Source organism: Phaseolus vulgaris, chromosome 6, assembly GCF_051622355.1.
Source record: "Phaseolus vulgaris cultivar YP4 chromosome 6, ASM5162235v1, whole genome shotgun sequence".
Taxonomy (NCBI): Eukaryota; Viridiplantae; Streptophyta; class Magnoliopsida; order Fabales; family Fabaceae; genus Phaseolus; species Phaseolus vulgaris.
The window spans coordinates 15,342,232-15,408,907 of NC_143503.1; the positions used below are offsets into that span (position 1 = coordinate 15,342,232).

Consider the following 66,676-nt stretch of genomic DNA (forward strand, 5'->3'; position numbering starts at 1 on the left):
CCATTACTAGACAAAACCCACAACGGCTATGCGCTATCAACCAATTACAGGGTCAATATAATAACAACAAAACAGCACCATTGTGAACAGTAAGAAAATGCCTTATACGTTCTTCTAACACTAGGTTCACATGACTCAAACAAAACAAACAAGACAGCATGTCCAAACTTCAGGAGGGAGAAAGTAAGAATGTCTTCAGGTGTTTGATTTTTTTGAGACAAACTTGTGCCCTCTCTAGAACCAGATCGACTCTATCTTTCCTCTTGTTCTTCCTGCTTGAAGACTGCTTTATTACGTCACTCTTGGGAGTTTCAAGCTCAGAACTTCCACTAATCTCCCCCTCCATCACTACTCTCTCTGCCAAACCAACTTCTACACCACAGTTACTCCTTTGCCCCTCCAAGCTGGTGGATTCTGTTTCACATCAAAGACAAAATATCTCAAAAACCACACACACAAACACACACATAACATATAAAAGAAGAAAAACCTTCAGTATCAAAGAAAAGGTGAGTGTTGATGTGATTGTTTTCTACAAGAAGTTCAGAATCCAGGTGCTTGTCCTGGAGTTGACAGATGAAGGACTTTAGCTCATGTTTTAGATGCTCATGCTGGTTGGGATATTGGGCTTCAAGCAGCTCCAACTCTTCCTTTGCCAGTTCTTCCATCATCATGCTTTCTTTCCCCTCATTCCAAACCACCATTTCATGGTTTTTCCTTGTCAGCTTCATTCCACCATTTCCTAAGCTCTCTCTCTCTCTCTCTCTTCTTACTCAGACTCTGCCACTCCCTGGTGACTCTGTGGCATTGATATAATATATATCACTGAGGTGATGGGATAAAGTATACTTATTTATCTTTATAATTTATTTGGCTAAAATCCATCGTTATCTATTGTATTAAGTTCATGCAAAATAAAATTGATGTTAAGTTCATTTCATCTTTTTTTTGCCAAAATTTAAACTCAGTATTTCACAATACACAGTATAAGATTTTTTACAGAACTCCTATAGTTATAAATAATGTATTGTTAATATATAGTTGAACAAACTTTATCTTTAAAATTTCTATACTTAAAAATAATAATTTATGCATATATATTATTTATAATCTGTATTGTTCCTGTATATTTAAAAGGTATACACTAATTTTTAAAGATAATATTGTTAAAAATAAAATAATTAAATAATACGTCTACTTAAGATGTACACCTTATAAAATTAAATAATTAGTTAATACAATATTATTATTCTTTTATCATTCATACTTTTTTATCTTTCACCAAGTGATTATTAACTAGTTTAAACATATTATTATAACTTAAAAATTATAAATTATAAAATTTTTATTTAAATTAAGAAATTTATTATTTTTTTAAAAGAAAATATTGAGTGAGAGATTTTTGTTTTGTTTAAATTGAGAAAATGAAAAAGAAAGAAAAGATAATAGAAAGTAAAAGAAAAGTTTACTGCAAATCTATGATTGATTTGATAGGTATAAATAAATTAAAAAATATAAATAATATATTTATAAAATGATTAAATTAATTTTTTATATCAATTAATTTAAATTTATTTATTTATATTATTTATTTGGGTTTAGGGTATTATGTATTATTTTCTTTTTCGAATCTCTTTAAATGTATGAAGAAAATAAAATGATAAAAGTATATCATTTTTCATATTTTTAAATATTTTTTTAATATTTTTTTGTTGTATATTAGATCCAAATAAGTTACTAAAAATAAAAGGTGGGAGAAAAAGGTGGGAGGATGCAGTAGTAATCGAAAAGGCAGAAAAGGAGGGAAAAAGGTTGGGTTTTTGGAAGTTGAAATTTATGTCGGCTTCTGTTAGACTTCCAAAGTTAATACGTTTATTTATTCAATCAATTTGTTTGGTGGGGATATCAAAAGTTTATCTGTACCCTGTGCCACAACAAAAATCACCTAACATCAACTATAAAAATTGTGTCTCTTATAAGTATAAATAAATAACTCTGTCCTTTCATTCAAAGGGAATGTTCTAAATAATTCTCTAATGCCCCCTCCATAATCCCTTTTTTGTCTTACTTCATTCATTGTGGATATCATCAAATACAACATTTTAATTTTCTATGTCAATGCTTTCACCCTCCTCAAAATTAAGTAATCCCTTTCTTTTAATTGTTAGAATTTAAAAAAAATATATATTCATCAATATTTTCTAATGTTCAAGATAACACTTTTTAATTAAAATTTTGACATTTATTTTATTTTTTACAATTTATTTTTCCGTAAAACCTTTGTCCTTCAATAAAATAATGAAAACGTTACTATTTATCTGCACTAAATTTGTCTGAAAGTGATCTTTTAACATATGTTTTCTAGTCATTGTGACACACAAAAGCCACTAGAAAAACATTTTGTTGGATACTTTTGAATATTGTTTTTAATTATTTTTTAATATGCTTCTTTAGTGATAATCGAAAGTGGCATTCTCATAAAAACATTTTTTTATTCTTGTCACCCCAAATACAAATTTGGACTCCGTGTTTTGGAGCCATATGTTGCGGCCATTAGGGTACCTCTCAAACTCTTTGAGGAAGCTCTCTCAACATGTGTAATTGTTAATTATATGAACTTGCATAATATTTTTTTATTTTAATAAACATAATTATAATTAGGAAACTTAACATATGGTAGGGTGACTTTAATATCCAACAGTCATTTATCATAGATCTCGACATTGAAGATCGACATCAGGCCTCGCCAGTTGAGGGAGAGATCGAATGTCGACTGTCTGAACAGTTATATTGGATCACGTAAAGTGGGTCCCATAATTACACAGTTATCAGTTGAAAACATCATATATGAGGAAAGCCTAAGTCACAAGGGATCCATGCAACTGGTGTGTATAGCACATTAAGGCGCGACACGAGTAAATAGCTCTTGGAAACACTAAGGTCCATTAGGGTTAGGGTTTCGAAAGGAAGTTGCATGCATGGCATGTGAATACTTAGGGCACCCGTGGAACAGATGGCCTCAGAGATTTGGTGCACAAGTTGGTACCTAGGCGACCATTATGTTAGTCGTTGCACTCAAGTTAAGGGAAGTTCCATGTGCCAGATTACGCCAAGATTATGTAATAGCGGCGCAAGGACATTCTCCAAGGAACTAGACATAGGTAAGGGAACCAAGGTAAACCCTAGTTTCAACCTATATAAAGGGTGCTAAGAACCCTAGCAAGGTACACAGTTTCTAAGACTGAAACTACTTTATACACTTGGTGTTTCTTTGCCCTTATACTGACTTGAGCGTCGGAGTGCAAACGGCCGTCAAGGCGCCCTTTGTCTTTGCAGGTGAGAGATTCTTCAACCAAGGAAGTTCGATTCTCAGGCAGAGATAAGAGGGTCAAAGGTTGCCGTTCGAGTCAACCGATAAAGCGAGTCAACCGGCGGGAACATTTGGCGCCCACCGTGGGGCTCAATAAAACAAGGTCCCACTCGCAATCGTGTTAAGAGTTTTTTACCAGCGATATGAGGAGTACGAGGCAAGGATCTGTTGTGGCTACAAGTGTCGTGCCCCCCTGGAGGAGACAACGTCACCATGCAACAACTCATGGAGACCATGCGCGCCCTCCAAGAGGCGGTAGCAGCATCTAGGGTTGAAATAGCGGCATCACAGGCAGATAATGAAGAACTGCGCAGAACCAATGAGAAACTACGCAGAGATTTGCAACAAGCAGGCGAGCGTGCGATGGATGAGCGTGCCCCACCCATACCACTCAGGGCACATCCCATGCCCTTCTCGCAAGCGATTATGGATACCGCGTTGCCAGCCATGTCTCTGGCCCCGAAAGTCACCTTCACAAGCGTAGAGGACCCAGAGGCTCACCTCACGGCATTCCACACCCAGATGATGCTAACAGGGGGGTCTAACGATGTGTACTGCAAGTTGCTAATGAGCACGTTTACAGGCACGGCGTTGGAATGATTCGTTAGTCTCCCTAACGGACACATCACTACCTTCGACCAGTTCGCGATGTTGTTCAGAGAACAGTACCTCGTTAATAGGGCACCCACTCGAATCTTATGATGTCTTTGACATAAAACAGTACTAGGGAGAATCCTTAAAGGAGTTCTTGAACAGGTTTGGAGTCCAAGTAGTGCGATTGAAACCTACAGATGAGGCAATGGCGATGCACGCCTTCGTCAAGGGAATGTTGTCAGGACCCTTCAGTGAATCACTACTCAAGTTCTACCCAAAGACATTCAGCGAGATCAGGCGTCAGACTTTGGCGCACATCACTGCAGACGATCGAGTCACAGAGAAACGTGCCCTCGTCGGTCCTGTTCAACCTCAAGTAGCAGGTCGACCTCAGCCCATGAGGGTGCACGAGGCAACCATAGAGAAGAAGGGCATGGGGAAGTAGCAACCCTACGAGAAGCCCCAGACGAGAACGCGCATAACTTTCGTGGAGAGCTCAAGGAGCTAATAATTATCCCTAACATAGCGGCAAGATTGAGGATGCCCCCTAAGACTGACAGAAAGATGGGGCCCAATAAGAACGCTTGGTGTGAATTCCACCAAACATACGGCCACCCCATACGCAACTGCTTGGCCCTGTCGCACCAATTGGACGAGCTAGTAAAAAGCGGCTTCTTGAAGGACTACCTCCAGGAGCCGCAGGAAGATCAGGCGTTGGTGGCCGCAGGGATAGATCAGGGGCATGAGGTGCCCATTCATGGTGAAATCAACACCATTTCTAGAGGATTCTCAGAAGGAGAATGCACCGCCTCCCAGCAGAAGAAGTACGCGCGAGAGGTAATGGAGTAGAGGGGCAGGTGGCAAATAATACTCCAGATGTCGACCTCGTCTTCACCAAGGCTGACCGCTAGAACGTTGTCCCACACGACAACGATCCGGTGGTGATTTCGGTAGTAACAACAGGAAGGAGGGTGCATTGCATCCTCGTGGACCAGGGAAGTTCGACCGATGTAACCTTCAACAAGTCACAGTTGTCTTCAGACCTGTTGAGGCCTTACACCGGGTGCTTGTATGGTTTTGCTGGAGACCAGGTGGAAGTGCGTGGACACATAGAACTAAGAACGACCTTCACGGATGGAACAGCCTCACGTACTGTAAACATCTGATACCTCGTTGTTAACGCTCCATCAGCCTATAATATACTTTTGGGCAGACCTGCTTTAAACAGGATTGGAGCGGTGGCCTCTACGAGGCACATGAAGATGAAGTTGCCTTCCCTTGAGGGTACAGTGATCACCATCAAGTTTGATCAGAAAGAGGCTAAGAAGTGCTACGAGAATAGCCTCAAGACAAAGAGATAAGTGTTCGTTGTTACCACTCAGCCTCCAAGGGAAGAAGGGGTCGCCCGTGCAGAGATTGCTCGGAAGAGAAGGCTCGAACCTGCCAAAGATGTGTTGTAAAGGGAGATCGGTGGGAAGTTGTTCAAGCTTGGAAAATCCTTAGGCCAAGAGACACATGATCATATTGCCTAAGTCATAGCACGACACCTTGATGCTTTTGCATGGTATGCTTCTGACATGCCTGACATAGATCTTGACTTCCTGTGTCATCGTCTCACCATGGACCCCCAGGTTCGACCTGTTCTCCAGAGAAGGCGAAAGTTCAACGAAGAGAGACGTCAGTTCGTCAGAGAAGAGACGGAGAAACTGTTGAGGGCTGGCCACATCAGGGAGATTCAGTACCCTGAATGGCTAACGAACATGGTACTAGTGAAGAAAGCCAATGAGAAATGGAGGATGTGCGTCGACTTCACAGACCTCAACAAGGCCTGCCCGAAGGACTCCTACCCATTGCCCAGTATTGACGCTTTGGTGGACAGTGCGTCCGGTTGCAGACTACTCAACTTCCTGAATGCTTTTTCTGGTTACAACCACAGGGACGAATGCAAGACAATATTCATGATAGAGTTGTCTTGTTACTGTTATAAGGTGATGCCCTTTGGTCTTAAGAATGCAGGGGCGACGTACCAAAGGTTGATGGACAGAGTGTTAGCGCCCATGCTAGGGCAGAATGTCCAAGTGTATGTAGATGACATGGTGGTCACCTCCCAGCAAAGGGAGCAACACGTAGCGGACCTGGAGGAGCTCTTCACCACAATAATCAAGTACAGGTTGAAGCTAAACCCAAAGAAGTGTGTGTTTGAGGTAGAGGCAGGCAAGTTCTTGGGGTTCCTACTCACAGAGCGTGGGATAGAGGCGAATCCTAAGAAGTGCGCTGCGATAATAGCAATGAGGAGCCTGATCTCAGTTAAGAAGGTGCAGCAGTTGACGGGGCGCATGGCCGCTCTGTTCAGATTCGTATCTGCAGGAGGAGATAAGGGGCATCCTTATTTCCAGTGCCTAAAGAGAAACAGCAGGTTCGTATGGACCAGGGAATGCGAAGAGGCGTTCTTAAAGTTGAAAGAGTACCTAGCCAGTCCACCAGTGTTGTGCAAGCCACAACTGGGTATTCCACTTCGTCTATATTCGTGGTTACAGAAAAGGCGATCAGTTCGATTCTGCTGCAACAACAGGACCAAGTGCAGAAACCGATATACTTTGTTAGAAAATTATTGCAGGGGCCAGAGGTGAGATACCAGGCCATAGAGAAAGCGGCTCTAGCAGTAGTGTTTTCAGCACGAAGACTTCGCCACTACTTCTAGAGCTTTATCGTAATAGTGATGACAAACCTTCCAATTCGTAAGGTCTTACAGAAGCCAGATGTGGCAGGCAGGATGGTGCAATGGGCGGTAGAACTATCAAAGTTCGATGTGCAGTATGAGCCTAGAGGCCCCATTAAAGGCCAGGTTTATGTTGACTTTATGGTAGAGCTGTCCTCGGCAGGCACGCACCAAGAAGAAGCAGGATTCAGATGGGTATTCTTTGTAGATGGTTCCTCCAACCAACAAGGTAGTGGGGTTGGTGTCATCTTGGAAGGGCCAAATGGGTTGCTAATTGAGCAGACCCTACGGTTCGCTTTCAAGGCCAGTAACAATCAGGCAGAGTATGAGGCCCTGATCACTGGAATGCTGCTAGCTAAAGAGATGGGTGCGAAAGGTTTGCTAGCAAAAAGTGACTCCTTATTAGTCACAGGCCAGGTCACGGGGGAATACCAAGCTAAAGACCCTCAGATGGCTGCATATCTAGAGTACGTCCAGACTCTGAGGGAGACGTTCAAGGTGTTCAAGTTAGTCCACGTACCCAGAGAACAGAATGCCCGAGCAGACTTGCTGGCAAAGCTCGCCAGTTCGGGCAAGGGGGGCAGACAGAGGACAGTCATTCAGGAGACCCTGAGGACACCTTGAACTACCACATACAATATGGCAGAAGTCCAACAGATCAGCACATCGGAAGGGGTGATGAGGAGTCATCGGTCGTTAACGCAGGAGACGTTTAAAACGCCTAGAATAAGCGTGTACCCAGTTGTTAGGGAAAGGTCGTCGCAAGTTTACCAAGTCGAAACAGGAGAAACTTGGATGACACCCTACCAATGTTATTTGGCTAATGAAATACTCCCGCTAGAGCCCACAGAGGCTAGAAAAATCAAGAAAAATTCGAGTAAGTACACCTTGATCAATGGAAAGTTATTCAGGCATGAGTTCACCCACCCCATCCTGGTGTGTGTAAGTGGTGAGCAATGCACGTGTATTATGGCAGAGTTACATAAAGGGATATGCAATAGCCACATCGGCAGCCGATCTCTCTCATCAAAGACCATTTGTGCAGGATATTACTGGCCAACCATGAGAAAAGATTGCATGAGGTATGCACAACGGTGCAAGCAGTGCCAACAACACGCTGACTGGCACAAGACGCCTCTAGAGGAGCTGAAGTTGGTCTATAGCCCATGGCCATTTCATACTTGAGGGATCGACATTCTTGGGTCTTTCCCTTTAGCAGTGCAGCAAATGAAGTACCTTGTGGTTGCCATAGAATATTTCACAAAGTGGATAGAGGCTGATCCAGTAGCGGAGATCACAGCCCACAAGATGCACTGAGCCAGTAGCGCAGATCACAGCCCACAAGATCCAACACTTTGTGTGGAAGAACATAGTGTGCCGTTTTGGAATCCCAAAACGGTTGGTGTTTGATAATGGTACCCAGTTTGTGAGCCAACAGTTGGGAAAACTATGTACCGAGCTGGGAGTAAAGCAGGTGTTCGCATTTGTCGAATACCCTCAGACGAACAAGCAGGTCGAGTCTGCCAACCGAGTTCTGCTCAAAGGTCTGAAGAGAAGGCTAAATAAAGTCAAAGGGACCTGGGCAGAATAAGTTCCTAGAATTGTGTGGGTTTACCACACTACTCCCAAGTCCACAACCAGAGAAACACCCTTTAGCTTGGTGTACGGTTCGGACGCGATGATTCCAGTAGAAATCCAGGAGAACTTGCCACGTTTCCAGAACTTCATAGTTGAAGAGTCCAACAAAGAGAGAAAGGTGAACCTGGACCTATTGGACGAAGTAAGTGTTGAACCAAGTGGTGTTCAATGTTTTGAAGAATCCAAATCCTTTGAAGGATGATGAAGCCTCTATTTTGCTTGATGCTGCTGTACTGGTTTTAGCCTTGTTCTGGGGTAGTTCAATGTTGTAATCAACACTTAGATTAAATCTCAAAGCAATTAGCATCTCAATTTTAACAAGGCAAAATGTTTTTCAAACTAAGTTGAAACAACCGATTGTTTTGTCGAAACAACCGATTGTTTACACTTAGGTGTTTTGAGAAAGTTTGAAAACTATTTTTGAATGGTGTATTTTGTTAAGTAATAAAACAACCGATTGATTCGAGGAAACAATCGATTGTTTGTTTTAAAACCATAACAGAAAAACTGTTTTCTTTGACTGAGCTTTAAATGCTTTAACTGAATACGCTCCAGTCATTAAATGCTTTGACCAATCTATTTTAAATGCAATTAAGAGTTTGTTAAGATTTGATAACAAACTATATTCTTAGATATATTCTGAAAAACAGTTTTTGATATATAAAGAATCTTGAAACAAAGTTTTGATCTAAGAAGAGTTTTTCAAAGTATTCTGAGATTGCAAAAGAGTTGAGAGATTGATCAAGGTGCTGAATAGGGATTCTACTTGTATTGATTTCAGATATTCATCTGTAACAAGTGTAATCTGTGTAAACTGCTGAACAATTCGTTTGTGTGTGTTGCTGAGATTGGCTGTGTGTTCTTGAGGTGTTCAAGATCAACAATCTTAGTGTTGGCCAAGGAGAGTGTGTTTCTTGAGGTGTTCAAGGTCATTCTCTTGGTTGTGGTGTAAGTGATCAAGTGGTGATTGCTTAGTGGATATCCTTAGGGTTTCTGAGAAGACTGGACGTAGCTCTTGTTTGGAGTGAACCAGTATAAACAACTGTGTAAAATTTCTCTATCCCTATCTCTTTAATTCAGTTTGATATTTTGGAACTGGTATAAACAACCGATTGTTTCGTTAAAACAACCGATTGTTTTTCCAGCTTTGTGCTTTTGCTGTTTGTTTTGGAAAAACTGAATTCTCAATCAAGGTTCTTCTGAAGTATTTTCATTCTAAGCTTAAAAGTTTTCAAAAATCCTTCTTAAACAATTCACCCCCCCTCTCGTTTAAGGCCATATATTCTAACAATAAGGGAGGAAGCAAGAATCAAGGATGAAGCCTTGAAGAGATGGGTGGAGTACAAGTATAGCTCCAAGATGAGACCTCGGCAGTTCCAGGTTGCCGACCTAGTGATGCGAAAGGCCCACCCGTACCAGCTAGAAAACAAGTTCTCCCCCAAGTGGACTGGTCCTTTCAGAGTGACAGAGGCTCTCGAGAATGGAGCGTACAGGCTCGAGACATTAGAAGGTGGGGTGATCCCTCGCACTTGGAACGTGACCCACCTCAAGTTTTATTTCAGTTAAGTTGTTTGCATTGTACACAGTTTTAAGGGACACTCATTTTCCCTTATAAGGGTTTTTTAACGAGGTCACCAAATAAAATTTATGTTATTCAGTTAAGAAGAATGTTGTGCAGTGCAGTTAATGAACCTCTCCCTTGGATTGATACACCAAGATCGGGAATAGTATGGTTCCTCAGTGAGCCTTCCTCTTGTGTGAGTTCACCATGGCTGAGAATAGTATGGTTAAACCGTTAAAGACCTGTCCCTTGACTTCGTATAGCAAGGATGCGGTCAGTTAATAAACCTCTCCCTTAGATTGATACACCAAGATCAGGAATAGTATGGTTCCTTAGTGAGCCTCCCTCTTGTGTGAGTTCACCAAGGCTGAGAATAGTATGGTTCGACAGTTATCAAGACATGTCCCTTGACTTCATATAACAAGGTTGCGGTCAATTATTAAGACATGTTCCTTGACTTCGTACAGCAAGGATGCGGTCAGTTAAGAATTGTTCACTTGGGTTAGAAACACCAAGGTTGAGAATAGTATGGTTCCTCAGTGAGCCTCCCTCTTGCGTAGGAACGCCAAGGTCAAACAACATGGTTCGATAGTTAAATCCTTCCTGACCCCATGGGCGAGGATGATGTCAGTTGCGAACCATTCACTTGGGTTAGAAACAAGATTCGGAATAGTATGGTTCCTCAGTGAGCCTCCCTCTTGCGTAGGAACTTCAAGGTCGAACAATATGGTTTAACAGTCAAATTCACTCTTGCAAGGTCGAGAACAATGTGGTTCACCAATGTTACTAACAAGGCAGGCCCAATGACATAAAGAGGGCAAAGGAGAGATCAACAAGGAGACCTTTCCCTTACCTTGCAAGAGGAAGATCAAAAACAGCAAGAGGAGTTCTCCTTATCCTCGTACGACAAAGTTTAAGCCCGTTAAGGAATTTGTGCATGTGTCACCAGTGCCTTGAAGACAATAAAGGTCAAGAGATAAAGCAGATGAAGTTAAAGCGTGCTACCTAAGAGGCGAATCTATGTCGAAAATGCTGTTAGTCGAAATTAATGCAAGTAAAAACAACTGAATGATTGAGACAGAAAGGTTAAAGAAATGACAGATGTTCATTTCATATAAATATGTACAAGGTACGAGTCATCAAGAAGATTAAATTACAAGGCTACTCTCTAGGCACGAGTTGCCCATCAACGATCCACTTCGACTCTGCGAAAGGGGAAAGATCCACCTTAGGATGCACGCAAGCAAACTGAACCATGACATCTTGAAACTCCTCGCGTTAAGCATCGGCGGCGTCATTGTTGAGCTCCTTTTCTGTCTTCTTGAAGATCTCGAACTTCTCAGCAAGCTTCTCCTCCACTTGGCCAAGTTGAACCTCGCGTTGGGTAGCCCTCTCCTCCAACTTGGCCTATGTTTCCTCGACCTTCCCCTTCAGGTCGACCACCTCATTGCGGAGAGGCAAGATCTTCGCCTCAAGTTGAAGGGCCTATTGAGACTTCTAAAAAAGAAGCCTCTTGACCTCTCTCTCATATTGGCGAAGGCTCACCAGCTCCTAGTAAATGGTCATTTCGCGTTTGGAGAAGGTCTTGGCTTGGAGAGTCAGCTCTTCCCTCAGCTTCGCTATCTCAGCCTGCGAGTCTTGTGTGTCTTGCACCTTACTTAGAACGAGGCTGGATGCGATGAGGAAATCCCCGAGGCTTTGAGCCACGCGGTCTTGGAGGAGGTTCCCACCCAAGTTCTCCACCACCTCTTTATCTTGGAAGCGTCTAAGGGCTCGTTGGAGGATGGCGGGAAAATCGACAGCGGGAGGTGCTTGGTGATCTTCAAAGATGCTCTCCCCCCACCTTCATGCACGATAAGGTCGCGTGGGGAGGAGGCGCTCAGAGGGTTGTCTCTGAAGGATGGCGCGCGGCCATCGCCAAGTGTGATGGCGCCTCGACGTCATTAACCTTTTGCCTCTTAAAGACGAGGCTCGAGTTGGTCTCCTCGTCTTCAGTACCAGTAACCACCACCACCCCTTTCTGCTTGTTCTCAACAGGGGTTGGTTCAGACGAGTTGCGGGCAGAGGTGGTAGGGGGAGGAGGGTTTGAAGTACCCGCACCAGCAGCAACAGCCCTGTGTTTGGCAAGCAACTCGGCCAACTTTTTCTTCTTCTCGTCGTTAAGGCACAAAAACAACAAAGGGTAAGAAGCTAAACAACATGCAATTGGCAATCAATGTGGAGCAAATATAAGAACAGTACCAATATAGATCTTAAGAACTTTGGCGCATAATTCGAGCTTAATCAGCTTAATGGTGTCAAACACCACTCCCAAGCCTGAAAGGAGTTGGCACATCTCACGATCTGACGGATTTAGGTCCTCTAGACTCCTTGCCACCTCGTTGAAGCTCAGCCGCAGCTTCTTTCTCGGGTTCTTAGCCTCGAAGAAGTAAAGAAAGACATCTACTGAAGGGGGGTGCCCGAGATGGTTACAGAGAATTGCAAAGGCTCGCATGAACGCCCAAATGTTAGGATGGAGTTGGGTCGGGGCCACGTTGACCTCGGTGAGTAGAGCGCCCTCAAACCCCGTGAAGGGAAGCCGAAGTTTGAGTCGTTTGAAGACCGTAGTAAGAAGGGCTCGTCAGAGACTCCCTTGTGGCAAGGAAGGATCTTCAGGTACACGTCAAGCTCTTTCCCGAAGACATGAAATTTGTCCTAGGATTCATTTTGTTTGTATGTATCTATGTCCTCGTGGGTGTTCAACTGAGAGGTCTCAGCCAGAAAGGCTTCGAGAGCCCACCGATAGAGGACTTGATAGTTAACAGAAGGTGGAGGGTTCAGAGTTGTTTTCGTTCTGGCCATCTAAAAAGAGAGAAAGGAAGAGAGAAAACGAGGGTTTAGAAGGAGACGATGGTGTGACTCGACAAAACCCAGAAAAAAAAAGAGACTCCAAGCAAAAACAGAGGAAACGAAAAGTTTAGAAAACCAAAAATGAAAAAAACATAAACAGTCCCATAACAGTTATAGCATGTTATGGGCGGCGAAATCATAAAGCAAGAGCAATTGATGAGTAAAGATCATACCTTTGGATGAGTTAGGTTTGAAGGTTTGAGTTTCTGAAGAAGAAGAGAGAGCATTTCAAAGAAATGCTTGAGAAATGATTTGCTTAAGTGAAAGTAATGGAACAGTGGAGAAAGCGTAAGGGTTTAAAGGTTAGAACAATATACGAAGAAGCGCAAGCGCCAACAGGCGATAGCCGTTAATCATGCCACGTGTATGCTGATTTAGAAAGTGTGGTGAGACGTCACTTCGGTGTACTGTTCACATCCTATCACCCAGTGCCACGTAGGTTGCCTAGGGCGATCACTTAATCTCTTCACTGAAACAAGTTATAGCTCGAGACTGGGGGGCTTGTGTACCGATCAGTCCTCAGTCATCGATTCCAGTGACTGCCCTCAGACATCGCACGCCGGTGCCAGATAGTAAAGATGAACCACGTAAGGTGGGCCCCAGATACACATATCAGGGTGTTGGTCAGTCTTCGGACATCAGTACCATAGACCTCGACATTGAAGATCGACATCAGACCTCGCCAATCGAGGGAGAGATCGGACGTCGACTGTCTGAACAGTTATATTGGGCCACGTAAAGTGGGTCCCAAAACTACACAGTTATCTATTGAAAACATCAGATATGAGGAAAGCCTAAGTCACGAGGGATCCATGCAAGTGGTGTGTATAGTGCATTAAGGCCCATTAGGGTTAGGGTTTCGAAAGGAAGTTGTATGCATGGCACGTGAATACTTAGGGCACCCGTGGAACAGATGGCCCCAAAGATTTGGTGCACAAGTTGGTACCCAGGCGGCCATTCTGTTAGTCATTGCACTCCAGTTAAGAGAACTTCCATGTGCCAGATTACGCTAAGAAATTCTTCAAGGAACCCTAGATATGGTGAAGGTAACCAAGGTAAACCCTAGTTTCAACCTATATAAAGGGTTCTAAGAACCCTAGCAAGGTACACAGTTTCTAAGACTGAAACTACTTTATACACTTGGTGTTTCTTGGCCCTTATACTGACTTGAGCGTCAGAGTGCAAATTGCCGTCAAGGCGCCCTTTGTCTTTGCAGGTGAGAGATTCTTCAACCAAGGAAGTTTGATTCTCAGGCGGAGATAGGAGGGCCAAAGGCTGCCGTTCGAGTCAATCGGCGAAGCGAAACCGATGGGAACAGTTTGAACAAACTTATTTTGACTTAACTTATTAATTTACTTGAAACCTTTAAATCATTTTTTAAATATTGTGTTGTTTTTGTTGGCGGTGAGTTTTACTTCTACTTCTAGACAAGTGGACCAAGTCAACTGTAGTACAACTGATAAGAGGGTTGTTGTATTTTAGGGACTAGAACTTTGTCCCTGGTAGTTGAAGTTGTTGGTGGATTTGATTTAACACTAAAAATGAACGTATTTCTCCATATCATTCACAATATAAAGCCAATGGTAATGATCCATCACTTACAAAGCATTAAGTATAAAACCAAATTAAATAGGAATGAAATACACTAATATATAAATTAACAAAGTATAGATGAATACATTATTCTCGTTCAAATCTTTTTTTCTTTCTGCATAAATAGGCAAGCAACAATCTTAAAAAGGAGGAGTTTAGTTACTCATAATGAATGAAATACAATATCACCGAAAGACAAGTATTGTTTCAAAGATAAACTTCGCTCTCTCTATCTCCTCCTCTCTTTCCATTTAGTTTCCTCTTTATTTATAAGGCTAGAGCATAAAACATTGTTTCATTAAAATTCGCTCAATGTCAATTAATCTACTTAGCGGATTAGGTTCCTTTAGGTGAAGGAAATCCATTCACCCATCTTTTCTTTGCCTATGCTCAGCGTTGAATCTTTCTTCATCCCCATGTTTATTTGTGCTCTGTGCTTCTCTAGATCGTTTCAACGCTTCTCTGGATTTCCTCAATGCTTCACTCTCTGAATTTGCTCCTCTATGGAGCTATTCCGCTTAGTGCAATTTCTAAGTGCATAACGTATGGGGGAAATTCTAGTTAGCCTTTTTTCCCTGAATCCGCTCAACACATCAAGCCTATGCTTAGCGAATTAGGTGTTTTCTACCAATTTTTGATCAACTTCTACTTTTCGTCTAAATTCTGCAAAAAATAAATTAAGATTTATGATTTCAAATAATTTCAATCACAATAAAACCAACACATAGAGGTGGCAATGCGAGTCGACCCATCCTACATTGGCATGCAAAATGCAGGCCAGGTTGGATCGCCCCGCTTAAGTAATGCGTGCTCAATTTATTGGTCTACCCGCATAAGGGATGACCCATATAAAAATCTAAAATTTAATTAAAAATAAAAAAATATTAATTCACTTGTAATATATATAGAACCTAAAATCTGGAAGAGACAATTTTTTATTTTTTATTAAGGTGTTTCTTCCTGCACCCCAACAAATTTCTTCATGTACTTCATCAATTTCGAAATTTATTTTTCATAACATAGAATTCAATTTTAGATATGAAAATTTAGAAGAGAAAAAAAAATATAAAATAACCTTTATGGAACAACTATTTTACTTTCCTAAATCTAGAACAACTATTTTGACTTTCAGAATCGATTTCTGGAATTGATGGGGTGCACGAAAAAATTTGAGAGGATGTAGGAAGAAACACTTTTTTTATTATTATGTGAGCTTGCAGGATGGCCCGCTCGCCCCGTCATTGGCTCGTGTAGGTTGTGGGTTATTTGGGACAAGCCTAAACATGCCAAAGCCAAAATATTGAGTCTGCCTCGTGTTTCTCATAGCAAGCTGCAGGCCAGCCCGCACGGTCAACCCGTATTGCTAGCCCTACCAACATAGTCAGAAACTAAATCTTTTATTTGTGCCTCAACTTCATAGGCTAGAGAGACCACTACATCCTCATTTTGGTGGGGTTGGACTTTATTCAAATTAAACTAAATTTGTTACCCTAAGCACAACTTCTGTGCATTGAAGCCGTCATACCCTTGATGACTTCACCTTTTATAAAAAAACTTAACAACACTGATTAACACTAAACAAAATTGTGTTCAATTAACACGACTTCTTAATTAAACCAAAGTCGTACCGTGCACAAAAGATTTTTGTGAAATTTTTTGTACTGCATTAGTGTTTAGGAGTGACAACTTCTTAAGAGTGAAGTTGTGCTATCCAAACACGACTTACCTATTTACATTTTTTTTTTTCAAATCTATCCATTTTTATAAACTTATGAAAAAAAGGTATTTGTCATTGATGCTTTGTTTGGATTAGGGAGTATATTTGAAATTATTTGAAGGAAAAGTGTGAGGAAAGTCATGTTCTATTAACACAACTTCTTCATTGAACCAAAGTTGTAATGTGCCCGAAATTTTTTTGTGAAACTTTTTGTACTGCATTAGTGTTCAGAAGTGTCGACTTCTTAAGAATGAAGTTGTGTTATCCGAACATGACTTACCCATTTACGTATTTTTATTCAAATCTATCCATTTTGATAAATTTATGCAAAATTGCATCATTTATATGAAAAACCAATATTTCTTATTGATGTTTTGTTTGGATTAGAGAGTGTATTTGAAATGATTTAAGGGAAAAATGTGAGAAAATTGAAGTTGTTTGGATTAAGGTAAATATAGTGAAAAGTGAAGGGAAATGAATGGAAAATTTATGAAAGTTTGTGAGTGATGTGATGAATGTGATTGAAATTTTAATTGATAAAAAAAGTAAGATTATAAATTTGCCCTTATGTTTAAAACTAATTGGAAAAGAAATATAATTTATTTATTTGTTCATTTTAGTTGTTTATAATTAAAACATTGTTTCTGATACTGTCCAAGAATTGACTTAAGAAAAAATACGAATTATGTGACATTGTAAGAACATGCAAAATATTAAACAAATTACGACACAATCCATAGTATGAATAGAAGAAAAAAACTGATATTAGAATAATGTCCAAGAAAATAATAGCAATCATACATTGAAATATTTATAATTCAAAGGAGTCGCGAAAGTCATTAATTGGATGTTACAAATTGTCAGTTCTTTCATGGACCTTGTCAAAACGTGTGTTGATTAAATGAAGTTGTACAAAAACTTTTACTGGGGTTACCACATACATAAACATGGGTCATCAATTAATTTCAACATGGACTCATAATTGATTATCAACCAACGATAATAAATTATACTTTAGAAAACACATCTATAATCGATTATGCCACAAGGATAACCGATTACCCTTTAAAAACATAACATATGTTCATTCAACAAAGTTGTACAAAAATCATTATTAAGATCACTATTTACATAAACATGTGTCACCATTTAATACGAACAGGGACCCATGATAGATTATGACACTGAATAATCGATTATGAACTAAAAAAACCAACATAATTAATTAGGGCCAACATATAATCAATGTTCAGTCCTAAAAGGCCTCATAATTAATTATGGAATTTTTCAAAAACACTAGATAATTAATTATCAATTGAAAAAATCACCATAATCTATTATCTAATTATTATCATTGCTTCAAATGTAATTTTTTTTTCTAAAATACTCACTATATCATGTTTTCTATGCTACACGGTAAAGGATCAATAAAACTCCACAAAACTATCAAAGTGAACGACACCATGGTGAATTCAAAAAGCGGTGAGTCTCACTTTCATATGATTTCTTCACACTTTATACTGTGTTTATTTCCAAGTATGAGGAGGGAGGAGGGAGTGGATTTTTTTTGTGTTTGTTTCAATGGTTTTGAGGGTGAGGAAAAGGGTGGAGGCCTTTTTCCATTCTTCACGCAAATAAGATATTTGTGTTGATTCATGTAGGATTATTGTATTTTACCCAAATACCTTTGTGCATGCATTTTATTACAATATAAAAAATTAAATATTACATAAATTTATTTAATAATTTAAAAAATATTTAATTATACTATTAATAACAACATATAATCATAAATAATGAAAATAAAAAAAATTATAATATCAATAAAACATATATAGTTATATAAAATAATAAATGAATATAATAATAAATATTATTTTCATAAATTTTAATATATTTAATAAATTGATTTCAATTTAACACAAAAATATTTTCTATCATATTTTTTAATTTTTTTATTAAAAAATACAAGTAATTATAGATATTATACATTAGAAAATTTTAATTAATTCAAACTTAAAAAAAATTATAATTCATTAATCAAATATTTTTTAATAACAAAAATAAATTTGCAAATTTACAAAAATCATCCAAACAAATTCATTCTACCATTCCTCAATCTAAACAACCTCTTACATGTAATCATACCCTCCCACCTCCTTTGTAATACTCGGAACAATGTAGTACATATACGGATACGGACACTTACACGACACGAATACAGATACAAAGATACGTATAATCTCTAAAATGTAGGACACGGGGACACGAATCTATATATTATATAATTTTGAATTATATAAATTGAAAATAAATATTTATGTGCAAAAGTATGTTTGAGATTCTTTTGGGAGCATGAAGATATTTTTCATGACTGGTTCAAAAGAATTTGTTCCTTATTTTTATAATCATAATAAAAATTTATACAATAAATTTGAATTTTTAGAAAATTATTGTATTTATACCTTTTAAAATTGTGTTAGAACCGTGCTAGAATTTTCAAAAATCCAACAAATATTTTTTGAATTGAACACCTTCACTGATAAGTGTCATATGAGTGTCGACACCGATACATGTGTCCGACACAGATACGCCATTTAAGAGAAGTGTCTGAGTCTCATAGACTCGGAATCCACTTCCTTCTCCCACTAAATCCAAAGTGAAAAAGAAAAAAGCCAACACCTACACTTTTCCTAGCTCACCTCTCCAGGTCACTGTATGCAACGACAATGTTATTCGCATTTCCATCTACATGAAGATGTGAAACACCTAAAACAAACACAGCTGGCAAAACAAGTTTAAATATAGGAAACTAAGCCCCTGTTTGGATTGGGGGTGGCACTGTAGCCGCAGACGGATGTGGAGTGCCACCTGCGTTTGGATCCGCTGATGGTGGAGGGTGTGGGTGAGGGTGAGAGGAAAGTTGGGCCAAATGAGAGAGCATTCATAAGTAAAGAGAAAGGAGAAGGAGAGGGTGTGAGTGCCAAGTAGGATGAGTGCAATGTCATTTGTGCCCTCACTAGATTTTTGGACGTATCTGGACATTGGACATGAAGTATGCATGCGTATAACACTGTGAAGAGAAGCTTTTCAGCAAGCACATGAGATTCCTGACCATTGTTCATGAATCTCTTTGACCAACTTCAAAGCTCAATGAATGCATAGCCAAGTTGGTGAGAGAATGGATGAGCGTAATAAAGAGGTGCAACAGTATATATGTGGTTCCCAACCTCATAAACCTCACAAAGCAGAGGCAATTCAGTTCTTCACAAAGCACATACATAAAGAGCTTGGAGAGGGTCGTGAGTAAGCATAGTGGTAGGAGATTGCGCTTAGTTCTTTGTTTGTGACCTTAGGTGAGTTGCGTGTGAGTTTAGTTTCATTTTTAACCTATTATCACTGAAAATTAACGTATGTCATAATCGATTATGTGGAAAAAATAGTTGATAATCGATTATGTTCATGACATAATCGATTATCTGTAAAAATTTGCGTGACATAATCGATTATGGTGTTTGCATTCATGACTAGGCGTTGATTTCATATTTCATGCGTCGGTGGTTCCTCCATATCTTCTACTTCAGTTTATGATGTCTTAATTTGATTTCATTTGGTCTATAATTTGTTTCTGTATGTTTCTTGTTGGACAATTATCACTAGAACTGTTATTATTCACTTTTGCACTTCTACTATTGTGTTTGATAACTGCATTTAATTGGTTTATGATATTGTTATTACTTTCCTTTACTTAAAATTGAGTTTCATATTTGATGTCATGAGTATTTAATTTTTTCTATAGATTGAACTATTTGCATTATAGATGACATCATCATCCCAGAAACGCCACAGAACTCGTAAGGGTAAAGAGCCAACAGAAGGTCACGTCGTTAATCCTCCACCAACAACGATTGAAGAAGTACTTGATTATTCAAGATACTTTACTTCAAAACGGAAAATGATGGTCTTTGAAAAAAAGTTTCATGGAAGACTAGTCATAACTTCGAAAGCAATGCATTCTCCTTTTTTTGCTGCACCAGGGTTTGAATTTCAAAAGCTTCTAAACTTCCAACACTTACAAACTTTCCTTGGAATGAAACTTCCTTACTATGAGGAATTGGTGCGAGTGTTTTATACAAATCTGAAGATCACACCTCTTGGTGAACTTGCCATTGAGATTTGTGGCAAGTGGGTACACATCAATGAAATGGATTGAATGAATATTGTTGATCTGAGGTATGACGGTGTTAAGTTAACAACTGGGACGATCCCTGAAGAATGTAATTCTGATCGAGCCTTAGCATTATCGTCCATGCTTCGTGAAGATATTCAGGGACAGAATATCAGAAATGCCGGTAGTTTAACAATGAATGACCGGCTACTACATTACATATGGGTGCATATGGTGTGCCCTCGTGGAAGCAACTTCTTACAAGTATTAAATGAATATATTTTCATGATCAGGTGCATAAAAAATAACATAATGATTAATTGGCCACATTACATCATGCAACACATGATGAAATGTCGGGATAACAACATGTCGTTGCCCTATGCAATTTTGATAACACGCATCTTGCAGGTGTATGGCTTCGACTAGGAAAATGAACAAGCGGTAATGCTTGGATGGAATCATTATTTCGCCAAAAAAAGTATGACCAAATTAAATATATTCCAGGTCAATGGTGTATGGCAACTTCGTAGGCCTCAAGTGGAGGACGAAGGAGATGATGAAGAGGATCAATTGCCAGAACAACATCTTCAAGGTGCTCAACCTCAACCCGCAATCCCCATTCAAACTGAAATGTGAACCCAAATTTGGGCGGGGATGCAAGACATGAAAGAAAGCATGATCCAGGAACGTTAACATTCGTTTTGACAGACTTGATGAAAGGATGGAGGAGACTGATCAAAGGATGGAAAGAATGGAGGATACTCTGAATCTGATTCAACGTCATCAAGGCCATTGATCTATATACATTATGTTATTGTCATTTATTTTATTTCTAACTTTCATGTTGAACATTATTATTGCTATTTTTGTTTGTTTTGTTATTTTTCACCTTGAACATTGACAAATTGATATTTAACATTAAGCTTCATATTATTTTAAATGCAAGTTCTTTAAGATTTGAGTTATATTATGATTAAAGTAAATATTTCGGGTCCATTATCTAAATTGGAAAATGAATAACATTCATTACGTAGCCTTCAATGTCTGCACATGACATGACATCATCCTCTAGTTGCACTGGTTGTGGTGCAAAATCACGTGGTACTTTTACCCATGTTGCTGGGAGCACAACTACGTTCGTTGCTCCTATTTGTGATTGTGGACACTTGCTGTTTTGAGAACAACAACAATTGACAAAATTGTCGGAAAACGATTTTGGGGTTGTCCCAAATACAAGATAAATTTAATTCAATTCGGTTTCATGCAAACTTAACTATGGTTATTTAAATTTTTTAATTGTTGAATTTTATTCTTTTCTTCAAAACAGATTACAAGTGGCATTGTTCTAGGCTGTAATATTTTCAAATGGTACAATGAAAACGTTGCCGATGACAAAGATGCAATCATTATTGGACAATAAAATAAGATATGTCTTCTAGAAACACATTTGAAGGTTTCCACAAGAAGAGTTAAAATGTTATTACTAGGGATGTCTTTTCTTTTTCTAATTAACATTATTATGTTTTTAAGTTTTGCATAACTTCAAATTAAGATGTATTTATCTCTATCTACATCAAATGTAATGACTTTATATATTTTTGCAACTAATTAATGTTCATCACATATTTTCTTAAATTATATTAATGTTATTATAAATAGTAATCAAAATCATAATTAATAACAATTATATATTTATATATTTGTATAACATAACATTTATTAAATAATCATTAATAATATTAAAATTATCTATTTAACTAATACAAATTTTTTCAATTAATAAAATTAAAAATAAACCATATTTCATTTCTATATTCTATTTTTTAATTCATTTTAATTTTATATTATTTTTTAAGTTATAATTGAAACTTACAATTATTTTAATTATCAAAATTGTGTACAAAATTAATAATATTTTTTTACATGAACAAAAGTATACTTTATTATTATATATAACATAGTATAATAGAAATTAAATAATATAATACTAACTATTTTAATTAACTTAAATGTTCTTTAAACTAATTAATATTTCATTTTTCTATTTATTTATATACAAGGATAAATTTTTAATCTTACAATTTATACTATTCAAAATGTATTAAAATACTTTCACAACTTTTACATCATTCACACTTTTCAATAAACTTTCTTCACACATCCACTCTAACATCCCCCAATCCAAACACCCTCAAATTTCTCCACACTTTCTTCACATTTTCACTTTTCCACACCCTCAACTTTCCAGTCACCCACAACTTCTAATTCAAACAAAGCATAAAGCATAGATGAAATCACTAAGGCCCTGTTTGCTTCTGGGGTGGTATTGTTGTCGACGACGGAAGTCTCAGTACCACCCCGTTTGCTTCCAGCTTTCAATGCAGGTGAGGGGGAATGGCGGAGAAAGTTGAGTGAATTTGGGCTCTTCTCCAAGATGAAGAGAAAGTAGGGGTCATGAGAGGGAGTGCCACGTCAAACCTTGGAAGTTACCTCTGTGCCCTTGCTTTTCTGCTCTCCATTCCAGGACAAACCACTGCCCCGCATGCATGCCACATGAAATAGAGAGATTCCTGAGCCAAGTCAAGAATCGTTTGACCATTGAAGGCCTCTATGAAGGCTGTGAATGCAGTGGGTGGAGTAGGTGTGCATTAAGTTGGTTGTTGAGTATATAAAACCATGCATGGCACTTTCAGAAATCAAAGAAACCAAAGAAACCGAAACCGAAGCTTGTCCTGATAAGTATTGAGTTGTAGTGGGGTTGGAGAGATTAGTAAGGCATCAGAGTGTGTGGTAGGGGTTCACTAATGATGTGCTTGGTTCATCTCAGGTGCTTGGTTGATCTCAGGTGAGAGTATGGCTTTGCTGCAATGGTGCATAATCGATTATGGGTGAAAATGCACTGGCCACATAATCGATTATGTGTTAAGAATGCAAGATATAATCGATTATCCCAAGCGTTAATAAATAGTGATAATCGATTATGGCTTTTTGATAATCGATTATGGTTTTTTAATAATCGATTATGCTTCTTTTTTGCCTTGTTAAATAATCGGTTATGGTTGATATTTTTGGATAATCGATTATCCTTTCTTTGTAACGGATGGGATACTCGATTATGTTATAATTTTTTGGTGAGCTTTGTGAAATTTTTTGGGTTGCTTTTAATTTTCATAATTTTCTTAATTTTCTTAATTTTCAAGCACTCTCCTGATGTGTTCTTCATCCTCATTGTGCTTCCTAGTGTGTTGTTCTTCACTGCTGTTCTTCAAGTTTTTTATTTTTTGATGTTAAGTTTTTGTTTTTAATTTTTGTTTTATATTTATGTTTGGATGATTATTGTTTTGCAATATAATTTGTTTGGGGTTTAATTTAGTTAATTAGTTAGTAAATTAATGTTGTTTATAATTCCTTTATTTGATTTATTTATTTTAATTTTTGTAGATAATTATTAATTTTTTAACATTTAAGAAAAATATTTATTTGTATAAAATTAATGATTTACAGAATGGAAATAGAAATTTGTAAAGTTTAGGTTTTTTTATATTTAACATAAATTATTAATGTTATAATTAAAACAATTAAAAAAATTAGTAGTAATTAAAGAAAACTGAAAAAATTTAAATAAATATTGTTTTTATTTTTAATAATAAATGTACATAGCTTTTTTTTTAACATTTAATTGTTTATAAGAGAATAGATTTATTTATTTAAAATGAATATTTGTATTCTGTAGGGCTATTTTTTATTTTACATAAATTATTGATGTTAGAATTAAAAAAGGCAGAAATATTTTTTACAGAATTGCGAATAAATTTGAATTTTTAATAATAAATGTAGATAATTATTAGTTTTTAAAAATTAAGTTATTTATAAGAAATAGTTATTTATTTGTAAATAATATTTTTAAAGAATGGAAATTTTAATGTTGAGTGGATATTTATTTAGATTTGACATAAATTATTAATGTTATCATTAAAAACATTAAAAAAGAATGTTTTAGTAATTTTTGTTATCAGATTTAATTGTTCATAAGAAAAAAAATTATTTTTTTCAAATGAATATTTTTAGAAGTGAAAATAAAAATTTGTAATTTGTAGGTTTTTTTTTATATGACATAAATTGTTAATGTTATAATTTAAAACTTTATAAAAAATGTTGTATTAATTAAAAAAAACCAGTAAAACTTTTGAGAAGAAATCTGATATTTTAATAATAAATGTAGAAACTTTTGACAGAATGAAATTCAAAATTTATAATGTCTAGGGTTTTCAATAAAAACATTATAAAAATGTTGTAGTAATTAAAAAAAGCAGTAATTAGAGTAGAAATATGATTTTTACTTTTATTGATTTAAATTTGAATTGTTTTAAAAAAATGAATTTTTTATTTATAAATAAAATTATGACAGAATGGAAAAAATAATTTCTATAGGGTTTTTTAATTTTATTTGACATAATTTTTAATGTTATAATTAAAAACATTATACAAAATACAAAATGAGATAGTAATTAAAATAAATAGTAAAAATTTAGACATAAATGAAATAGAATTTAAAAAAATTTAGGTTTTTTTTTATACATTTGAGAGTAATATCTGAAATTTAAAATATTTGTATAGTTTTATTTGTTATGATAGTTCATTAATTTTATGTTATTGTTTATTTTGTTTGTTTATATTTACATGTTGTTTGTTGTTTGATTAAATTATGTGATTGAAAAATTTAATTTATGTATATATTTATATAATTTTTGTTATATTAGAGAAATTAAATGATATAGTAATTTATAATAAAATATTCATTAAAATGAATTAAAAATACGTTTTAGGGTCACTGTATTGGTGTACTTTTACACCGAAACGGTAACCGTGTTCGATATGAATTCGGAAAGACATTATGACGAGGCAGAGATGGTACACTTAGAGGAAACAGTTACAATTTGTGACGATCTTGTTGCGACGAACATGAATGTAATTTCACAAATCGAAGAACAAATAAAAAATAATAATGAAGGTGCATCAGTCATGATCCTTTGTATGATTGCTTTTGGATTGAATTTGTTACGCACAATGTTTACTAGAAGTAACTGTATGAGTGAGTCCCAATCACAAAAAGAGCGCTACAAACAAGAATTGATGGAGTACTTGGTTCACACTGAACAATCTCGTGATATTATTCGCATGGGACCGGAAGCTTTTATTAAATTATGTGAACGAATACGGGCAACTGGAATTGTTAAAGATGCATATCGAACAACCTTGGAAGAACAAGTAGCGAAATTTCTGCACATTATTGGGCATAATGTGAAGAATTGAAGTGTGTCATTCTTTTTCCATCGGTCTGGAGAAACAGTTTCTCGTCACTTTCATAATGTTTTGACTGCAATTTTAAGGTTGGAGGGAGAATTCTTAATTCAACCAAATGGAACGATTGTAGAACCACACATCCTTAACAACAGTCGATTTTTCCCCTTCTTTAAGGTTTGTTGGTGATAACATTACTTAAATTTATGTTTAATGTATTTTTTATTTTGTGTTCAATTAAAAGTTATGAAATTTTGTTTACATTAGGATTGTTTAGGGGTCATAGATGGGAGTCATGTACGTGTTAAGGTTGCACGTGCTGATGCACCTCGTTTTCGAGGGAGAAAAGATTGGCCAACCCAAAACATATTTGCAGCTTGTGACTTTGACATGAAGTTCACATATGTCCTAGCCTGTTGGGAAGGAACTTCCTCCGATTCAAGGATATTGAAAGATGCTTTGGTACGAGACGATCCTTTGGTTATTCCAGAAGGTTAGTTATAGGGTATTGGGTGTGCAGAAGAATTAAAAGGTTGAAGTAGTATATACTAACCCAGGTTTCCACAATCTTTGTAGGAAAATACTATCTTGGTGATGTAGGTTTTATGTTAAAATGAAATATAATAACACCTTATCGTGTGGTGAGATACCATTTGAAAGAATATTCGCGAAGAGGGCCACAAAATGCAAAAGAGTTGTTTAATCATCGACATTCATCACTTAGAAATGTAATTGAGAGAACTTTTGGGGTGCTCAAAAAACGTTTTCCAATTATAGCCAGTGGGACTAAGCCACATTATGATGTGGATACTATGACAAAAATTGTTTTAGCTTGTTGTATTCTGCATAACTTTCTATGCAGGGTCGACAATGATGAGTCTCTGCTTGAAGAAGTAGATAATGAATTGTTACAAGAAGATGTCCAACCAAGCACCACCAATGCTCGTGAACATGACTATAGGCTAGGGTATCATATTAGGGACACTATAGCAAACGAAATGTGGCAAGATTATGTAAACAATTAATTTCATGAACTAATATATTTTGTCCTATTTTTCAATGTTTGTCATTCTAACTTTATTTAAGTTAATTAGATGGATCGCGGGAAAAATGTTGCTTCAAATTCATCAGGTTCTTATCGAGAGTTCACCAAGTGGACGGTGGAGATTGACCTAATTTTGCTTAATGCAATGATTGACGAGGTACGAAAAGGGTGTAGAATTGATGGTGGCTGGACCACTCAAGGATACACTAACATAGTTATGGCTTTAAATGAGGCTGACTTATCGGGTCTTAAGAAAAATAATGTGAAGAACCACCAGAAAAGGCTGAAGGACAGGTGGAGGGAAGTCCATGATTTGTTTGGTGGATTAAGTGGTTTCGCATGGAACCAGACCACCAAACTTTTTGAAGCCGAGGACGAAGTTTGGAGTGAGCTGATTAAGGTACAATGATAAGTACTTTTTTATGTAACAATTACATTTCACTTCACATTTCGTATCAAATACTAATATGTGAAATATATGTAGGCCAAACCATCTGCAGCGAAATGGCGTGTGAATCCCATTCGCCATTATGATCTCATGGAGGAGTTGTGGTCTAATGATAGAGCCACGGGAAGTCGGGTCAGGACAACCCGTGACATCAATTCACCTCCTGACATGAGCAATTTCAGTGTCAACCTTGGGGAGAATAATATGGATTATATCCCCGAGCAATCGAACTATGAGGAGGCAGATGACTACGTCCCACGATCACCTGCTCCTAAATTCCAATCTAGTGACACTCCTTCAGACACACCGTCAGACACTCCTTTTATGCTGTCTGCTGGCTCTGCGGGCACATCCTCATCTCGAGGATCAAAGAGAAAAGGCCCTACTATGGATGGCATTGATGAACATTTTGCAATGTTGAATACTAATCTTCAACAATGCGTATCATCAATGAAGGATGGAAATGAAAATGCCTCTCAGTTGGTGAATATTGCTCGTGCACAGGCAACGACAGCTCAAGATATACCTGCCGAAATTAGACGAAGAAACTACCTATATGCTGAGCATGTACACCACCATCGATGCCATGCCTCATACCAATACTCAGAGTCTGATATTTGGGCAATGCTCGTGGAGCTAAACATTCAGGATGAACAGCTCATGGATCAATGCTACGAGTTTTTATGTGACCATCTCGGAAGAGTTAAGCAACTATTTGGGATGCCATATGAGCGTCGCATGACAAAATTGTTTGGATTTATGACTAGGCATTGATTTCATATCTCTGCGTCGGGGTTACCTTTAATTATTGGACATGTAATATTTAACTGTGTTTGTTAGTTATTGGACATGTAATATTTTGCTTTGTGAACTTCTACTTTCATTGGCCATGTAATATTTTGCTTTGTGAACTTGCACTATTGTGTTTGAAAAGACCTACCATTATGTTTATGATATTATGTTAACTTTTGTTTAGTTATTTATTGTAGTAATTGCATTGTACATGGCATCATCATCCCAGAAACGTAACAGAACCCATAAGGGTAAATCTCCAGCAGAAGATGTTGTCGTTCCTCCTCCAGCAACGAGGATTGAACAAGTTCTTGATTATTCAAGATACTTTAGTACCAAGCGTCAAATGGTGGTGTTTGAAAAGAAGTTTCACGCAAGACCAGTATTACCACCAAAAGTGATGCATACTCCATTTTTTGCTGCTCCAGGATTTGAATTCCAAAATCTTCTGAATTGGCAAGGTTTACAATCTTTCCTTGGAATTAATCTTCCGTATTATGAGGATTTGGTAAGAGTATTTTATACAAATGTAAAAATCACACCTGTTGGTCACCTTGCCATTGAGATTTGCGGAAGAATGATACACATTAAAGAAATGGATTGGATGACCATTGCTCATCTACAATATGACGGTCTTAAGTTAACCCCTGGGAGGATCCCTGAGGAACTGAATTTTGATCGAGCACTAGCATTATCATCCATGATTCGTGAAGATGTTGAAGGTGAAAATCTCAAAAATGTCGGTAGTCTGAAAATGAATGACCGACTGTTACATTACACATGGGTGCATATCTTGTGCCCTCGTGGAAGCAACTTTGCACAACTACTAAATGAAGATATTTTCATGTTGTGGTTAATAAAAAAGAATGTACGCATTAATTGGCCTTATTACATCATGCAACACATCATCAAATGTCAGGATAACAAGATGCCTCTCCCATATGCAAATTTGATAACGAGGATCTTGCAGGTGTATGACTTCGACTTGTCGAATGAACAAGCAATGATGTTAGGCTGAAATCATTACTTTGGGAAAAAAGTATGACAAAATTAAATATATTCCAGGTTAATGGCGTATGGCAACTTGGTAAACCTCACCATGCACACGAAGAAGATGATGAAGATGATGAATTGTCAGCACAAGATGTTGAAGGTGGTCAACATGAGGCGGAAAACCCCACTCAAACCGAATTGTTAACTCAAATTTTGTCCAGCATACAAAGCATGAATACCTGAATTGACAGAGTTGATCAAAGGATGAACAGAATTGAGGATACTCTGAATGACATTCAACGTCATCAAGGCCATTGAGTGTGTTATCATTATGTTATTGTCATTGTTATTTTTATTTCTAATTTTCATGTTGAACATTAATGAATTGTTATTGTTATTTTTGACGTTGACCATTGACAAATTGTTATTTAATATTAAGGTTTTATGCTACTTTTCATGCTACTTATTTACATAATCATATTGTTTTTAATACAACTTTTTTACCATTTTATTTCTATTATGCATAAATCATATTTGTGTCCTTAAACCCTAATACGGAACTTCGACAACATTGGTTAAGTGTCATTCAATGTCTGCGTATCAAAACACGTCGTCATCTAGTTGTACTGGTTGTAGTGTGCAAAAACGTGGTACTTTTACCCATGCTACTGGGAGCACAAGTGCCTTCGTTGCTCCTATTTGTGATTGTGGACAATTTGCTGTTTTGAGAATAGCGACAATAGAAAAAAATGCTGGAAATTTTTTTTGGGGTTGTCCCAACTACAAGGTAAAATTTATTCAATTAGGTTTGAAACAAACTTAAGAATGTTATTTTAAACTTATTCATTGTTCAATTTTATTGTTTTCTTCAAAACAGATTAGAAGTGGCATGGTTCTAGGCTGTATTTTTTTCAAATGGTGCATTGAAGACGTTGCCGATGAAAAAGATGCAATTATTATCATACAACAGAATAAGATATGTCTTCTAGAAAACCGTTTGAAGGTCTCCACAAGAAGAATTAAAATGTTATTACTGGGGATGCCTTTTCTTTTTCTAATTAACATTATTATGTTCTTCATTTTGACATAATTTCAAAATTACAAACAAATGAACATGTCTTTATATCTCTTTCCGGATTAAATGTAATGACTTTATATTATATATTTTGACACCTACTTAATATTCATGTTATATTCTAAATATCTATTTTCTTTTTAAAATATATTCATTTTGCTATTCATAATAATGAAAATCATGTATATATATAACATAACATAATTTAAAAAATCATATATAATATTAAAATTATGTAAATAAATTAACTTAAGTAAAAAATAAATTTAAATTAATAAAATGTTAAATAATAAAATTATACTTAAATTTTAAATTATAATTCATGATTTCTTTCAATTTTACATTTTTTTATTTATAAATGAAACTTAAAATTATTTTAATTAACTAAAATATGAAAAAGGATTAATCATTATTTATTTTTTTCTTATATACAAGGGTAAAATTGTAATCTTACAAACTTTACTATTTAAAATAATTTATAATATTCTTACAACTATCACATCACTCACAAATTTCAATAAATTTTCCTCACACATCCACTCTAACATACCACAATCCAAACAACCTCAACTTTCTTCACACTGTCACTCTCACTCACCCTCAACTTTCCACTCCCCCACACCCTCTAATCCAAACACACACTAATGGTGTGTTTGCTTCTAAGTGGGAGGAAGGAGGGGGAGGAGGGAGGGGGTATTTTTTGTGTTTGTTTCAAGGGTTTTGAGGGTGGGGGAGATGGTGGATGATTTTTTTTACTCTTTACGACTTTGTTTGGATTAAAGGGTGTGGGGGAGTGGAAAGTTGAGGGTGTGGGGGAGTGGAAAGTTGAGGGTGTGAGGGAGTGGAAGTGTTAAGAAAATGTGAAGAAAGTTAAGGTTGTTTGGATTGAGGTAGGTTAGAATGGATGTGTGAAGAAAGTTTATTGAAATATGTGAGTGATTTGATGGTTGTAAGAATATTTTGAATTATTTTGAATTGTATAAATTGTAAGATTACAAATTTACCCTTGTGTATAAAAAATAAAAATAAATGATAATTACTTTATACACATTTTATTTAATTAAAATAATTTAAAATTTTAACTATAAATAAAAGAATAAAATAATTTAGAATTTAAATAAATAAATAAAATATAATATTTGATTCTAATTAAATTATTTTTCAATTTATTATTTTAATATTTATATTGTTAATATTAATAATACTTTTTTTATTATAAATATATTTATATTTTAAGGTATATAAGTATTTTTTATTAAAAATATATTTAATATTTTTTTATTATGAATATATTAATATTTTTTTTGGATATTTACAGATTACTTGAAATAAAATTTTCTATTAAAATGGAATTCTATTATTTATATTTTTAGAATTTAAATATTTAAATAGATTTTGTATTTTCATTAATAAATCAAAATATAGATTATTATAATATATAATTGAATTCTATTATTTATACTTTTAGAATTTAAATATTTAAATGTATTTTTTATTCTTATTAAGGGTAAAAATGTAAATGCTCAAAAGCTATGTGTTTGTTTCAAGAGTTTTGAGGGTGGAGGAGTGGATGGGGAGAGGGTGAATGGTTTTTTTCACTCTTCACAAAATGAAGAGATTTGGGGAGATTGATGTGGATTATTGTATTTTTACCAAAATATCATTTTGCATTCATTTAATTACAATATATAAAATTAAATATTATATAAATTTATTTATTATTTATAATTTCAAAAATATTTAATTATACTATTAATAACAACATATAATTATAAATAATAAAAATAAAAGAATAAAATTATAATATCAACTATATATAGTTATATAAAGTAATAAATGAATATAATAATAAATATTATTTTCATAAAATTTAATATATTTAATAAATTTATTTCAATTTATCACAAAAATATTTTTATTATATTTTTAATTTTTTATTAAAAAATATAAATATTTATGAATATTATATATTAAAAATATTTAATTAATTCAAATCTAAAAAACAATTATAATTTATTATTCAAATAATTTTTAATAACAAGGACAAATTTATAAATTTACAATAAACCTTACTCATAAATCCACTCTATCTTCTCTCAATCCAAACAACTTCACTTATCCTTACACATCCTCTCTGATCCTCAGAAATTAATTTCCTCAATCGTAAATGTCCTCTCAATTTAAAGAGAGCCTAAATTCTAAATTCAATTTGAAAATAAATAAAAGGAAATGCATGTAACGTGTGCGAATAACCAAATGATTAGTAGAATCAAGTATTAGATGGAATAGACATTGTGAGGTGACAGGATTATAATTCACCTCTACTCATATTTCGCATTATAACTCTCTAATTATCATATACTTCCACCATCATTTCACGTTATACTAAACTTTAATTTAATATATTAATTATCTATATTTATAACGTAAAAATATTTTCTTTTACAATCTCTACATTCATGTCATGTTGATCATGGCCAAAACCCAAGGAAGTGAGAGAGTGATGCCAGAGAGCGAGAAGAAACCTCCGATAATAGAACCGCCGGAGGACCTCCTTTGCCGCAGGAACGACGGAAAATCATGGCGGTGCCGCCACTGGCGGATTCACGACAATAGCTACTGCCAGAACCATTACCTTGCCAACCAGAACAAAAGTCCTAGGTCTTCCACTTCTTCTGCTTCCAGCTTCTGCGCAGAAAGACATTGCGAATAGGAACAAAAGTTTGAAGAGACTTCGGGAACGAAAGGAAGAGACTGTTCCGAAGAAAGTCAAAGACAAGAAGGTGAAACTCGATATGGAAGCGGAGCGAGAATCTCCGAAGGAGGAAGGGGCTCTATTACTGGACAGGAAAACCAGGAGCCGAGAGAAGGAAGGTAAAACAATCGCTTGTTCAACTGGATGGAATTTGTGAAGTTGATGACAATGAACAGCTCAAAACGACGAGGACGAAGTCGTCGTTTTCGTCCAATTCCAACGGCGCGAAGCCGAGAGCGTCTCTCTCTGAATCTCGGATGTGTCATCGGCCGTTGTCCACTGTCAGAACTGTCGCAAACGGTTTTGCGTCTCTTGCATTCGGAAATGGTATCACATTCTAAAACCTTCGTTCCTTATTCTTCATTCGTTTTCTTGCATGAGAAGCTTGTTCAGAATTTTGAAACCGAATTGAGTATGTGTTTTACGCCATGTATCATATTATTTATCATTTTATCTATCATACGCTGTTTAATATGTGTCCTTTCCGTGGAAATTAGGATGCACGCTTGGATTTACAATGGTATTTTTCTTAACGGTTGATGTACAGTGTCTGTCTGTGTGAATATGACTGATTACAGCAACTCAGAGTGAAGCTTTTATATGATCTTGTGATTGTTCTGTCTGCTACTACGCGGTTCTGTACGCTACATCAAGTCCTGACTAATGAGTTCTCTTCTATTTATTCCATCTTTTGTAAGTGCCTGTTTGGTTCTACGAACCAAAATCATTTTTTAAATCTTCCACTCCTCTTCGTTTCCCTCCAACAACACACTGTTAACATAGAAGTTTGATTTTAGTAATAATATTGGGCATGGTGTATAGTTAAAGAAAAACGAAAGAGAAAACGGACACAAACTAAGGTAGGTGTCAATTAAAATAACGAATAAAATTTATGGTTTGGCATTTTTCTAAGGGTGTTTTGTGAGGAAGTGTGTCCAAAGTTTCTAGAAGTTCTAATGTGTGCTGATGATTTCTGTTTCGAGAATGATAATTTGGACTTTATTTCTCATTGATAATTTTCTGATTAAAAACGGAGCTTTTTCTCTCTTTGTAAATTTGTCTGTTTCAATTAATATAGGTATCCACAAATGGCCAAGGAGGCAATAGAAGAATCTTGTCCATACAGTCAAGGCAATTGTAACTGCAAGGCATGCTTACGTAGAGGTAGAACAGATGTAAATGCAGTAAGTATTTGCGAAATGGATATGCGGTTTCTTCATTTCATGCTTTCTCTAATGTGAGCAAGAAGTATAGATTGATTGCCTGTGTGCTCTAGGATTCTGGAGTCACTCAAAATGCAGATGAAAAGATTCGACATTTGAAGCATATAGTTCGAGCATTGTATCCTTTTCTGGAACAATTTAATCATGAGCAGCAGTTGGAAATGGAGATGGAAGCAAAAATTAAAGGTATGTTATAATTGCATAGGTCCTAGCGTCACTGCAACAAAAAATAGCATGCTGATGTAAGCTTGTATTTAAAAAACTGTATCTTCCATTTGATAAATAATGATCCCTGAAATACTGATCTTTTGATTTTGACTGCAAGACTGGCATCGGTTGCTATTAGTAATTAGAGATTCGTATACTATGCTCACTAATAGTGATTGTTATTTGGGGAGGAGGGGGGTCTGGTATAATGTGGTATTTTTTATTCATACATTTTATATCTCAAACTACAAATTTACATCAGTCTTGTAACTTGTGACTAGCTAAGTTACATGTTGAGACTAATGAGGCAGAATGTTTTAGTGCACAAAATATTCTGTAGCCTTTTAATTTAATCAATAGTACTTTATGTTCTGTCATTATCTGTGTTAATTTGTATCTTCAATGACAGGGTTATTGCTTTCCGATGTAGAAGTTAACCAAATTGTTTGTTCCGAAGATGAACGAATTTATTAGTTAGTTTCTCTCCAACATCATTTTATTTAACTCATGAATTGGTGTGTTTTTATGTCATAGTAATTAACTAATGCTATTGTCTATAAATTGCAGCAACAATTGCAAAACCTGTATTATATTGATTTTCATAGGAGCTTCCCAAATTGTTCCTATGATCTTTGCCTTACTTGTTGCCGGGAAATGCGTGGCAATTTCTTACCAGGGGGAGTAGTTGACCAATGTATTGATGTTTCTAATGCTCATTCTCATAGTGGAGAGCCTTTAGATCTACACTCATGCGAGAAAGAATCATCAGACATTTGTCTTGATTCAAGCTCTGTGAGACCAAAACCTCTGTGGAGGGCTATGAAAAATGGTGCAATCCCCTGTTCACCGAAGGATAACGATGGTTGTGAATATGAATATCTTGAAGTGTATATTTTCTCAAAATAGGATTTCAAATTTAAGAGAAAGAGTGAAAAGATTAATCAAAGTACATATTTTTATAAAGTTTGATATTTGGTATTTTTGTTGGATTCACTTAAAGCTCTTGTCTTCTTCGCAAAGAAGTATTTTTGCGAGAATAAAACCAATGTTTTCTTACACAGGCTCAACGTTAATTGGCTCAACGTTCTTTATATATTTATATAGTTCATATCTTCTCCTTCAATTATCTTTCATTTTCAAATCTTCTACAATCCTAACCACTACATACACAAGCCACTTAGCCACTTATGATCACACCTATGCCAAACCATTGATGTTACCCGTTCGTCTGCCCTTCAAACCAAAGCGTTCATTGATCTTGACTAAAGGGTAATTGAGAGAGTAATGTAACAAAAGTGATGAAATTTTAATTTTAGAAATTAAAGGCATGAAGTTGCTTTTCATGATTAAGGCAAACTAGCATTGCCTGTATGCACATTGAACAACAACCCTTCATAAAAGAAACAAATACATCCATGCACACTCAACTTACATCTAAACTTAAGAAAGAGTTGAACGAGGTGATAGTATTTAATAAAAGAAGTACTACAATTAATGTATAACTTTAAACAAAATGTGCTTTGAAGAGTGTACAAAATCAATGCTGTGATCTCAAGATTCTAAAAATCCATCCTCCTCTGTATTTTCTGCTCTGGAAAAAAAAATTCATGCAGATAGGTTCACTCCTGCCAAATAAACAAGATCAAACTGCCAAGACACATCCAAATGTTGCGATAAAAAAAAAACATAAGGAGCAGGATATGCGGAGCCAGCAACCCCAAGGTTGCCAAAGGCCTTGTAAAAAAGCCAGAAAACACAAGGAGATATAATACAATCCATGGCAGTTCCAAAAACTTGTCTCACAAACATAGACCTTGATGAAACCATTGCCATGTAACCTGTTTTGAATCCTACATTACATTTGAGGCTGTGGATACAATATTCATTTTGACCCCAAATGCAGCCAAACCAGCTATTAAACCACCATGAGAAGCCCCTGCCCATGCACCAATAGTGAAGATTGCTAACTTTCTACATGTGGATGCAAGGGACCAGAGTGTTAGTCCACACCCATATGCATTACAAAATGGAAGTGCTGGTGCAATCACGTAGATCACAACAATGTAGTACCACTTGAGTTGATGGAAAATTATGGGAGCAACGACAACAGAGATTACTGCAATAGTAACATAATAATAGCGAACCAAGCAGGAATTTAGTCTCTAAGGAACTTGTCAATCCAACACTTATATCATCATATGAGAGTGATGAAGATGAGTCAGGATCACAGGATGATGTCTCTTTTTTTTTGAAGAATTCGTTATTCAAACCAATAAAAGTGCGACCTAGAACCTTAACAATGTTCTATAGACCGTCACCGAGAATCATTGCTATGGCTATGAAAACCTGCACTTAGAGAATACATTAACAAGACTAACCAACCAGAATATGTTCCTCATTTTGTATTATTCAAAGAACAATAGTGCATTACACTATGTTGTATCATATTTATCTTGATTTGTTGTGCCAAAGCCATGTTAATCAAAAAATCATTTTGTTTCTGTAACAATTTAACAAAAATGTCCATTAAAAATTTATATCTCAGTTAAATTTATTCTTCAGAATACTATATCTTGACGTGATATTGTCCATATACCTAATGTTTGATCACAATGAAGCATACCTTATGATGTTTTTAAATGTGGAAAGAAAACTTACTTGGTAACCTTGAAGGCCATGCAAGCTGCTTTGCTTGATTGAGGTCTGCACAGTAGCAATCTCCTTTTCTAGCTAGCATCAATGAGAGGCCACATGATAGAATTCCACCATCCAAAAGGGATATATTGATTATATATGGACATATCATCCCCACACCACATATGTAGTCCAAAAGTCTGAGAAGAACCTGCTATGCTGATAAATATTTTATAGATTGAGAACTAAACTACATATATAAAATTATATTACAGATGATTCATGTCAAGCATTTTTATTAGCTTATTATTAAAATAAGAAAGGTAAGTTAGAATTTGAGTTTCTGAATCAACTTTGAATAACTTGCACTCATCATTAAGTATAAAAGCATTCTAATGGAAAAAGGAAAAATCAGTATACTCAGAAGAAAACAGAAGTAATGCGTTTATTTTTCCTATTTTATTTCATTAATAAGAAATATGTGATCACATACTTGTTTATATAGGCTTCAAGACAAAATGTAGGAAAGCTATTAAAGCCACAACCATCACTAGCAGTGTTAAACCATTGGAAGAAACCCCACAAGAAGCTAAAGGAAAAGAACTTCCCCAGAACACATTTATTTCCTAGAAAAGGAATGAGTTAATAGGAAATTAAAAACATCTTATAAATGTATTAATAAAGAAAAAGAAGGTTCTACAATAACAATGCCCGAATTCTCACTTTGCTAGTTGGCACCCTCTGTTGTATGAAAACTGTTGATAAGATGAGCTGTTGCAGTACCACTAGGATATGTCAACTTGAAGTCTACAATCATGATCTAAGAACAAAAAAGGAAAATAAAACTCAATTCAACATGCACTGAGTGATAAGAAGATCCATGCCTAGAAAGTTACATGTCATGAAAGAAAATTTACAATTAGAAATTGAAATTATAAACTTATCCTACATTTTCTGTGATGATTAATAATTGGTGTTGTTCATTACTTTATGCCCTTAGATTAGTGTACCTTCCCTAAGTGGAACCATTGAAAAGAGGCCCAAAAAGGTAACAATAGAAACAAGGCAATTTCTGCCTCCACCATAACCATATCATTTAAGACATAAAGACATGCACCAAACACAAAATTTAAAACCCAACATTTTCCTTGATTTTATTTTTTCTTATGGATGCAGAAATCCAGAAGTGATTTTTATATATTCTGGATTTTGATATCTGGAAAGTCATTTTTATTTTCATACTTCATTTAGACTTTCGGATGACCATATCCAGAAGTGAATTATGAGTTCTGGATTTTCATATCCAGAATGATGTGTTGTAAATGGTGTTGAGGATCAAGATCCGGAACTCATTTATGTTTGCTTACGGATCTTAGCATCTGGAAGGTTATTTATTTTGTCTAGGTAACCTTTTGGATGGTGAAATCCGAAAGTGACATATTAGTTCTGAATTTGTATCTGAAACTTTATGATTTGACTTATGGATATAAATATCTAAAAGACGAAATTTTTAAAATCATTAAGGACGAAATAAACATTTCAAATCAGTGTATTAGATGCGGATTTGAATTAATATGGTGCAGGAAGAATCAGAGTAAAAACAAATGCTATCATCTTTCCTAAACTTGGGTTCTTAATATCCTATGGATCGTTTGAGACTGTTTGCTATTTCTCAAGATGGGTGTTGTATGTTAACACCCTATTCGTATTCATAAAGAATATATACTTACATCCTAATAAATTAATATTTTAATTATTTTTTAATTTAAAATATTATTATATTATTATAATGGTTTGTGAAATGTTTTACTTTTTCAAGTGTTAAAGAATTTTTTTTCCTTCTGAACACATTGTAAAGATATACCTACCAAAGCCACATGTTCAAGTAAATCCAATCAAAGTGTCAACAGAAAAGAAGGTTTAGTCCTTGACATTGCAGTTAGCCGTTAAAGCACTGACTATAATTTCAACGTAGTATATTACTTCTCAAACAATGTAAAGTGGGATGATAATGGATTGAATTTTTTTGAACTTCAATCTAGTTTCAATAAAAGAGATTAGATCTAAAATTCATATCATTTTGTCTAAATCTAATTGAATGGTACTTTTTCAACCTATCTTAAATTATATTTAATAGAGTTTGCATAATTTTTTAAATTTAAATTTAAATTTAAATTTGAATCGATTCAAGTTGGACTCTACTCAATCAGAATGAATCTAATTGGGATCAGTGTAGCTCGATCCAACTTGACGTGGCTTCGTCCCAGTTAAATCCATTTTAACTTAGGCTTGATTTAACCTAATTTGACTTGAGCTCGATCTGAGCTGACTAAAATTCTTTGTGCACCATACTAATTTGAATCTGCACGTCATCACCTTTCATTTTTTTTTCAAAATTATCTTTCTATTTTGGATTTGAAAATTTGGAATTCAAAAAATACAATTCGAAAAATCAAAATCTCATTTAAAAAAGTAAATCCAAAATGCAAAAAATATTCATTTTAAAAAAAAAGAAAATCCAGAACACAAAATCTGAAAATGCATTCCAAAAAAGAATTTTCAGAATTTAAAAATGTGTTTCAGAAATCTAAATCCAAAAATTATTATGGAAAAGGGGTTCTGGAAGTATTTTTTTAATTCATACCCACCTTTTTGTTTGAGGTAATTTTTGTCATTTTACGGGGACATTTTTTTTATTTCACGGAAAGATTGGGTGTAGGTTCAAATTGATATGGCGTAGGGAGAATTTGTCTTAGGCCTACTGTGGCTCACCTTACCCAAGCCCAAATTGATTAGGGCTCAACCTAACTTAGTTCCAACTTGACCTTGCCTATACCTAGCCAATTCAAACTAACTTAGACCCAACCAAACCTAACCTATCTGGGTTTGGCTTGACCCAATTGACCTAGACCCATCCTAACTAGGGATGACAATGCGGGGGCCCATGTGGATCGACCCGCAATCCGCTACCAAAAAGTATGGTGCAAACTCACTAATCTAGCATGTTGACTCGCGTACTCACCCCACATAACCCACAACCTGCACGGGCCAACAGTAGGGTGTGGCGAGTTGGCCGCTGATCCGCGTAAATAAAAATTAATTATTTTATTTTTTTGTAAAAAAATCATACATCGCTCATTCGTTATTGGAGTGTGACCTTTATTTTTTTAAAATTGAATTTAATGTATTAAAAAATGAATGTTTTATTTTAATAATCTAAAGAAGTTATTATTAAGAGTGACATTGGATTTAGTTTGAAGTAAATATTTAAAATTTGTTAATAAAAAATAATATAAAGAGAATATTTCAATAAGATACTCATAAAAAATTATTCTTCCTCGTTAAACTATTTTATAGAAAAACTTTGATAAGATACTCTAATACATTTGCATACATATAGGAGGAAAATAGATGCAAAATAAAACTTTAATTATTTTTAATCAAGTCTTCTAACAACTCTTATACTTGAATTTCTTTATATATATTTTTATCTTAATTGAATAAATTGAAATAGGGATGAAATTTTATTTTTTCAGCAATAGAAATAGGTTTTTTTATAATTAATAAAATTTTAATCTAAAAAAATATTTTTTTTATGCGGGTTGGTCTCTCGACCTACGAACTATCTCTTATGTGAGACGGACTAGTAAAATGAGCCAACATTTCTTGTGCAGGATGGGTCAACCCGACTCGCATTTTGTGTGTCAAACTGAGGACGGGCCTATGCGGGAAGGGTCAACCCGCATTGTCACCCTTAATCCTAACCAAGTTAAAATGATTTTGACCAGCCTAACTTGACTTGGGTTCGATCCAACTTAAATTAACTTATGTCTGACTTGACTCGATTTGACTTTTGTTTGACTCAACTTGAGGTCATGCCTAGCCTGCACCAACCTCACTTGGGTCTAGCTTGACCTAGCCAAACCTGAGTCTAACCTAAACCAACTTGACTTTGGCATGACTTAGTATGACTTGTCTTGAGCTTAATCCAACCCAATTTTGGATGAATTAGACCCAATCCGACTCAGCCATGCACGAGTTGTGCCCAACTTGATTTGGTCATACTTTAGCCTTTCATAAAGTGATTTAGACTTGCTTTAATTTTAAATTTTAAAAATTCAAAAAATTATTCAATCTATATTCTATTCAAATTTAATTAAATTAATTGGACTTAAAAAATAGATTTAAATTTGAAATAAATACATTAAAATAAAATTAAAGTAATATGAATTTAAAAAGATTTGAATTTTTAGTCACTTGTAAAGCCTAGAACATGTACAATGATAAACATAACACAAATAACTCGTTTCAACTCGGAAGATTTTGAATAAATGGAAAGACTAATACACAACTCTACTCTTCATATTTATTTTATAACTAAAAAAACTGAAAAAAAAAAGTGTTTAGAAATGATAAGGACATATTGTAAACATCATAGCAGAATGCATCCAAAATTTAAAAAAAAAAAAAGTTAATATCGTTTTATTGACATAATCTTCTGCATTTGATTATTTGACAACTTCAAAAGGTGGTGTCACGAAGGATAAGTAACGACATCTACATGAAATATATGAAGGTTGGTTCATTCGAATGAGGATGTCATATTTCTTTTCTATTGCATGCATGAATTTCATTCACTAAAAGAAAGCGTGTAGAAAAAGAGTGATACCATAAAAGCAATGCCAGAAATGCGACAACATATGTCTGAATAACAATATTCTCTTTATGTTGATGAGTGAGTGAATGACTGAATAAGCATTCCAATTTTGGCTATATCTTCACAAAGAAGAACCCTAACAACCCTGCTGACATGCTTAAAGACGGAATAGTTATCGTTGTTAAATTGAGTTTCATGACAATGAATGTGAACAAGACTCATAAATTACTCTGAGAGTTATCTGCTTTTCCCATCCTGCCACCACCTTCCTCTCAAACGCCTTCTCAAACCGATGTGCCTTCCACCTCCTCCTCACCACGATTCTTTCTTTCTTCTTCTCCACTATCACTTTTATTGCTTTTTTATTATGATCTTCACCTTTTTTTTTCTTTTTTTTTTCTGTTCTTACTTTTAATTTGGAACACAGCGTGGTGCCTCTCTTTCCTCGTTACATTTTATATAAGAAAATTGTATATAAGAAGATTGTAAAAAAAGAAAATGATATGTAAGAAGATAATAAGAAAAATGGTAATTGGGCACTTCATATCAGGAAATATAAGTGTACGGAGACTTTCTCTCCAAATTAGAAGTTAATAATGCAGTGAACCAGGATTCTATCATTATCAAATTAATTGTGTATAATTGCATGTAATTCCGTATAATAATTGCGTATAATTGTGTATAATTTGATAATCATTATTTCTTTAATACTCCACTCAAGTTGGTAAGTGAAAATCATGAACCTCCAACTTGTGTCACAGCATAAAAAAAATTTCTTACGGTCATCGTGCGGTACTCTGCTTCCACACACAAATGATCTTGATATGTTTGTATGTTCTTTTGACTTCCATGAGATAATAGAAGAACCAAGAAAAATGTAATACCCAGATACTGATCTCCAAGTGTCTGACAACCTCCCCAGTCTGAGTCGCAATAAGCTGTCAATGTCAGATTGTTCTCGGATGGCAATAGATATCTTTGTCTCAGTGATCCTGTACTTTAGGACTCGAATTGCGACATCCCAATGAGGTTTCCGTGGGGCATATATAAATTGACTTAGGGTCCAAACCAAAAACACTATGTCAAGCAGAGTAACCGTGAGATCCCACAAGTCGCCTGTATTTGATTGGATCCTTTAATGACTTTCCATCGTCCAGTGTGAGTTTTAGGTATTGCTCCATCGGAAATTTGTTTGGACGAGCACTTGTAAGTCTCGTATCCTGCAAAATATCAAACGCATATTTTCTTTGTGAATATTTTCTTTGTGACATGTAAACACTAGCTTTGGAACGGGAAAATTCAATCTCTAGAAAATATTTTAAGTCTCCAAGATCTTTAATGCGATATCGTCATAATAGACCGTCTTTAAAATGCTGCATTTTAGTTAGATCAATTCCTATCAAAAGAATACCGTCCACATAAATCAAAAGGGCAGTAAATGATGACTTATTTTGTCTTGTGAATAGAGAGTAGTCTATCTTGGACTGTCGAAATCCTACAGATTTAACCACATGAGAAAATATTGAAAACCATGTATGGGATGCCTGTTTGAGACCATAAAGAAATTTGTTGCATTGACATACAATGTTCTCCCCTGTCGACCCCGGGTGGCAAGTCCATGTAAATAATTTCATGCAATTTGCCATGTAAGAAAGCATTTTGCACATCCAGCTAGTGAATAAACCAATTTCTGACTACTGCAATAGTTGTTAATTTCGTTGTTGGTGAAAAAGTTTTGTAATAGTCGACACCTTCAATCTGAGTGTACCTCTTTGCAACAAAACGCACCTTATATCTGTCGACGTTGTCATCCGATTTGTACTTTATTTTATAGACCCATTTGCATCCGATGGTTTTTGCCCGACGTGTAACAATGTCAAGCTCCACGTTTGATTTAGCTGCAAGTTGGAAAGTTCTTCGTCCATTTCTTTTTGCCAATTTGGATCAAGGATAGCTTGAGCATAAGTGTGAGGTCCTTTGATGCCTGTGATGTTAGCAAGATATGCACTATGTGTAGAATAAAATCGTGAATTAGAAAGAAAAGGATGTATAGATACCTGGTTCCAATCGGCGGCCGGTCTTGGGTAGTGGTTGAATGATTGACTTAGGATCCCGTTACGTAGTCTTGAAGCCAGGAAGGTGGGGTTGATGTGTGACTAGATTGTTGAACAGGAAGGTCGGCTGGAGAATCGGTAATGGGTGCTAAACTTTATGGCGTGAGAGAAGAAGGTTGGTCTACTGGAGGTTTATGTGCATTGTGATGAGTAGTTGAAGATGGTGCATCGAGTGAATGTTGAGCAGGAGTGGGTAAGTCAATGTCAATAACGGGCAAAATATCTTGTAATGGAGGTGAGGATTGAGTCTCAAACGATTGGCAGAATGGGAAAACACTTTCATGGAAGGTGACATCCCGACTTGTAAAAAAAGTGTTTGCATCTATATCAAATAATTTGTATCTTTTTTATTGTGAAGATAACCAATGAAGATGCATTATCGAGCGAACGAATCAAATTTTTGCTTAGGTGAAACAATAGTTGTGTAACAGAGGCAACCAAAAGTTTTTAGGTGAGAAAGTGAAGGTGGGTGATTATATAGCAGCTCAAAAGGTGATTTATTTTTTAGTAAAAGTGATGGCAAGCGATTAATGATGTATGTGGCGGCTAAAATGCATTCCCCCAAAATTCTAATGGTAAATGGGACTGAAATAGGAGAGCTCATGTTGTGTTTAAAATGTGTCTATGTTTGCGTTCTACTACTCCATTTTGTTAAGGAGTGTAGACGCAAGTGCATTGATATTCAATACCTTTTTTGAGAAAATGTACGCATTAATAGATGCCTGAAATTGATTTTGTACAAATGTAATGAATGATTCTAAGAGATGTTGGGTTTCAGATTTGTGATTCATAAGAAATAACCAAGTACATCTAGTATAGTCATCGACTATAGTGAGAATTTGTTTTTTCCAAAATGAGTTGGGATTTTATGAGGACCCCAAATGTCACAATGCAATAGATTACGGAGAATGAGATTTTATTATGCTTAAAGGAAAGAGTAGTCTTGTCTATTTAGCTTTGAGACAAATACTACAATTATTATGAATGGAAATGAGATTTTTATTGGGTAATAATGAAGATGCAAGTTGTAGACGCGCCGAAGAAGTATGTCTGATGTGCTTGTGCCAGAAATCAGTGTCAGTTGAAATTTGAGATGTGCAGGTTTGGTTTGGAAGAGGGGACATGCAGTATAACCTTGCATATTGTTTACTCGAGTCAATCATCCTCTACGTAGCCAAGTCTTGCAAAACGCAACCATGTGGAAAAAGAATGACACAACAATTTAGTAAACTAGTTATCTTACTAACGGACACAAGATTTAAATTAAAAGAAGAAACGCAAAGAAATACAATATTATTTTAAGCCTTTCCAGTTAAAATATTATTTATTACAAAATTTCTAATATAGTCTTAAACTTAATCATTTATGCATAATTATAATCAAAATAGTTTATAATCTAAAGGAAGTTATATTTGATTCACAAAATATTAAAGCACATAAGATTTCACATTTTTAGTGTGCTTTGTTTTATGTTTCCAACTACTAAAACTTTCTAAAAACATTCATTCATTTATATTATTTGAAAATTGTGTTTTGTAGGAATTAATATCATCAAATAAGGCTCGAAAACAATCACATAGTGTCAGAAAATAATCTAAGAATGTAAAAGTTGAGTACAGATACTCCTTGATAAAATAGATCATCTTACGAGTAGAAGACTAAATGATTGTTTGTCACATGCAACCTCCAGAAACCGTCTAATATGTGATTGAACATTATATTGATAATCATTTTTATGTCTTCGAAGTGTCTGCTTTAATAGAACTTTAGAAACAATTTAACTACAGAATATTTGTGCCTAACTTCTCTAATCTAGCTTCACCTTTCAATTAGTTGGTGACGAAAGACGTCAAATTCTGCTAGAGGGAAAAACATGAGCTAACTTTTCAAAATCTTAAATCTCAACACGCCAATGCACCCGTTCTAGGCTTACTTGAATTTTCTAAAAATTTTGAGCTAGAATGTGATTCATTAGGAGTAGGCATAAGTGCAATGTTATTGCACTACAAGAAAATTGTTAAATAAAAACTAATTTTAGAGACCAAAATAATTAGTCACTACATTAACTAAATTAGAGACTATTTTATAAATTAAAAAATTATTGGTATCTAAAATAGTTTCTATTATTAATAAAAATTTACAAAATAGTTTTCAAATTGGTATCTAACTATTGGCTACCAATATTAACTACTTATGTTTCTAAAATAGTCTCTATTAGTCTTTTAAAAACTAATCTAGAATCTAAAATATTCGTAGTTAAAACTTTGGAAGTTAATTTATATACCAATTTAAAAACTATTTTATAATATTTTATTAATAATAAAAACCACATTAGTTACTAATAATTTTTTAGTCTCTAAATTAGTATCTAATTTAGTTAACATAGTGATTAATTATTTTTGGTCTCTAAATTAGATTACTATTTAATATTTTTTGTAGTGTTGCAAAGAGGTTACCCAATTGTTTATTTCAATGAAAAACTTCATGGTGCCTCCTCAATTATCCCACTTATAACAAAGTGTTATATGCACTTACGAGAGACCTTCAAACTTGGGAACAATACCTTGTTTTAAAGGAGTTTGTCATTCATAGAGTGACTAAAAGTCGTTAAAATATTTGAAGGATGATAACTCTTGAATTTTCAGAATTTTTCTATACTAATTGTATTTTCTTGATGTTTCTTTGTTCTTATTTTCTGTTTTCAAATTAGATTTGTATTTTCTTAAAAAAAATAGAGTTTATACAAAAAGGTCACCGAAATAGCATTTTACATCTTTTATTTTGCTTGAATAATCTAACACGTGCTTTGATTATTTGAAAGGACAATTTTTTAACTGATTTTGACATTAGAAAGTTTAATGAAAATATTGAAGTAATGAAGACTAGAAACCGAAACTTAAAGAGCAGAAACTGTGTAGAAACAAGCAATAGATGGTCAACAATTTTTAACTTGTATTAGACAAATTCGTTCAGATCAATTATTTTTTCAACCTCAACTTTGCGAAAGTCATGATGATTGATTCACTTTCACTACACCCATTTGTAATGAAATAGAGAAATCTGCAAATGTTAGATGATAGAAGGTAAACAATCAAGAAAAAATCACACATAAAAACTTAACGTGGTTCAATTGAAATATTAATAAACTTCAATCTACGTCCACATGAAAATTCACTATATCAAAAAATTCACTATATTGGAGAGATTACAACTTCACATGGATTTTCTCTTTGCAAACTCTCACTCGAAATACAACTCTAATGTTACAACTCTCAGTTAGCTTCTACCAAATGTACAATCTCCTATTTATAGAACTAATATTGTTATAACTCACACTCGTAAAATTATGACTAACAATAAAGACATGTGAACAATGTTTCTTGTTTCAAAATAGAATAATCACTAAATAATTTCATCAAACAATAGTAGTCTTAATAGACACTACGAGACTAACAATCTAACAATATCAAACGATCTAGAAGAGAAAAATTTTATTGGACCATTCTTCACAATATAAAAAAAATAACAAATAAGATTTATATTATTTTATTGTGAATCGTAACCAAGGCGCACTAGCGCATAAATGCTAATCAAATGCGGTTATTTTACATTTAGCCGCATTTGATCAGCACGCATTCGTAAATCAGAGAGATACAAATGCGGCTATAGAGCCGCATTTGTAAATGCGATTTACGAATGTGGTTATTTCAAATAGCCGCATTTGTATATTCTTCTGAATGAGCTGAGGGTTTTAGGGGTTTAAGATTTAGGAATGCGGCTCTGGTAATAGCCGCATTCGTAAATCACATTTACAAATGCGGCTTTGGTAATAGCCGCATTCGTAAATCACATTTACAAATGCGGTTATTTACCAAAGTCGCATTTGTAAATCTTGTTTTTTGATTTACAAATGCGGCTTTGGTAAATAACTGCATTTATAAATAATGTTTTTTTTTTAAGTGCAATTTGTATTGTCCCTAAACCATATAAATTAAACTGCATAATGATCAAACTCAGTCAGGCAAATACAGAAATATAGAGATAAATTGAGAGAATCAAAATGTACATTTACAATAGTAATCAAACATAATAAAACCTACACTATTGATTAACTATGGTAGAGTTATAAAAATTTATGAAATATGTGGACCAAGAATCTCTGACATATGAAATGCCTTCCGAATTCATTGGTGTTTCGTCCGTGAATAACTGCATTGCAAAATATAGTTGACATAAATTAGTTTTTAGATATATATATATATATATATATATGTTCAAGAATTATAAAAATGATTTAACATATCATGTTATTACCTCTTTCCATCCAGTTTTAACACCTCTTTCCATTGTTTATTTCTTGATTCTTTACCGAACTCTGGAAACTCATCATCAAATTTCTTCCACTGAATAGAATCAGCTGGATGTCGGTTCATGCCATCACATTTCCTCTCATTTACATGCCATCTAAGATTCTTAGCATCGTTTGGGTTTGCAAACAAACGTCATCCTTGGAATGATGGGAAGATACCACATAACCTTCATTGGGGGTCCATGCTTTTCTATATCTTCAATAGTATCATCATCTTTTTGTTTCAACTTATAACGTGATAACCCACACCTCAGAAAACTTTTCAACAATTCAAAAATTTTCCGGTATAATATACAATCATTGGGACATGCATGTATCTTTTTATACTCCATACCCATTGGACAAAGAATCTTTTTGGCCTCATAATTACGATTAGGTAGAGTATTTCCCTCTGGAAGCATATCCTTCAACAACTGAAGCAATTTCGTGAAATTTTTATCAGCCCATCCATTTATTGTCTTCAAATTCATCAATCTTAACACCGCAGACAACCGTGTGAAGTTAGTTGATCCATGATACAATGGAGTCTCTGCATCGCTTGACATACTTTCATATCCATGCGCTTTTGCAAAAGACTCAGCTCCTACATCACGAATCATGTCTTCCAATCGATCATCATCTACATCATCGTGTACTACTTCATCCATGGTGGACCCCACGTATTCTTCAGTTACGGAAACACGTGGTAAATTTAATAATTCACCATGCCATGTCCAAGTTGTATAAGATCGAAGAAACCCATCACATAGCAGGTGCTCCCTCATTATATTAACATCCAGTATCCTTCCATTCAAACAATTAATGCACAGACACCTGATCTTTGCTCCATCATGACCACTATTAATCGCGTTACGTTGTGCAAATTGTATAAATTCTTCTAATCATCTTTCGTACTCCTCACTTATACGAACATAATTCATCCAATTTCTATCCATTATATATTCTGGAATAATTAGAATTTTTATATCAGTGTTCTATCTCACGCGTTTGCCGAGGATCGAACACCCTCAGACTCAATACCAGAACGTATTATTGCTAAACATAACATATAAAGTAACAACTAACTACTAAATAATATAAATTACATAATACATAAAAAAACATACAAATTCAAATTATAAATTATAATAATATAAATTTTGAAAAATACAAATTATAATACATAAAAAACATACAAATTCAAAATATAATAAATACTAAATAATATAAAATTTAAAATACACAATAAATTATAATACATAAAACAAAACAAAACAAAAAATTTAAAAACCAACCTTGTGGGTGAACCAAGTTGTTGGTGAAGAGTGGAAGGGGAGAAAGAGGAACAGCGGCAGCGGCGGCGAAAGCAGTGGCGGAGCAGCGAAGGAGAGCCAATGGAACAGTGCCTTCAACCAACAATGAAAAGAAAAACGAAAGGCATTAAAAACGAAAACCAATGTGAAGATTGAAAGGAAGAAAGCGAAACTCTAGAATGGTAATACATACCTTCGACCAATGCAATGAAGTTCGCAAACAAGAGAAAAACGAAGAAGATGAACAGCGCAAACGAAAGAAACTACGAAACTGTTGAGGCGCGTAAAATTTTTAGGGTAAAAAGCATTTACAAATGTGGTAAACGTAAAAACCGCATTTGTAAATCAAACTTTTTTATTTATAAATGCGGTTGTTTGAATAACCGCATTTGTAAATCAAGCGCTTTGATTTACAAATGCGACTATACAAACAACTGCATTTGTAAATCAAAGCGCTTTGATTTACAAATGCGATTATTATGTTTAGTCGCATTTGTAAATCAAAACGCTTGATTTACAAATACGGTTATTCAAATAGCCACATTTATAAATCAAATTAATTTAAAAAATATCACCGCATTTTTTACGAATGCGTTTAAACGTTGAACCGCATTAAATAAAGAGCACTCTTTTGGCGGATTGACAATCTAACTCCTGTACTGACACGGATTATAGTTAAGAATCCCCTAATTCAACACACTCTAAAGTCAGTTGTTACTTTTGAAGTACAGTGTCACATTTAGAACATTATCTGCTATAATTTGTTTTTAAAAGGTGAGATGAAACATTTTGTAATATCTAAAAGAACCAATCAGTGTCTTTAGGATGAAAAAGCTACCCATTGTAGCTTTTATTTACTTTTCTTTTCCATTACATCCTTATGGGCCAGAGGTAAAAATAAATTATGAATATATTTGGTCTCCATGAAATGATATTCTATGTTCTTGAAATTGCATCTTAACCAAACAAAAAAAACATATAAACCAAGTAATTTACAATCTTTGAATGGCACTGCCTTCTCTGACAAAAACAATAGAAATTATTTCTCATCACCTGCATGAAATTCAAATTCACCAGTACTCTCTATATGCTTTAAACACTTGTATCCTATGTAAAAGTCAGGGTCAATTATGGTGAGGCATTGATTCATGTTCCTCAACAAGTGTCACCTTTCAATACCTTCTCATCCTTTTCACTAGGTCCAATTTCTTGACAAATGGAAGTCATCATTTCATTGCCCAAAACCACTCCTTGATTTTGTATATAGACCCATTTTTCTTGAAAAAGGTAGAAAAACACAATCAAAGATATCTGAAGAGTGAAAAGTATGTTCCAAATTTTTATGCCTTTTGATGTTTTTTGGTGGTAGGCTCCTAATCCAACATATACATTCAGGACACCCAGGAATGTTACTGCAGTTCCAAGTATCCAATGTGCAAAGAACCACACACTTCTTTTGGATCCCCTGTGAAGAACAATAACAACATCCTATTCATCATGTTCTATTAACAATGCTAAAACTATCATTAAAAATATGAATTGTATAGAAGAGAATCCATAAAGTGCTTAAATAAATGTACTTTCTAGATTAAAGGTATAAACATAGAACATAAAAAATCTAATAACCTTAACTTTTTGCTGATTTTGTAAGGTTGAATACTTATCTTTTAAGATATTTAAACTCTACACTTATTTTTTTAAGATATTTAAAGGATAAATTATTTCTATTAGGTCTCTCGAAATTTGGTAAAAATTAGTTTTAGTCCTTTCATGTTAAAAAGGAGATGTTTTAGTCATTGTATTTCTAAAATGTGGTGGATTTCATACTTTGTCCTTAGGATTAAATTGATCACATTTCAGAAAAATGCAGAAGACCAAAACCACCAATTTTAAAATGTAGTGTACTGACAAACCAATTTTGACTAAAACATGAGTAACCTAAAACACATTTTACCTAAGTAAATGGAAATGAAATTATTCAATGGTATGTGCATGGATACACATTTTCTCAATGAAAGGGAATTTCGGTAGTTTTACCTCTGTGGTCGAAAAAGGCCAAGTAAAACTTGGAGCCAGATAATGCCATATAGTGCAACTCCTAATCTTTGATGACTATTGTTGAAGAGGTTGTTGAAATTTTTTATGGACATGATTGCTCCAACTGTGGCAAGGAGCACAGCAATCATCTGTGAATAGAAATTCAAAAGTATATATCATGTTAAAAAGGAAAATGGCATCAATGAAAAAAGCACTTTAGACAAGTTAGTTATTTCTGTTAATGATGATCTACATTAACTTCTGGCCTTCATCATAGCCATGACTTGGTAGTATCAAGAAGAGCCAACAGCATAATTTTGTTGTTTTCTTCACAGGCTGTGTTTCACAGATGAGATGAAGAAAGCTTGGTAGATTATTTAATAAAATGCCTTTCTTGTCCTCAAAGTATCCATTATAGTCCTTGTCACTAAACTAGGAGGTAATCACCAATGCATAATCTCATTAGATACTAACAAGCTTTTAGGCTAAAAAATTGCTACTTTTAGCTTCACTTCATCATCATTAAAAGTAAATCAGTGCTACAACTAACCTTATAAAACTAATTTAAAACCATTAACAGATCCAAAGGTTGGCCAGGGTTTTGCTCTTCTAAAATTTTAACTACTCTCTTCATAAAGTTGTTTATTGTATTCTAATCTAAAACACTGCTCACTCTTATCTATTCTTAAAATTATTTACTAACTTTAATCATTCACTAATGGACAAAATGCTTTAAATTTAGGTATGAATTACATATAAAGTTAGAGGTTAAACAGGGCCAAATCAGTTTTGAATTCATTTTATATATCCCCTTCAATTCATATAGACATATAGATCCTATATGGGTGCATTACTAACTTAACGATACTGTGTCTGAACTGCAATCAAAGAAACACAATCTCATTCAACTTCTCAATATTTTAAAACTTTTCCTCATGGCTTCTGAACTGTGAATGAAATAATAATAGTATAAGCTATTTGGTGAAAAATAATTCCTGAAACCTTTTCCTACAAATTTCAACCAGTACTAGAATTATGCTTATGCATCCTATAAAAGTAGATAGACCATTTTGAAAATACTATTTACAACTTTTTTGGCCCTTTTCACAGCACTTATTTTCTAGACCTGTCCTGTTTACTGCCATTAATTCTTGTTCTTTGTTTGTGTAGATCATTGGTTTTCAAGTAAAAGAACTTACAGTATACACAATCAATTATTACATCTGATTTGGAATTGTGATGTAATATAGACTTGGATATACTTGCCTGTAAAACTGAATGAACATAGAACACAATTCTATGCCTTCTTGGGTTCTCCTCTTTGTTTGATAGTCTAATTGCAAGTATACCAACAGGCATCAAGAATCCCATTGAAGCCCACAGGAGAAAGCCATGTAATGTAATCTCAAACTGAAGTCTTGGACTCATCTTAACCAATCACAAACAAGTTTAGCTTCAGAGACAAAACTCACATTTATTAAACAAAGGATTTAAGGTGTAAGATTGGAAATTAGGCAAGGGGGCAGAATGAACAGATGCCGCTGCCAACTTAATTGAATAAAAGTTCAGAATATGCAATATAGATGGAATACCTTACCTTAATGTGGTTGTTATCTTTGGTTCTTGAAGGGCTGCTTGTAATTTGCTGGTGCTCTTGGGATGAGCTAACAAGGGGAAACATGATGAATACAATAGAAGCATGAAAGAGGAAAGAAATGAGCTTTTGTTGAACTCCCATTCTTCCTAGTTCTTTCTTTTTGGTGAAAATATGAAAAGGTTGTCAAACTCAAACTCCAATGCCAGAAGATATAAGGAAGCAAACAAATGATAATATTCTAAAGAAAAACTGAATATGATTTTCCATGAACTAAAAAGCTTATCCTCTCTTTTTTCAAGGGTGTTCTGCTATGTGCATGTGAGAGAGGATTCTGAGCAGAGAGCACTCTTATCTAGACAGTACAACAAAAAAGTTCCAACCAATTCAGGAAAAATATGAGATCAACATGAGGTCAGATAAAGCTCATCAGAAGAGAAAGGGTTTAAACTTTAACCCTCCTAAAGTATACATTTCATTTCAGATTAAACTGACATTTTCTTAAGGTTGTTGCATGGAAAAATTGATTGTTGGTACTAAGTCCTGAAGATCTTAGAGATAATAAATGGAAGTGGAAATAAGGCATTAAATGAGATTTCAAACTTGTGGGGTTCACTTGGACAGGCTTTTTGAGAATGTGGAATTGCAGAGCTAAAGTTTGTCAGATTTCAATGTGAGAGGTTAAAATTTATACATATATGTACTGAGAGAAAAAGAGGATTTGTGCTAGATTTACATGGTAAACATTATCTTATGCTTCCCACTATTGATGCACATCATTATAACATGCTTGAATAGACTTCTCCACCAACTCAACCCAATATACAGAATTTGGTTGTAAAAAAGTGAGTCAATAAAATCAGATTCTACAAAGATTTTTCACTTCTGAATTAAAAGTATCTCTACCTTCATACACTAACATTAGAACTATTCCTCTCATTCTTCTCTAACTCTTAAAAGTATGAAGATTATTTTTATAAAACATTTTATAATTTTATGAAAGATTTAACTTTTCTCTTTATTTATTTGCATCAATGACTTTGAATATGTATTTTGTAATTCTTTTAACGAGAAAGAAATAAAAAGTTGAGAATATAATTTGAAAGAGAAATATTTTTTTATAAAATAAATAATTTTAACATTATATTGATCAAATTATATTTATATTTATAAATTGATGCCTTTCAATTTACAATTATCAAATTAATATTTTTTTAAAAATTATATATATTTTTATGGAATGTGCTTTTTACATTAGGATATTAGTTGGAAACACATTTTAGTTTTAGTTATATAAATTGCTTTGATAAAAAATTAAAATATTTGTTAGTATTATCTATGTTAGACTAAAAAAATTATTACATAAAAATTAATTTTAAAGACTAAAATAATTAGTTATTATCTTTTATAAATTAAATATTATTTTAAATTTTAATATTTTAAATTTTAAATTTTAAATTTTAAATTAATCTTTAAAAAATTAATAAAATTAATTTAAATATTTTAATTTTTGAAAGTGTTCTAGTCAGTTGACCTTCAATTAACTAGATGGGCAAGCTCGGCTTCTAGTTTGTCTCCTCCTGGTGCACTAGAAAAACGCTCCATTGAGACATTGAGACAGAAGCAATTCTACCGGTTGATCACACTCCGACAATCAAGTCAACATACCTTTACCGGGTGACTCAAGTTCGATATCCCTTCAACACCTTTCACTAGTGAGAATATAATCTCAACAGAAAGCATTTAACCATAACAGAAAAAAAATCACTTGTTTACGTGCACCTCTTATCTTCGGATCCTAACAACAAGAACTTTTTTTTGTTTTACCTGTACACCACGAACAACTTTATATTCATATATATATTTAACTAACAATAACTTTATATTAACATATATACTTAACTAACAGTATTATATTCACATATATACTTAACTAACAGCATTATATTCACATATATACTTAACTAACTCATGCCTTATAACTAAACTTAATATTTTCTGGTCTTTTACCAAGCTTATACCATTAAAACTGGACCAAGCCCATGACTCACTTTTGGACTTAAAGTCGAGCTGACCACAGTCAAATGCTTAGACCGAGGTCCCGAGCATTCTTGTCCAGTACAAAAATAATATTTAATTATTTTTTAAAAAAATTTAATTATTATTTAATAATTTTGTTGTAAGTGTTATAAATATAACATGCACTATTTCTTGGTACAAATTCTATTTAATGGCAGTCGCAATGACTTGAGAGAGGTCATAGAATATGGAAAATCATAATATGTAACAAACACCCATAACCCTATACATATTATTTAGGGTTCCTAAAGAAACCCTTTCAATAATGAGAAAATATTTTAATGGCACACCAGTGTGATTCAATGGACTTGAGTGTGTTGTCTAGTGTTTTTGTCATCAATCATATAGATTTGTAGAAACTCAAGATGCTAAAAGACAAATCATTTGTCTATCACGTGAGTCTATATTGTTTTAATTTTAATATTCTTTTATAATTATGATAAAACATTTTTATGATTAATTTTTGTCCAAATATTTAATAAATAGATTATCATATTTGATATGATCTTTATTTTATTTAAGAAGTATGGGTCACTCACATATATTTTATTGAAACTTCCATCTTATACTAAAATTACTTTAAACAACAACAAATAATTAAATATGAATAATAATTTTTTAATGCAGGTTATTTAACAACAAAATCAGTATTTATAATATTAACACTTTCCACCCGGGTATATACTTTGTACTATTTGTGCATGTATACAATAATGTGTAGGTTTATTTATTTACATGCCTTCTTCTACAAATAATTGTAAATAAGATACCATTAAATACTTAATATAATATTTCGAACCTTGATTTATCATTGATTCTACTTTTGCATACACCAAATTATCCATATTTCTATGAAATTGAAATTTATAACTTTTCTAATTAAATTTTAACTATTTTATAAATTTTGATATTTTTAATTGAATTTTTATTAAAAGAATTATTATATTAAGTATTTAAAATATTTTTATTTTTATTTAAGTACTATTTTTATATAAAATCGTTATTTCAGCTTTCTACCAATAAACTCATTTCTCTCTTTAATCTTTTTTAACTTGTTGATTAATTTATTTTTTTCTTATTTAAGAATGAGTTGACCACAAATTAAAACAAATTAAAAAAAATACATCAATAATAAAATAAAACAAGAAATATATATATAAAAAATTATTTTAAATATTAATTAGAATGAATTTTAATAATAACTTAATTTAAAATATATAAATTTACAACTTATTTAAATTTAATTAACTTTTTTTAAAAACTTCATGGCATTCTTTTTGTCTCCCCCGTGAACTTTATGGAGAAGTTTTTACTATTTCAGAATTGTCACATTTCAAAGCATGTAACACTGTTTTCTTCCCATTGTCTGGTGAGAATAGAATAAAGCAAAAGATGAGTGTGGAAAATGCATAGTAAAATAAGGTATATAAGTAGTGGACCACAGAGAATAAAGATAACCAATGCATGAATTTATGCTACTTTTTATGACTGAATCAAATAGTGTCTTGCAGAAAGCAACGTGTCCTTTATGAAATATATGCACACCTTATAATCAAATATATATATATATATATATGCTAAATTGTAGTTTTAGAGTGATAGGGAAGTCTACACAGCTATGTTTTGCACGTGATTCACCATTAGTTGCTTATTATTGAAGTTCATTACAACTTTGAACACAAACCTTCTATTATTGCTTATCTTTTGTATTAAATATTTATTTGAACTGACTTATATAGTCATGATATTATGATTTTGGATATGAAATATGGAATGAAGCAAGTCATAATTGAATGGAATAATGCTAAGATTTAATTGTTCATTTTGGAAAATAATAAATATGGGATTATGTGTTTTAGTGTTTTTATCTGATTGTCTAAATTAAATTTCTATACGTGCTATTACTACACTATTTTATACTTTAGACAACATCTAAAAGATTTTTCAAGTAAGAAAAACGTTGCCTTAACTTTAGATAACGCTTTTTTAAGTATAGAATATGCAGTCGTGAGTTTAGGTTTAGGCAACGCTTTGTTGCAGTCGTTGTCTTATATTGGTAGAATAGGCAACGTTTTTCAGAAAAACTATAGGAACGTTTGTTTTTTCTCATAATGTTTAGGCGTGTTTCCTATTATTTACGCAACTTTTTTCAAATGTTATCATTGGTAAAGACAACACTTATTTACATGTTGTCTGTCTTTTAAAACGTTTATAGGCAACAATAGAAGAGATAAAACCACCCAATACAATTGTATGAAACCAAATCAATTAACAATAAAATGGGATACACGCATAGGTACTCAAGTTAGGCACAATTCATTGAAATTTCTAAAGGCATGATTCAAGTTAGGCACAATTAAAAATTGATAAAATGCTTAGAACAAAATAGTATTTGTTGTCTCCCCAAGTCACAGACTCATAAATAGATTAATTCTCTGTTTTAAAAGAAACAAGCATCATTCTATTTAAAGAATTACACATTTTAATAATATGCAATAGTATCATAAAAACAAAAATATGCAAACAACTCCTAACTTTTTTCCCTTAACTTACCTTGAGTTATTGTCACTGAGGCCATCCAGCTCCAGAACTCCCACTACCTGAAACATGACAGCAGTACAATAATATAGAATCATAGACCACAACTCATTGAGGAGCAGAGTGCAAGAAGATGGAATAGAAATTACAAGAGAACCCTAACCTTGTTTTTTTAGAAGAATCGTAGAACAAAATCAAATAAAAATGAATCATAGGTGAAATAACCACAACTACCGAGCATGAGTAACACGTAAGTTGGAAGAAGAAACGGAAGAAGAACCACGAGCACGAGTAGGTGTGAGCTTGTTCTTGATTTTTCATATTTCAAAAGTTGACGCTATTTGGTTTATGTAGTTTCAAAGGAAGAACCGTGACATTTAGGAAAATTGGGACACATAAGGTTTTTCAAATTAAGGTTGGATTCTGTTTTGGCTAATGTAAAGTTTTGGAATTTGTTTAAAAGTTTTGAAATCAACTTGTGAAAATTAGTGGTATAAAAGTTTTGGAAATCAGCATGTGAAAATTAGTGAAAAGTGAATGTTATATGAAATATTAAAATTACACTTAATAAATATAGTCTAAATATTATTTAAAGCAACTACAAGTTAAAAAAACATGTTCTAAAATATTATTTAAAGCACCTACATTTTGAAAATTGTTATTTAAAGTATTCGTAATATTTTAATGTCAATCTACATTTTATAATTGTTGTCTAAAATGAATAGGCAACATTTTTTTCAACTATTTTGAGTAAGAGATAAATAAATCTTACTACGTGTAGGACAATAAAAAATTGTTGCCTATACCTACTTTAGACAACATTTTTTTATATCAGTGTGGTTTAAAGTGAAAAATTATGTAGTGTGTGAGATTTTAAACTTTTTGACCCTTTGAAACATTAATTAGTGTGACATTAATTTGTCATATGTTTGAAAGATTTCTTTTATATCATATAGTAAAATTTAGAAGATTTTTTTTTTCATACAAATAAAATAAATAAAATTTAGCGTACATATATTTTATATTAAAATTAGTCAAAAGTGATTAGAACTCCTTTCATTTTCATGTACTTAATTGACTTAGATTCAATTCTCTCCTAAAGTATGAAACGTTTGTTCTATAAATTATATTATAAAAACTTTGTTTCAAAATGTATTTTATGTGTTATAGAAAAAGTTGTCTATGCTTAATAAGCCAATCTGTGCAATTGAAACTTTAAAAACTAAAATTTTATAACTATAATATTAAAAAACAAAATTAAAACTAAACGATAGAGAAGGTAGTTTCCTCTACAAACCATTCGAACTAAAATTGATTATTGAATATAATATATAAAATAGAATAAGATGAGGATGAGTTAATTTAAATAAATTGTTTTGAATCTTTGAAATCATATATGTTATGGTTGATGTTCATATCCCCTTCAATCTATATACTTTCTCAATAGAATTTTTTTTTTTTTACCCTAAGATTGGGGAATGGCCACATTTCATATTTTCAAGGTTAAAGGAAAGAGAATAATATTCAAATTGATTTGAATCTTTTAGATAACACCTCTTATACTCTATTTTCACCTTGTTCAATTCACACTCTCTTATTGAGCTTTGTTTGCACATTCTTGGCAACTTTTACCATAAAATGGGGATAAGAACCACATTTCATATTTTTAAAGTGAAAAGAGATTCACATTTTAGATGTGTAGTTAAAAGTTACCCAATAAATTATTTTGTCATTAGAAAAGGAATTAAAGCAAGTTATTCAATGAGTAATTATGATTAAGATATAATGGATATTTATGTGAGAAGTTGCACACAGTTAAAATGAAATTACTATGTCTTGTGATTGAACTTTGGTGAGTGATGAGTATGCAAGTATATATCATTGCCCTTTTAAATTATTGACATTCTTGATTGCATTAGTTAAACTAATCTGCAATGTTGGTTCATAGTTTGTCCTTATTATATAGACACAAGAATTAAATCACAACCACCATTGGATCATCATAAAACCTAATGGGTCCATCACACAAAGGTTCAACACATGAGCCCATCATACATTTTTTTTGGTTTAAATTTCTATTACCATATGAGGTTGTTGAAATGTCATATGTGCTCCAAAACTAAAATTGTCCTCTAACAATCATTCCCTTTGAAAAAAAAAATTAATTAAATATTTCACTAGTAAAATATTATTATTTTACTAATTTTATCTCCATAGTTTTCTTTTCACACTATGCTTTAATTATTTTATATTGTTTCGTTAGGGGTATGTAGATAAACTCAACTCCATCAACCTTGTGAATAATGTATCTATTTTCATAAAAACATTTAAGAAAATTAGGGTTTGATTCGTGAAATTTACAAACTTATTCACAATTTGTGAGTTCATGAACTTACTTGAAAGTTTAACTAAATGTATTTTTAATTTAGAATGATTGAATTTTATTGTTATAAATCCTGATATTTTAACTTGATACATTTTAGTTTAATATATATATATATATATATATATATATATATATATATATATATTTCAGTTTTTATAAACTTTAAAAAAATTGCTGCGTAGATTGGTATGCTTATTTGCATTTTTTACCAAATACAAATATAAAATTATACTCATTAATTTAATGGATTATACTTATTTTAATAGTTGAAAATACAATCTTAAATGGTCAAGTATGTGTACCCACCCATACATGTCATGAAAAATTATCTAAATGAAAACGATGTGGTTTTGAAAAAATATAATAAAATAACGTTACTTTATTCACTTTTTTTTAACTTTATTTAAGATATTTGTATCATATATAAAAGTTATAAATTTAATTATAAATTGCATCTAAAAACTTTCACTACAAGAAAATCATGAAATAGAAACTAATTTTAGAAGAAAAAAAAATTAGTTATTATAGTAACTATATTAGAAACCATTTTAGAAACTAAAAAAATGATTTCTAAATTAATTTCTATTATTGTTAAACAGTTTCTAAATTGGTATCTAATTAACTACAAAGGTTTTAACTACCAATTATTTAGATTCTAAATTTGGTAGCAAAAACATTGGTGGTTAATTAAATATCAATTTAGAAACCATTTAACAATAATAGAAACTAATTTAGAAACCAAAATTTTTTTTAGTCCCTAAAATTATCTCTAATATAGTCACTATGACAACTAATTATTTTTTGTTGTTAAACTTGATTTTCTTGTAATGTTTAGTGATAAAATTTATTAATAGTAATAATTAAGTGGTAATATAAACTTTTTGTATTCAATCGTTTCAGCTTACATTTCTTTAAAATAATCAATAGATAATATAAAATTATTTAAAAAATTATTAAATAAAAAATAATTTTAAAGATAAATATAATTAATTATTATATTGACTAAATTAGATATTACTTTAGACACAAAATTATTGATATCTAAACTAATTTTTATTATTAATAAAATATTGATTCACTTGAAACCCTTTTGTAAATTCTAGATTTGGTAATTGAAATAAAAGATTTTACATTCAGAATTATTCTTTCTCTAATGTATAAGATTATATTATTGGAATGTGAAAACAAATTTTTGGAAAGAAATATCATGAAAATTGCTTATTTTGAAATGAGGGCCAGTGAATAATGAGTAAGATAGTAGTGTGTCAGCTGTCAAAGATGATGATTTCTTCTATTGGTTTCAATGTTTGGTAATTTAGTTACATGTCAAAAGAAAAAGTCAAGTGCACAAGATTATCACCTTTTTCAACAAATTGTTCTCCTTATGTCAAGGGGTATCTCAATAAAAGTTTAAATTGATTAGAGCCTTGCAACAACTTTTCTTTGAAAAACTTGATTAGGGTTACTTTATATCTTTTCATTTTCTATTCTTTTTTGTAAGGGTTGAAAATAAGCTCATATGAATAGGGAAAGGGTTTTCCTAATGAAACTTCCCTGCATTTGAAGTCACACTAATAATCATTTGTTGCAAGAACATTGTGCCTCAGAAACTTCTTAATTTTCCCTTTGTTTTTAATGGAGCTTTCTTCTTTTTTACCTTCTTCATCAATTGTGACTCAATAGTTATTACTTTTCTCTTTTCATCCTAAGTTATATATGTGATTTCTTTTTATCCTAAGCCATGGCATTATCAACAACCAATTTTTATAAATGTATTAAAAAATTTGATGTTATTGTATCTTTGGTTAATTTAAACTTGTTTTAAATCCCTTTATACATATATTATAGAATCTTTTGTGATATTTACAACACAAGTTATTATGATGGTTTTGTACTATATAGGTATGTTTCAATAACTATTTTCATAAATAGAAAAAATATAAATTAGAAAAACTATTTTAATAACTTATGTATAATCTAATTTTAATTTATGTAAATTTAATTTTATCTTTTTTATTTTTTTTGTTATCTTACAACTATATATGATCTAATCCGTTTTCATGTTCGTACCAATTTGGATAAAAAAAAGTTGAATCTGTTTCTAATTTAAAGAAATTCAATAATTGGGTTTAATCAAAATCAAGTCTAATAAAAAAAAGTGAAATTTGCAGCAAATGAATTGAATGAAAAAGATAACTAAAATTCGATGAATTGGTAGTAGAATATTTCACTTGAATTCAACTATTAGGTGAAAAACTACTTTAACTTTAGAATTTAATTTAAATTAGTTGTCAACGTAGAAGTTTTATTATATTAATCTAATCACAATCTATAAAATTAATTAACTTTTACAATAATTACTTAAAAATAATATTTAGAAAAAAATGTATTGGATATTTATTCATGACTTTGCATAAAAATTGAATTCTTCTTTTAAAAAATATGATTAAATATAATAATATTTTTAAATTCACAACAGCTAAATGTTTATCAATAACTGGAGAAATTGTTGAAAATAATCATCAAGTCTAATCTAACAATGTTATTGAAGATGAGAAAATGACGGTGTAAATCAGAAATCATAACCTATTTTTTATAAAAGGTTTGAAAAATTCATAAAATATTTATCATTTATTTTTATTTTTTTGATAAAAAAAAAAGATGATGGATAGAAGAGGAGAGACCAAGGTTTGTTATTATAAGCAAATTTTTAAGTAAGCTTAAGATACACATTATTTTCATGATAGAGATTAATAATAGTCAATCCTCCATTCTCGAGGAGAAAAGATCTTAGCTCAATGAACTATAGTTATGCCTTTTTTTTATAACATCACCAGTCCAAATAAAATTTTTGTTTCACTGCTCAACTTGCTTAAGAATAGAAACCGCCATTTATATATGTTAAAACTATAAGTTAGAGAACCAATAATCACCGTATTAACCAATTGGATCTGACCCATCATTCTAAGAGATTTCTCTTTCCAAGATGTTAGCTTCAATTTGACTTTATCAACCAAAGGTTGAAGAAATCGACACTTTGAAACACCAATAAAGATAGGCACCCTTAAATAACTAAAAAGTAAAGCCCAATGACCGCAAGAAAGAAGACGTTGAACTTTGGTAACAAATCTTGCAGAAGTATCCCTGGTGAAAAAGCTACTTTTAGAATTATTAACATATTGACCATAAAAATCACCATATATTTTGAGGAAGATACTCAAATTTCTAAGAGATTTATTATCTGTCCTACAAAACAAAGATGTCATCAGCATATAAAATGTGATAGGGAGTGATGTAACCTGTAGGGATGCCTCTACTTAGAACCTCATCTGCGAGGCAAAAAAGTAAGGGAGATAAAGGATCACCCTCTCTCATACCTCTACTATAAGGAAAAAAAAAACTCACCATACTGTCATTTATCCTGATAGAAAGCATAGCTGAACGAAAGATTGTACTAATCCAACTGACAAATGAGGAATGAAAACCAAAGCGTGTTAAAACTAACAATACGAACTTCCAACTCAAAGTGTCAAGTGCTTTATAAATATCAATTTTGTAAGCCACATTACCTCCTCTAACCATTTTAGAAAACATGTTAATAGCTTTATAAGCAACACCAATACAATGGTGAATCTGTCTACCATGCACAAAACCATATTGATTTGGAGAAATGATTCTAGCAGCCACAATAGCAAGCCTATCCGCCAATATTTTGGAGATGATCTTAAATTTGAAATTAGTGACAACAATTGGTCTGAAATCTTTAACGGAATCCGCACTCGGAGTCTAAGGAATTAGGGAAACCACATTATTGTTCATTCCAGGAAGAATCTAATTTTGTTTACAAAATTGTTGAACATCACCAATGATAAAAAAATGATAAAACATCACCAAAACCATTTGGACCAGGAGCACTATTACCATTAAGATTAAAAACTTCATTTTTTATTTTCAAATAATTCGGGATTTTAGTCAACATAATATTCTCCTCAGAATAAACTATTTCAAGGATATAGGAACCAATACACTCTTCCATACTACCAATATTCAGACCATTAGAATTAGACTCAACATAAATATTTCTATAAAATTCCAAAATATGATCCTCAATGAGTTTAGAATCTTCAATAACATCATTATTAACCTGTAATCTATGAATCCCACTGGAATTATTACGCCTTTTAACCACAACATGGAAAAAATCAGTGTTTCAATCCCCATCTTTAAACCATAACATCTTGGCCCTCTCTTTCCAAAATAAGTATTGACAGTGAAGAGCATGATCAAACTCCTCCTTAGCAATCTTTTCTTGACAAATAAGCGCATCAAGAACAGAAAAACCAACAGTCGTCTAAGCTTTGTTGAATAGTAAGGAGGGAGGTCTGCTTAAGAAGCATTTCATTTTGAACATTACCAAAAGAATTTTATTCCGGCTTCGGAGCTCAGTTTTCAACCTTTTTAATTTATGTTGCAAAATAAACATAGGACAACTAACAACCATATTATTCCAAGAATCATGAATAAACTTCATACACAAACTATCTTGAAGCCACATAGTAAAGAAAAAAAAATTGCTAACCTTTCGTAAACAATTAGTAAAAAGACTAGCAAGAATAAGGGAGTGGTCAGAACAATTTTTAACAAGAATTTGGTAAGTACAAGAGTCTCATTCATCCAAACACTCTTCAATACATAAAGCCCTATCCAGTTTTCTATCAATTCTTTGTGACCCTCTCCTTCCATTACACCAAGTATAACAAGGACCAGAGAAAGACATACTAGCAAGATCATTATTATTAATCCAATCAAGAAATTCATTACAAGAAACCTGATTAAGAGCAACCCCCCTTTCCAGTCTTCAGCCGAGAGTACAACATTGAAATCTCCCAAAATACTCCAAGGCTCAGTGAAGAAACTAAGATCCCTCCACAAAAGTCATCTAACCAAGTATGTTAGCATTATGGGTCAGATCTAGTTGGTTAATACGGTGATTACTAGTTTTCTAGCTTATAGTTTTAACATATATAAATGGTTGGTTTCTATTCTTAAGCAAGTTGAGCAATGGAGCCAAAATTTTATTTGGACTGGTGATGTTATGAAAAAAGGCATAGCTACAATTAATTGGGATAAGATCTGTTCTCCTCTTGAGAATGGAGGATTGAAGATTATTAATCTCCATCATGAAAATAATGTGTATCTTCTTAAGCTTACTCGGAATTTTGCTTATAGTAACAAGCCTTAGTCTCCTCTCTTGAAAGCTAGAGTTCTAAAATCAAAGTATCAGGTTAGAATGGTTTATAGATCCTCCTCTATTTGGCATGAGATTAAATAGTTTTATGACATTATTCTTGAACATACTTCTTGGATTGTTGGTATAGGTACTTTTATTAATTTTTGGAATGATTAATGGTGCTTCACTCCTTCTTTATCAATCATTATAAAGGTACCTGATGGTTCTAGAATCTCTGGTACAGTTTCTCAATTTTGGACTGATAGTGATTGGAGTATTCCCTTGCTATTACGGCAGATGCCTCATTTTTTTGAACATATCATGATTAGGTAGAAACAGGATATTCCTAATTAGATTCTGGAAGATTTTGGGTGTTTCACTCTTAAGTTGGCTAGGACTTTTTTCTTGGATGCTGGAACTCCCTGTGGTTAGGGGTAAACTCATTTGGTCTTCATATATGCCTCCTTCCAAAACTCTAGTTCTCTAGAAAGTTTTTCATGGGCGACTACCTACAGATCAACGTATTCAATATAGAGGTTTGCATATATGTTCTATGTGTACACTTTGTGAAAAGCAGGAGGAAATTATTAACCATTTTTTTTTAATGTCCTAATGTTATGTATATTTGGAGTTGGATTCGAAAAAATTTCCTTACTTCTCATTTCTCTAATGTTGATGATCTCCTTTCTTTTATGAAGAGTGATGATAGTCCTTTGATTAATTTGATTAAACTTGTCGTGATAACTTTTTCTAATGGGATGATATGGCGTATGAGGAATTATTCTAGATTTCATGTTAAAAATTGATGTTTCTAGGGACATTTCGATCATTAAAGATCTCACTTGTCTAATGGATAATTCGTCTAAAAGTTATATGTGAAATGATATGTTTGATTTCAATGTGCTTAAGTTTTTTGGTATTAATACTCGTAGTAGTAAAGTTCTATCTCCTTTTCCTGTTTCATGGGAGCTTCCTTCTCCAGGTTGGGTTAAAATAAAAATTGATGGTGTTGTTAGGGGCTCTTCTAGTATTGCTACTTGAGGCGGTATTTTTCGTGGAACTATGGAAGAATTTATTGGTGGTTTATCTGTTTTCCTTGATGTTCATACTGCTTTGCTTGCTGAGTTTTATGGAGTTATACATGTTATTAAACAAGCTCAAAAGATGGGTCTTACTAGTTTATGGCTTGACTTTGATTCTATCTTGGTTTGTGTTGCATTTACTGCTAGGACTAATGTTCTTTAGATGCTTTGTAATAGATGGAACATTTGTCTTAACTACTATGAGAAAATTAGGTTTAGGGTTTCTCACATTTTTCGTGAAGGGAATGAATGTGTTGATAAGCTTGCTAACTTAGGCTTTATTCATAGAGAGTATTTTCATTGGTATAATTGGCTTCTATCTAGTCTTTTCTTAGAGTTCTTTATTAATAGGTATAAATTACCTATGTACCGTTTTTGTACTTGTATGGACAAAGAGGGGTCTAGATAGTACTTGGAACTGGTTATATAATTGATTGTGTCGGTTGCCTCCGCGCTCCTCTCTTCAAGTCTCCTCCTTTAATTGTTGGTGCTCGGTCGGGGTTGACATGAAAAAGGTACTTCAACGATCAAGTAAGTACTCAGTATAAATAGTGTATAGTGAAAGTTGATTAA

At 33.3% G+C, this 66,676-nt stretch overlaps 3 protein-coding genes and 1 pseudogene across 5 annotated transcripts in view; 1 reads left to right on the forward strand and 3 right to left on the reverse strand.

Annotated features, from left to right (window-relative positions):
• Positions 1 to 803, reverse strand: part of LOC137833031 (uncharacterized) — a 965-nt gene extending 162 nt beyond the window's left edge. Inside the window, exons 1-2 of the mRNA XM_090303600.1 lie at positions 491 to 803; positions 1 to 414 (exon numbers count right to left, since the gene is read on the reverse strand). The exon at positions 1 to 414 is cut by the window's left edge and continues 162 nt beyond it. Coding sequence (XP_090159726.1) covers positions 170 to 414; positions 491 to 731 — 486 coding nt within the window. The 5' untranslated portion in view covers positions 732 to 803 and the 3' untranslated portion in view covers positions 1 to 169. The remainder of the gene's footprint in view (positions 415 to 490) is intronic.
• A 31,570-nt stretch (positions 804 to 32,373) lies between these two features.
• LOC137833032 (lysine-specific demethylase JMJ26) lies at positions 32,374 to 35,036 on the forward strand. Its single transcript, XM_068641424.2, has 5 exons — positions 32,374 to 33,354; positions 33,740 to 33,845; positions 33,938 to 34,070; positions 34,501 to 34,564; positions 34,659 to 35,036. Exons 2-5 carry the CDS (start codon positions 33,750 to 33,752, stop codon positions 34,774 to 34,776), a joined length of 411 nt encoding a protein of 136 aa, XP_068497525.2. The 5' UTR covers positions 32,374 to 33,354; positions 33,740 to 33,749; the 3' UTR covers positions 34,777 to 35,036.
• A 660-nt stretch (positions 35,037 to 35,696) lies between these two features.
• On the reverse strand, positions 35,697 to 50,307 carry LOC137833331 (putative metal-nicotianamine transporter YSL7; annotated as a pseudogene).
• On the reverse strand, positions 50,050 to 53,736 carry LOC137831055 (cytochrome b561 domain-containing protein At2g30890). 3 transcript variants are annotated; one of them, XM_068638569.2, is made up of 4 exons: positions 52,792 to 53,736; positions 52,461 to 52,622; positions 51,195 to 51,343; positions 50,050 to 50,622 (listed from the first exon to the last, which is right to left on the reverse strand). In XM_068638569.2, exons 1-4 carry the CDS (start codon positions 52,930 to 52,932, stop codon positions 50,313 to 50,315), a joined length of 762 nt encoding a protein of 253 aa, XP_068494670.2. In that variant the 5' UTR covers positions 52,933 to 53,736; the 3' UTR covers positions 50,050 to 50,312. The 3 variants fall into 3 exon arrangements, with proteins under 3 accessions (XP_068494670.2, XP_090160152.1, XP_090160153.1); XM_090304026.1 differs by having other exon boundaries at positions 52,787 to 53,463; XM_090304027.1 differs by having other exon boundaries at positions 52,461 to 52,647; positions 52,792 to 52,931.
• Between the last annotated feature and the right edge of the window lie 12,940 nt (positions 53,737 to 66,676).

Coding starts and splice junctions, on each gene's coding strand:
- LOC137833032 (XM_068641424.2), top strand. CDS start 33,750: ATGGCCAAGGAGGCAATAGAAGAATCTTGTCCATACAGTCAAGGCAAT. Junction 33,846..33,937: donor GTAGAACAGATGTAAATGCA/GTAAGTATTTGC, acceptor TGTGTGCTCTAG/GATTCTGGAGTCACTCAAAA. Junction 34,565..34,658: donor GAAGATGAACGAATTTATTA/GTTAGTTTCTCT, acceptor TATAAATTGCAG/CAACAATTGCAAAACCTGTA.
- LOC137831055 (XM_068638569.2), bottom strand. CDS start 52,932: ATGGGAGTTCAACAAAAGCTCATTTCTTTCCTCTTTCATGCTTCTATT. Junction 51,344..52,460: donor ATGTTCATTCAGTTTTACAG/GCAAGTATATCC, acceptor TTCTATTCACAG/ATGATTGCTGTGCTCCTTGC. Junction 50,623..51,194: donor GGCCTTTTTCGACCACAGAG/GTAAAACTACCG, acceptor TGTTCTTCACAG/GGGATCCAAAAGAAGTGTGT.